General features: G+C 44.9%; 1 protein-coding gene across 3 annotated transcripts; it reads right to left on the reverse strand.

Moving 5' to 3' along the window:
- Positions 1-25,563: 25,563 nt before the first annotated feature.
- LOC125544236 (mitogen-activated protein kinase 16) lies at positions 25,564-36,814 on the reverse strand. Of its 3 annotated transcripts, XM_087547302.1 has the most exons (11): positions 36,353-36,814; positions 35,732-36,268; positions 35,568-35,627; positions 35,199-35,348; positions 28,721-28,876; positions 28,494-28,631; positions 28,352-28,425; positions 27,713-27,814; positions 26,921-27,122; positions 26,015-26,167; positions 25,564-25,947 (listed from the first exon to the last, which is right to left on the reverse strand). In XM_087547302.1, the coding sequence occupies exons 1-10, from the start codon at positions 36,362-36,364 to the stop codon at positions 26,057-26,059; spliced, it is 1,542 nt and encodes a 513-aa protein (XP_087403428.1). In that variant the 5' UTR covers positions 36,365-36,814; the 3' UTR covers positions 25,564-25,947; positions 26,015-26,056. The 3 variants fall into 3 exon arrangements, with proteins under 3 accessions (XP_087403428.1, XP_048563808.2, XP_087403429.1); XM_048707851.2 differs by lacking the exon at positions 26,015-26,167 and having other exon boundaries at positions 36,353-36,813; XM_087547303.1 differs by lacking the exons at positions 25,564-25,947; positions 26,015-26,167 and having other exon boundaries at positions 26,927-27,122; positions 28,352-28,418.
- Positions 36,815-72,089: the final 35,275 nt, after the last annotated feature.

The following is a 72,089-nucleotide window of genomic DNA, read 5'->3' on the forward strand; positions in this document are numbered from 1 at the left end:
GATATGAACTCCTTCATCCAGACTCCTTCATTTGGTGCTTCCGAAGCAGCTATGTACTCCACTTCACATGTAGATCCCGCTACAACGCTTTGTTTAGAACTGCACCAACTGACAGCTCCACCGTTTAATGTAAACACGTATCTGGTTTGCGATTTAGAATCGTCCGGATCAGCGTCAAAACTTGCATCAACGTAACCTTTTACGATGAGCTCTTTGTCACCTCCATATATGAGAAACATATCCTTAGTCCTTTTTAGGTATTTCAGGATGTTCTTGACCGCTGTTTAGTGATCCACTCCTGGATTACTTTGGTACCTCCCTGCTAGACTTATAGCAAGGCACACATCAGGTCTGGTACACAGCATTGCATACATGATAGATCCTATGGCTAAAGCATAGGGAACGTCTTTCATTTTCTCTCTATCTTCTGCAGTGGTCGGGCATTGAGTCTTACTCAACTTCACACCTTGTAACACAGGCAAGAACCCTTTCTTTGCTTGATCCATTTTGAACTTCTTCAAAACTTTGTCAAGGTATATTTTTTGTGAAAGTACAATTAAGCGTCTTGATCTATCTCTATAGATCTTAATGCCTAATATGTAAGCAGCTTCACCGAGGTCTTTCATTGAAAAACTCTTATTCAAGTATCCCTTTATGCTATCCAGAAATTCTATATCATTCCCAATTAGTAATATGCCATCTACATATAATATCAGAAATGCTATAGAGCTCACACTCACTTTCTTGTAAATACAGGCTTCTCCAAAAGTCTGTATAAAACCAAATGCTTTGATCACACTATCAAAGCGTTTATTCCAACTCCGAGAGGCTTGCACCAGTCCATAAATGGATCGCTGGAGCTTGCACACTTTGTTAGCTCCCTTTGGATCGACAAAACCTTCTGGTTGCATCATATACAACTCTTCTTCCAGAAATCCATTCAGGAATGCAGTTTTGACATCCATCTGCCAAATTTCATAATCATAAAATGCGGCAATTTCTAACATGATTCGGACAGACTTAAGCATCGCTACGGGTGAGAAGGTCTCATCGTAGTCAATCCCTTGAACTTGCCGAAAACCTTTTGCAACAAGTCGAGCTTTGTAGACAGTAATATTACCGTCAGCATCAGTCTTCTTCTTGAAGATCCATTTATTCTCAATTGCTTGCCGATCATCGGGCAAGTCAACCAAAGTCCATACTTTGTTCTCATACATGGATCCCATCTCAGATTTCATGGCTTCAAGCCACTTTGCAGAATCTGGGCTCACCATCGCTTCTTCATAGTTCGTAGGTTCATCATGATCTAGTAGCATGACTTCCAGAACAGGATTACCGTACCACTCTGGTGCGGATCTTATTCTGGTTGATCTACGAGGTTCAGTAGTATCTTGTTCTGAAGTTTCATGATCATCATCATTAGCTTCCTCACTAACCGGTGTAGGTGTCACAGAAACAGTTTTCTGTGATGTACTACTTTCCAATAAGGGAGCAGGTACAGTTACCTCGTCAAGTTCTACTTTCCTCCCACTCACTTCTTTCGAGAGAAACTCCTTCTCCAGAAAGTTTCCGAATTTAGCAACAAAAGTCTTGCCTTCGGATCTGTGATAGAAGGTGTATCCAACAGTCTCCTTTGGATATCCTATGAAGACACATTTCTCCGATTTGGGTTCGAGCTTATCAGGTTGAAGCTTTTTCACATAAGCATCGCAGCCCCAAACTTTCAGAAACAACAACTTTGGTTTCTTGCCAAACTACAGTGCATAAGGCGTCGTCTCAACGGATTTTTATGGTGCCCTATTTAACGTGAATGCGGCCGTCTCTAGAGCGTATCCCCAAAACGATAGCGGTAAATCAGTAAGAGACATCATAGATCGCACCATATCTAGTAAAGTACGATTACGACGTTCGGACACACCATTATGCTGTGGTGTTCCGGGTGGCGTGAGTTGTGAAACTATTCCACAATTTTTCAAATGTACACCAAACTCGTAACTCAAATATTCTCCTCCACGATCAGATCGTAGAAACTTTATTTTCTTGTTACGATGATTTTCAACTTCACTCTGAAATTCTTTGAACTTTTCAAATGTTTCAGACTTATGTTTCATTAAGTAGATATACCCATATCTGCTTAAGTCATCTGTGAAGGTGAGAAAATAACGATATCCGCCACGAGCCTCAATATTCATCGGACCACATACATCTGTATGTATGATTTCCAACAAATCTGTTGCTCTCTCCATAGTACCGGAGAACGGTGTTTTGGTCATCTTGCCCATGAGGCACGGTTCGCAAGTACCAAGTGATTCATAATCAAGTGGTTCCAAAAGTCCATCAGTATGGAGTTTCTTCATGCGCTTTACACCGATATGACCTAAACGGCAGTGCCACAAATATGTTGCACTATCATTATCAACTCTGCATCTTTTGGCTTCAACATTATGAATATGTGTGTTACTACTATCGAGATTCAACAAGAATAGACCACTCTTCAAGGGTGCATGACCATAAAAGATATTACTCATATAAATAGAACAACCATTATTCTCTGATTTAAATGAATAACCGTCTCGCATCAAACAAGATCCAGATATAATGTTCATGCTTAACGCTGGCACCAAATAACAATTATTTAGGTCTAATATTAATCCCGAAGGTAGATGTAGAGGTAGCGTGCCGACTGCGATCACATCGACTTTGGAACCGTTTCCCACGCGCATCGTCACCTCGTCCTTAGCCAATCTTCGCTTAATCCGTAGTCCCTGTTTCGAGTTGCAAATATTAGCAACAGAACCAGTATCAAATACCCAGGTGCTATTGCGAGCATTAGTAAGGTACAAATCAATAACATGTATATCACATATACCTTTGTTCACCTTGCCATCCTTCTTATCCGCCAAATACTTGGGGCAGTTCCGCTTCCAGTGACCAGTCTGCTTGCAATAGAAGCACTCAGTTTCAGGCTTAGGTCCAGTTTTGGGTTTCTACTCTTGAGTAGCAACTTGCTTGCCGTTATTTTTGAAGTTCCCCTTCTTCTTCCCTTTGCCCTTTTTCTTGAAACTAGTGGTCTTGTTGACCATCAACACTTGATGCTCCTTCTTGATTTCTACCTCCGCAGCTTTCAGCATTGCGAAGAGCTCGGGAATAGTATTATTCATCCCTTGCATATTATAGTTCATCACGAAGCTCTTGTAGCTTGGTCGCAGTGATTGGAGAATTCTGTCAATGACGCAATCATCTGAAAGATTAACTCCCAATTGAATCAAGTGATTATTATACCCAGACATTTTGAGTATATGCTCACTGACAGAACTGTTCTCCTCCATCTTGCAGCTATAGAACTTATTGGAGACTTCATATCTCTCAATCTGGGCATTTGCTTGAAATATTAACTTCAACTCCTGGAACATCTCATATGCTCCATGACGTTCAAAACGTCGTTGAAGTCCCGATTCTAAGCCGTAAAGCATGGCACACTGAACTATTGAGTAGTCATCAGCTTTGCTCTGCCAGACGTTCATAACATCCGGTGTTGCTCCTGCAGCAGGCCTGGCACCCAGCAGTGCTTCCAGGACATAATTCTTCTGTGCAGCAATGAGGATAATCCTCAAGTTACGGACCCAGTTCGTGTAATTGCTACCATCATCTTTCAACTTTGCTTTCTCAAGGAACGCATTAAAATTCAACGGAACAACAGCACAAGCCATCTATCTACAAACAAGCATAGACAAGCAAGATACTTATCAGGTACTAAGTTTCATGATAAATTTAAGTTCAATTAATTTACTTAAAGAACTCCCACTTAGATAGACATCCCTCTAATCCTCTAAGTGATTACGTGATCCAAATCAACTAAACCATGTCCGATCATCACGTGAGATGGAGTAGTTTCATTGGTGAACATCATTATGTTGATCATATCTACTATATGATTCACGCTCGACCTTTCGGTCTCCGTGTTCCGAGGCCATATCTGTATATGCTTGGCTCGTCAAGTATAACCTGAGTATTCCGCGTGTGCAACTGTTTTGCACCCGTTGTATTTGAACGTAGAGCCTATCACACCCGATCATCACGTGGTGTCTCAGCACGAAGAACTTTCGCAACGGTGCATACTCAGGGAGAACACTTCTTGATAATTAGTGAGAGATCATCTTATAATGCTACCGTCAATTAAAGCAAGATAAGATGCATAAAGGATAAACATCACATGCAATCAATATAAGTGATATGATATGGCCATCATCATCTTGTGCTTGTGATCTCCATCTCCAAAGCACCATTGTGATCACCATCGTCACCGGCGCGACACCTTGATCTCCATCGTAGCATCGTTGTCGTCTCGCCAAGCTTGTGCTTCCACGACTATCGCTACCGTTTAGTGATAAAGTAAAGCATTACAGCGCGATTGCATTACATACAATAAAGCGACAACCATATGGCTCCTGCCAGTTGCCGATAACTCGGTTACAAAACATGATCATCTCATACAATAAAATTTAGCATCATGTCTTGACCATATCACATCACAACATGCCCTGCAAAAACAAGTTAGACGTCCTCTACTTTGTTGTTGCAAGTTTTACGTGGCTGCTACGGGCTTAAGCAAGAACCAATCTTACCTACGCATCAAAACCACAACGATAGTTTGTCAAGTTGGTGATGTTTTAACCTTCGCAAGGACCGGGCGTAACCACACTCGATTCAACTAAAGTTGGAGAAACTGTCACCCGCAAGCCACCTATGTGCAAAGCACGTCGGGAGAACCGGTCTCGCGTAAGCGTACGCGTAATGTCGGTTCGGGCCGCTTCGTCCAACAATACCGCCGAACCAAAGTATGACATGCTGGTAAGCAGTATGACTTATATCGCCCACAACTCACTTGTGTTGTACTCGTGCATATAACATCAACATATAAAACCTAGGCTCGGATGCCACTGTTGGGTAACGTAGTAATTTCAAAAAAAAAATCCTACGCACACGCAAGATCATGGTGATGCATAGCAACGAGGGGAGAGTGTGATTTACGTACCTTGTAGATCGACAATGGAAGCGTTTGGTTGATGTAGTCGTACGTCTTCACGGCCCGACCGATCAAGCACCAAAATTACGACACCTCCGAGTTTTAGCACACGTTCAGCTCGATGACGATCCCCGGACTCCGATCCAGCAAAGTGTCGGGGAAGAGTTCCGTCAGCACGACAGCGTGGTGACGATCTTGATGTACTACTGCTGCAGGTCTTCGCCTAAGCACCGCTACAATATTATCGAGGACTATGGTGGCTGGGGGCACCGCACACGGCTAAGAATAAATCACGTGGATCAACTTGTGTGTTTCTGGGGTGCCCCTGCCTCCGTATATAAAGGACTAAAGGGGGGGTGCTGTTGGGGAACGTAGCAATAATTCAAAATTTTCCTACGTGTCACCAAGATCAATCTATGGAGTCATCTAGCAACGAGGGAGGAGTGGATCTACATACCCTTGTAGATCGCGCGCAGAAGCGTTCAAGAGAACGGGGTTGATGGAGTCGTACTCGTCGTGATCCAAATCACCGATGATCCTGGCGCCGAACAGACGGCACCTCCGCGTTCAACACATGTACGGAGCAGCGACGTCTCCTCCTTCTTGATCCAGAAAGGGGGGAGGAGAGGTTGATGGAGATCCAGCAGCACGACGGCGTGGTGGTGGAAGTAGCAGGATTCCAACAGGGCTTCGTCAAGCGCTGTGGGAGGAGGGAGATGTGTCATGGGAGGGAGAGGGAGGCGCCAGGGCTTCGGTGTTGCTGCCCTCCCTTCCCCCAACTATATATAGGGCCAAGGGAGAGGGGGGGGGCGTAGCCTTGGCCCTTCCTCCAAGGAAGGGTGCGGCCAGGGAGGAGTCCATCCTCCCCAAGGCACCTCCAGGTGCCTTTCCCCTTTAGGACTCTTCCTTTCCCTTATCTCTTGGCGCATGGGCCTCTTGGGGCTGGTGCCCTTGGCCCATATAGGCCAAGGCGCACACCCCTACAGCCCATGTGGCCCCCCGGGGTTGGTGGACCCCCTTGGTGGACCCCCGGACCCCTTTCGGCACTCCCGGTACAAAACCGATAATGCACGAAACTTTTCCGGAGACCAAACCAAGACTTCCCATATATAAATCTTTACCTCCAGACCATTCCGGAACTCCTCGTGATGTCCGGGATCTCATCCGGGACTCCGAACAACTTTCGGGTTACCGCATACTAATATCTCTATAACCCTAGCGTCACCGAACCTTAAGTGTGTAGACCCTACGGGTTCGGGAGACACGTAGACATGACCGAGACGACTCTCCGGCCAATAACCAACAGCGGGATCTGGATACCCATGTTGGCTCCCACATGTTCCACGATGATCTCATCGGATGAACCACGATGTCAAGGACTTAATCAATCCCGTATGCAATTCCCTTTGTCTATCGGTACGATACTTGCCCGAGATTCGATCGTTGGTATCCCGATACCTTGTTCAATCTCGTTACCGGCAAGTCTCTTTACTCGTTCCGTAACACATCATCCCGTGATCAACTCCTTGATCACATTGTGCACATTATGATGATGTCCTACCGAGTGGGCCCAGAGATTCCTCTCTGTTTACATGGAGTGACAAATCCCAGTCTCAATTCGTGCCAACCCAACAGACACTTTCGGAGATACCTGTAGTGTACCTTTATAGCCACCCAGTTACGTTGTGACGTTTGGCACACCCAAAGCACTCCTACAGTATCCGGGAGTTGCACAATCTCATGGTCTAAGGAAATGATACTTGACATTAGAAAAGCTTTAGCATACAAACTACATGATCTTGTGCTAGGCTTAGGATTGGGTCTTGTCCATCACATCATTCTTATAATGATGTGATCCCGTTATCAATGACATCCAATGTCCATGGTCAGGAAACCATAACCATCTATTGATCAACGAGCTAGTCAACTAGAGGCTTACTAGGGACATGGTGTTGTCTATGTATCCACACATGTATCTGAGTTTCCTATCAATACAATTCTAGCATGGATAATAAACGATTATCATGAACAAGGAAATATAATAATAACCAATTTATTATTGCCTCTAGGGCATATTTCCAATAGTCTCCCACTTGTACTAGAGTCAATAATCCAGTTCACATCGCTATGTGACTAACACTCAAGGTCACATCCCCATGTGACTAACACCCAAAGAGTTTACTAGAGTCAATAATCTAGTTCACATTACCATGTGATTAACACTCGATGAGTTCTGGGTTTGATCATGTTATGCTTGTGAGAGATGTTATAGTCAACGGGTCTGAATCTTTCAGATCCGTATGTACTTCGCAAATTTCTTATGTCATCTTGTAGATGCAACTACTACGCTACATTTGGAGCTATTCCAAATAACTGTTCTACTATACGAATCCAGTTCACTACTCAGAATAATCTGGATTAGTGTCAAAATTTGCATCGGCGTAACCCTTTACGACGAACTCTTTTACCACCTCCATAATCGAGAAAATTCCTTAGTCCACTAGTTACTAAGGATAACTTTGACCGCTGTCTAGTGATCCACTCCTGGATCACCTTTGTACCCTCTTGCCAGACATGTGGCAAGGCACACATCAGGTGCGGTACTCAGCATGGCATACCGTATAGAGCCTATAACAAAAGCATAGGGGACGACATTCGTCCTTTCTCTTTCTTCTGTCGTGGTTGAGCTTTAAGTCTTAACTTCATACCTTACAACTCAAGCAAGAACTCCTTCTTTGGCCGATCCATCTTGAACACCTTCAAGATCATGTCAAGGTATGTGCTCATTTGAAAGTACCATTAAGCGTTTTTGATCTATCCTTATAGATCTTGATGCTTAATGTTCAAGTAGCTCAATCCAGGTTTTCCATTGAAAAACACCTTTCAAATGACCCTATATGCTTTCCAGAAATCCTACGTCATTTCTGATCCACAATATGTCAACAACATATACTTATCAGAAATTCTATAGTGCTCCCACTCACTTCTTTGGAAATACAAGTTTCTCATAAACTTTGTATACACCCAAAATCTTTGATCATCTCATCAAAGCATACTTTCCAACTCCGAGATGCTTACTCCAGTCCTTAGAAGGATTGCTGGAGCTTTGCATACTTATTAGCATCTTTCAGGATTGACAAAACCTTCCGGTTGTATCACATACAACCTTTCCTCAAGAAAATCGTCGAGGAAACAATGTTTTTTGACATCCTATCTGCAAGATTTCATAAATAATGCAGTAATTGCTAATATAATTCCAACAGACTCTTAGCATCGCTACGAGTGAGAAAGTCTCATCATAGTTAACTCCTTGAACTTGTAGGAAAACATCTTAACGACAAGTAGAGCTTTCTTTAATGGTGATACTTGCCATCATTGTCCTTCTTCCTTTTAAAATCCATCTGTACTCAACAGCCTTACGACCATCGAGTTGTTCCGCCAAAGTCTACACTTTGTTTTCATACATGGATCCTCTCTTGGATTTTATGGCCTCGAGCCATTTATCAGAATCCTGGCCCACCATCGCTTCTCCATAGCTCGTAGGTTCATTGTTGTCTAGCAACATGACTTCCAAGACAGGACTACGTACCACTCTGAAGTAGTACGCATCCTTGTCATCCCACAAGGTTTGTTAGTGACTTGATCTGAAGTTTCATGATCACTATCATAAGCTTCCACTTCAATTGGTGTAGGTTCCACATGAATAACTTCCTGTGCCCTGCCACACACTAGTTGAAGAGACGGTTCAATAACCTCATCAAGTCTCCACCATCCTCTCACTCAATTCTTTCGAGAGAAACTTTTCCTTGAGAAAGGACCCGATTCTAGAAACAATCCCTTATTGCTTTCGGATCTGAGACAGGAGGTATACCCAACTGTTTTGGGTGTCCTATGAAGATGCATTTATCCGCTTTGGGTTCGAGCTTATCAGCCTGAAACTTTTTCACATAAGCGTCGCAGCCCCAAACTTTTAAGAAATGACAGCTTAGGTTTCTCTAAACCATAGTTCATACGGTGTCATCTCATCGGAATTACGTGGTGCCCTATTTAAAGTGAATGTGGTTGTCTCTAATGCCTAACCCATAAACTATCGTGGTAATTCGATAAGAGACATCATGGTATGCATCATATCCAATAGGGTGCAGTTATGATGTTCGGACACACCATCACACTATGGTGTTCCAGGCTGTATTAGTTGTGAAACAATTTCCACAATGTCTTAATTCTGTGCCAAACTCGTAATTCAGATATTCATCTCTATGATCATATCATAGATATTTTATCCTCTTGTCACGATGATCTTTCAACTTCACCCTGAAATTACTTGAACCTTTCAATAATTCAGACTCGTGATTTATCAAGTAAATGTACTCAACATCTACTCAAATCATCTGTGAAGTAAGAACATAACGATATCCACTACACGCCTCAGCACTCATTAGACTGCACACATCAAAATGTATTTATTCCAACAAGTTGCTTTCTAGTTCCATTTTACTGAAAACGAGGCTTTCAGTCATCTTGCCCATGTGGTATGATTTGCATGTCTCAAGTGATTCAAAAACAAGTGAGTCCAAACGGTCCATTTGCATGGAGTTTCTTCATGCATATACACCAATAGACATGGTTCGCCTGTCTCAAACTTTTCAAAAATGAGTGAGTCCAAAGATCCATCAACATGGAGCCTCTTCATGCGTTTTATACCGATATGACTTAAGTGGCAGTGCCACAAGTAGGTGGTACTATCATTACTATCTTATATCTTTTGGCATGAACATGTGTATCACTATGATCGAGATTCAATGAACCATTCATTTTAGGTGCAAGACCATTGAAGGTATTATTCAAATAAACAGAGTAACCGTTATTCTCCTTAAATGAATAACCGTATTGTGATAGACATAATACAATCATGTCTATGCTCAACGCAAACACCAATCTCGATGGTAGAGGGAGCGTGCGATGCTTGATCATATCAACATTGGAAACACTTCCAACACATATCGTCAGCTCACCTTTAGCTAGTCTCCGTTTATTCCGTAGCTTTTATCTCGGGTTACTAACACTTAGCAACCGAACCGGTATCTAATACCCTGGTGCTACTAGGAGTACTAGTAAAGTACACATCAACACAATGTATATCCAATATACTTCTATCGACCTTGCCAGCCTTCTCATCTACCAAGTATCTAGGGTAATTCTGCTCCAGTGGCTGTTCCCCTTATTACAGAAGCACTTAGTCTCGGGTTTGGGTTCAACCTTGGGTTTCTTCACTAGAGCAGCAGTTGAATTGCCGTTTCATGAAGTATCCCTTCGTGCCCTTGCCCTTCTTGAAACTAGTGGTTTCACCAACCATCAACAATTGATGCTCCTTCTTGGTTTCTACTTTTGTGGTGTCAAACATCGCGAATATCTCAAGGATCATCATATATGTCCCTGATATATTATAGTTCATCATGAAGCTCTAGCAGCTTGGTGGTAATGGCTTCGGAGAACCATCACTATTTCATCTGGAAGATCAACTCCCACTCGTTTCAAGCGATTGTTGTATTCAGACAATCTGAGCACAAGTTCAACAATTGAGCTTTTCTCCCTTAGTTTGCAGGCTAAGAAAATCATCGGAGGTCTTATACCTCTTGACGTGGGCACGAGCCTGAAATCCCAATTTCAGCCCTCGAAACATCTCATATGTTTCGCGACGTTTCAAAACGTCTTCGGTGCCTCAACTCTAAACCGTTTAACTGAACTATCACGTAGTTATCAAAATGTGTATGTCAGATGTTCGCAACATCCACAGACAACGTTCGAGGTTCAGCACACTGAGCGGTGCATTAAGGACATAAGCCTTCTATGAAGCAATGAGGACAATCCTCAGTTTACGGACCTAGTCCGCATAATTGCTACTATCAACTTTCAACTAAATTTTCTCTAGGAACATAACTAAACAGTAGAACTGAAGCGCGAGCTACGACATAATTTGCGAAGACCTTTTGACTATGTTCAGGATAATTAAGTTCATCTTATGAACTCCCACTCAGATAGACATCCCTCTAGTCATCTAAGTGATTACCTGATCCGAGTCAACTAGGCCGTGTCCGATCATCACGTGAGACGGACTAGTCAACATCGGTGAACATCTTCATGTTGATCGTATCTTCTATACGACTCATGCTCGACCTTTCGGTCTCTTGTGTTCCGAGGCCATGTCTGTACATGCTAGGCTCGTCAAGTTAACCTAAGTGCTTCGCATGTGTTCTGAGGCCATGTCTGTACATGCTAGGCTCGTCAACACCCGTTGTATTTGAACGTAAGAATCTATCACACCCGATCATCACGTGGTGCTTCGAAACGACGAACTTTCGCAATGGTGCACAGTTAGGGGGAACACTTTCTTGAAATTATTATGAGGGATCATCTTATTTACTACCGTCGTTCTAAGTAAACAAGATGCAAAAACATGATAAACATCACATGCAATCAAATAGTGACATGATATGGCCAATATCATATTGCTCCTTTTGATCTCCATCTTCGGGGCTCCATGATCATTATCGTCACCGGCATGACACCATGATCTCCATCATCATGATCTCCATCATCGTGTCTTCATGAAGTTGTCTCGCCAACTATTACTTCTACTACTACAGCTAACGGTTAGCAATAAAGTAAAGTAATTACATGACGTTTATGTTGACACGCAGGTCATAAATAAATAAAGACAACTCCTATGGCTCCTGCCGGTTGTCATACTCATCGAAATGCAAGTCGTGATTCCTATTACAAGAACATGATCAATCTCATACATCACATATCATTCATCACATTCTTCTTGGCCATATCACATCACATAGCATACCCTGCAAAAACAAGTTAGACGTCCTCTAATTGTTGTTTGCATGTTTTACGTGGCTGCTATGGGTTTCTAGCAAGAACGTTTCTTACCTATGCAAAAACCACAACGTGATATGCCAATTGCTATTTACCCTTCATAAGGACCCTTTTCATCGAATCCGATCTGACTAAAGTGGGAGAGACAGACACCCGCTAGCCACCTTATGCAACTAGTGCATGTCAGTCGGTGGAACCAGTCTCACGTAAGAGTACGTGTAAGGTCGGTCCGGGCCGCTTCATCCCACAATGCCGCCGAATCAAGATTGGACTAGTAAGGCGTAAGCATATTGAACAAAATCAATGCCCACAACTACTTTGTGTTCTACTCGTGCATAGTAACTACGCATAAACCTGGCTCTGATACCACTGTTGGGGAACGTAGCAATAATTCAAAATTTTCCTACGTGTCACCAAGATCAATCTATGGAGTCATCTAGCAATGAGGGAGGAGTGGATCTACATACCCTTGTAGATCACACGTGGAAGCGTTCAAGAGAACGGGGTTGATGGAGTCGTACTCGTCGTGATCCAAATCACCGATGATCCTAGCGCCGAACGGACGGCACCTCCGCGTTCAACATACGTACGGAGCAGCGACGTCTCCTCCTTCTTGATCCAGCAAGGGGGGAGGAGAGGTTGATGGAGATCCAGCAGCACGACGGCGTGGTGGTGGAAGTAGCGGGATTCCAACAGGGCTTCGCCAAGCGCTACGGGAGGAGGGAGATGTGTCATGGGAGGGAGAGGGAGGCGCCAGGGCTTCGATGTTGCTGCCCTCCCTTCCCCCCACTATATATAGGGCCAAGGGAGAGGGGGGCACAGCCTTGGCCCTTCCTCCAAGGAAGGGTGCGGCCAGGGAGGAGTCCATCCTCCCCAAGGCACCTAGGAGGCGCCTTCCCCCTTTAGGACTCTTCCTTTCCCTTATCTCTTGGCGCATGGGCCTCTTGGGGCTGGTGCCCTTGGCCCATATAGGCCAAGGCGCACACCCCTACATCCCATGTGGCCCCCCGGGGTTGGTGGACCCCTTGGTGGACCCCCGGACCCCTTTCGGCACTCCCGGTACAAAATCGATAATGCGCGAAACTTTTCCGGCGACCAAAACAAGACTTCCCATATATAAATCTTTACCTCCGGACCATTCCGGAACTCCTCGTGACGTCCGGGATCTCATCCGGGACTCTGAACAACTTTTGGGTTACCGCATACTAATATCTCTATAACCCTAGCGTCACCGAACCTTAAGTGTGTAGACCCTACGGGTTCGGGAGACACGTAGACATGACCGAGACGACTCTCCGGCCAATAACCAACAGCGGGATCTGGATACCCATGTAGGCTCCCACATGTTCCACGATGATCTCATCGGATGAACCACGATGTCAAGGACTTAATCAATCCCGTATGCAATTCCCTTTGTCTATCGGTACGATACTTGCCCGAGATTCGATCGTTGGTATCCCGATACCTTGTTTAATCTCGTTACCAGCAAGTCTCTTTACTCGTTCCGTAACACATCATCTCGTGATCAACTCCTTGATCACATTGTGCACATTATGATGATGTCCTACCGAGTGGGCCCAGAGATACCTCTCCGTTTACACGGAGTGACAAATCCCAGTCTCGATTCGTGCCAACCCAACAGACACTTTCGGAGATACCTGTAGTGTACCTTTATAGCCACCCAGTTACGTTGTGACATTTGGCACACCCAAAGCACTCCTACGGTATCCGGGAGTTGCACAATCTCATGGTCTAAGGAAATGATACTTGACATTAGAAAAGCTTTAGCATACAAACTACATGATCTTGTGCTAGGCTTAGGATTGGGTCTTGTCCATCACATCATTCTTCTAATGATGTGATCCCATTATCAATGACATCCAATGTCCATGGTCAGGAAACCGTAACCATCTATTGATCAACGGGCTAGTCAACTAGAGGCTTACTAGGGACATGGTGTTGTCTATGTATCCACACATGTATCTGAGTTTCCTATCAATACAATTCTAGCATGGATAATAAACGATTATCATGAACAAGGAAATATAATAATAACCAATTTATTATTGCCTCTAGGGCATATTTCCAACAGGTGCGGACGGCCTAGGAGAGGCGCGCCAGGAGAGTCCTACTCCCTCTGGGAGTAGGATTCCCTCCCCCAATCCTAGTTGGAATAGGATTCACGGAGGAGGGAAAAGAGAGAGGGGGGCCGGCCCCCTCTCCTTGTCCTATTCGGACCAAGGGAGGGGAGGGGCGTGCGGCCCATCTAGGGCTGCCCCTTCTCTTTTCCACTAAGGCCCACTAGGGCCCATATAGCTCCCAGGGGGTTCCGGTAACCTCCCGGCACTCCGGTAAAATCCCGATTTCACCCGGAACACTTCCGATATCCAAACATAGGCTTCCAATATATCAATCTTTATGTCTCGACCATTTCGAGACTCCTCGTATGTCCGTGATCACATCCAGGACTCCGAACAAACTTTGGTACATCAAAATGCATAAACTCATAATATAACTATCATCGTAACCTTAAGCGTGCGGACCCTACGGGTTCGAGAACAATGTAGACATGACCGAGACATGTCTCCGGTCAATAACCAATAGCGGAACCTGGATGCTCATATTGGCTCCTACATATTCTACGAAGATCTTTATCGGTCAGACCGCATAACAACATACGTTGTTCCCTTTGTCATCGGTATGTTACTTGCCCGAGATTCGATCGTCGGTATTCCAATACCTAGTTCAATCTCGTTACCGGTAAGTCTCTTTACTCGTTCTGTAATACATCATCCCGCAATTAACTCATTAGTTGCAATGCTTGCAAGGCTTGAGTGATGTGCATTACCGAGAGGGCCCAGAGATACCTCTTCGACAATCGGAGTGACAAATCCTAATCTCGAAATATGCCAACCCAACATATACCTTTGGAGACACCTGTAGAGCTCCTTTATAATCACCCAGTTACGTTGTGACGTTTGGTAGCACACAAAGTGTTCCTCTGGTAAACGGGAGTTGCATAATCTCATAGTCATAGGAACATGTATAAGTTATGAAGAAAGCAATAGCAACATACTAAACGATCGGGTGCTAAGCTAATGGAATGGGTCATGTCAATCAGATCATTCACTTAATGATGTGATCCCGTTAATCAAATAACAACTCTTTGTTCATGGTTAGGAAACATAACCATCTTTGATTAACGAGCTAGTCAAGTAGAGGCATACTAGTGACACTTTGTTTGTCTATGTATTCACACATGTATTATGTTTCCGGTTAATACAATTCTAGCATGAATAATAAACATTTATCATGATATAAGGAAATAAATAATAACTTTATTATTGCCTCTAGGGCATATTTCCTTCAATACTTATTGCAAAAAATCTATTAGTCATCGAAACAAAGTACTACGTGCATGCTCTTAGGGGGATAGATTGGTAGGAAAAGACCATCGCTCATCCCCGACCGCCACTCATAAGGAAGACAATCAATAAATAAATCATGCTTCGAATTCATCACATAACGGTTCACCATACGTGCATGCTACGGGAATCACAAACTTCAACACAAGTATTTCTACAATCTACAACTACCCACTAGCATGACTCTAATATCACCATATTTATATCGCAAAACTATTGCAAGGAATCAAACATATCATATTCAGTGATCTACAAGTTTTATGTAGGATTTCATGACTAACCATGTGAATGATCAATTCCTGTCATCTCTCTAAATAGATATAAGTGAAGCAAGAGAGTTTAATTCTTTCTACAAAAGATATGCCCACTCTCTAACAAATATAAGTGAAGCAAAAGAGCATTCTACAAATGGCGGTTTTCTATGTGAAGAGAAACAGGCAATCCAAACTTCAAATGATATAAGTGAAGCACATGAAGCATTCTATAAAGCCATACTCAAAAGATATAAGTGAAGTGCAATGAGCATTCTATAAATCAACCAAGGACTATCTCATACCAGCATGGTGTGTAAAAGAAAAGTGAAAACTAGATGCAAAAGACGCTCCAAGATTGCACATATCACATGAATGAAACGAATCCGAAAACATACCGATACTTGTTGAAGAAAGAGGGGATGCCTTCTGGGGCATCCCCAAGCTTAGACGTTTGAGTCTCCTTGAATATTTACTTGGGGTGCCTAGGGCATACCCAAGCTTGAGCTCTTGCCTCTCTTCCTTCTTCTCATATCGAGACCTTCTCGATCATCGAGCACTTCATCCACACAAAACTTCAACAGAAAACTCGGTAAGATCCGTTAGTATAATAAAGCAAATCAATACTATAAGTACTGTTGCAAACCAATTCATATTTTGTTTTTGCATTGTAGCTACTGTAGTATAACTTTTCCATGGCTTAATCCACTGATATAATTCGATAGTTTTATCAAAACAAGCAAACTATGCATAAAAAACAGAATCTGTCTAAAACAGAACGGTCTGTAATAATCTGAACATTAACCATACCTATGGTACTCCAAAAATTCTACCAAAATTAGGAAAAATAAACAATTTGTATATAAAGACAGTGCAAAAAGTTTAAGAACCGTTTGACGTTCCAGTAAAAAATGTAAAATCTCTCACTACAGCCAAAGTTTCTGTCCTGCACCGTACAAACCAACAAGCAAAGTAAACATCCTAAAGGCAAATCTTGGCAAATTAATTTTATAATACAATGGAGTTGTACAAGGGGATAATTATTTTTGTTGAAAAGTGTCTGTAATTAAGATTCACAAAGTTTCCATGGGCATGAACAAAGTTCATGGACGTCCCCCACTTTCACAATGCTCGTCTATCTCACTTTCACTTTTCTTTTTGAAAAGTTTTGGGTTCCCCTCTTTATTTTTTTGTTTTTAAACTATATAAAAGCACTCAACAGAAATAAATGACTCTCTAAAACTTCCGGGTTGTCTCCCTAGCAGCGCTTTCTTTAAAGCCATTAAGCTAGGCATATAGTGCTCAAGTAATGGATCCACCCGGATCCCAAGGTATATCAAAGCCAATTTTAATTAACAATGATTTGTAATTTAGTAGTGAGCACAAGGTAACATATATCATGTAATGACGAAGTCTAACTCTCTTCCTATGCATCGGCATGTCATAAAAGAACAATTCATGCACACATAGTAAAGGCCAATGCATAGTATAAACAGTTTCTTGCAATTTTTTCGTGTGGGAAACATAGAGAGGTGGAGATGTAGTTCCTCTCTCATAATAATTGCAAGTAGGAGTAGAAAGCACATGCATATTATATTCATCAAAATCATCATGTGTAATAATAAAATGCAACCCATCAATATAATCCTTAACAAGAGTAAACTTCTCCGATATAGTGTAGTTAGGACAATTCAAAAAGATAATAGGACTATCATTCGTCGGTGCAATAGCAACAATTTCATGTTTAACATAAGGAACTATAGCAAGAAGTTCATCTCCATGAGCATAATTTATATTGGCATCTTGGCCACAAGCATAGCAAGCATCATCAAAAAGGGATATTTCAAGAGAATCAAGGGGATCATAACAGTCATCATAGCAATCATCCTTCGGTAAGCACGAAGGGAAATTAAACAATGTATGACTTGAAGAGTTACTCTCATTAGAAGGTGGGCACGGGTAGCTAATCTGCTCTTCCTTCTTTTGTTCTTCGCTCTCCTCATCATCTTTTTCATCCAATGAGCACACAGTTTCATCAATTTGTTCTTCCATAGACTCCTGCAAAATATTAGTCTCTTGTTGGATAGCGGAGACTTTCTCAATAAAGGCATCAATATCGGCATTGAATTCATAATTCTCATAGCAATATTTAAGGATAACTAAATTTTCAGGTCTATAAACTGAATCATCAAAATTTTCACACTCTTTAAACAAAGATTCAATTTCATAAGCACCCATAAAAGCAACAGATTCTTCTATTTGTTCCACATCATAGTAATCATATATACCATTAGCATAAGAAGCCAAGGTTTTATCATCATTAAATTTGCATGAAAAGGGAAGGTGTGGAGCCTTCATCCTAGAGCAACAAGTATAATCATATCTCAAGCATAGTTGCCTAGCATACCAATACAACATATAAATTTGATCCCATAATAGTTTCCCTTTTTGTGTCAAGCGATAATCCCTAAAGTATTTACGTTGATCCAACGTGTCTCCCATAACATAATTGAATGGGGTTTTCTTAGGATTATCAAAGTAGTACATAATCTCTTTCACATAATGAGCATCAAGGGTTTTAGGAGGTTCCTCATCTCCATGAGTAGCAAGTACACCTAATTTTTTTGGTATTTTGTGTTCCATATCCATAATAAAGATAAAGAACAACTTAGAACAGTAAATAAAAATTACTTAGTGATAAAGAAAACAAGCACACACGAGAATATTCACCCCACGCTATGGCTCCCCGACAACGGCGCCAGAAAAAGGTCTTGATAACCCACAAGTATAGGGGATCAATTGTAGCCTCTTTCGATAAGTAAGAGTGTCGAACCCAACGAGGAGCTAAAGGTAGAACAAATATTCCCTCAAGTTCTATCGACCACCGATACAACTCTACGCACGCTTGACGTTCGCTTTACCTAGAACAAATATGAAACTAGAAGTACTTTGTAGGTGTTGTTGGATAAGTTTGCAAGATAATAAAGAGCATGTAAATAAAAAGTAGGGGCTGTTTAGATAAAGACACAACTAAGTTAGGTTTAGTAGAGAGCTTTTTGTTATGAGAAAGTTATTTGTCCCTAGGCAATCGATAACTAGACCGGTAATCATTATTGCAATTTTATTTGAGGGAGAGGCATAAGCTAACATACTTCCTCTACTTGGATCATATGCACTTATGATTGAAACTCTAGCAAGCATCCGCAACTACTAAAGATCATTAAGGTAAGCCCCAACCATAGCATTAAAGTATCAATTCCTCTTTATCCCATACGCAAACAACCTACTTACTCGGGTCTGTGCTTCTGTCACTCACGCCACCCACCATAAGCAAATCATGAACATATTGCAAACCCTACAGCGGGAACCTCTCACGCTTGCGCGACACGGAGAGCACCATAGGACAGCACCAATAATAAAAACATGCAACTCAAACCAATCACGATCATCAAATAACTCATAGGACAAAACGGATCTACTCAAACATCATAGGATAGCCATATATCATTGGGAAATAATATATATCGTTGAGCACCATGTTTAAGTAGAGATTATAGTGGGTAAAAGAGGGGTTACACCGCTGCATAGAGGGGGGAAGAGTTGGTGATGATGGCGGTGAAGTTGTTGGTGAAGATTGCGGTGATGATGATGGCCCCCGGTGGCACTCCGGTGCCACCAGAAGCGAGGGGGAGAGAGCCCCCCTCCTTCTTCTTCTTCCTTGACCTCCTCCCTAAATGGGAGAAGGGTTTCCCCTATGGTCCTTGGTCTCCATGGCATGGGAGGGGCGAGAGCCCCTCCGAGATTGGATATGTCTCTCTGTCTCTCTCTGTTTCCGCGTTCCCTGATTCTATCCTTTCACCGTTTCTTATATTCCCGGAGATCCGTAACTCCGATTGGGCTGAAATTTTAACACGATCTCTATCCGGATATTAGCTTTATTGCAGCGAAAGAAGGGCATCAACCGCCTTACGGGGTGGCCACGAGGGTCAGGGGCGCGCCCCCTGCCTCGTGCCTCCCTCGGGCACCGTCTCGCGTGGATTTTTCTTCCCAAAAATCACATATATTCCAAAAAATATCTCCGTCAGTTTTTATCCCGTTTGGACTCCATTTGATATGGATATTCTGCAAAACAAAAAACATGCAACAAACAGGAACTGGCACTGGGCACTGGATCAATATGTTAGTTCCCAAAAATAGTATAAAAAGTTGCCAAAAGTATATGAAAGTTGTAGAATATTGGTATGGAACAATAAAAAATTATAGATACGACGGAGACGTATCAATATGCATTTTGTTCGCTGTGCACTCGACGCATTCGGGGAAGCCTCGGGTCTTCGAGTAAACTACATCAAGTCCCCGGCCATCCTGATACGTGGTAGTGAGCATGACAAGACTAGGGTGGCCACGATGTTATAGTGCGATATGAAGGAGTTTCGTTGCAAGAACCTTTGCTTACAATTGGCGATCAAGCAACTTACAAGGCATGAGTGACAGCCGATGCTTGATCGCGCGAAGAAAGTGGTTTCGGCTTGGCAGAGAGGATTCATCTGAGGCTTGGTAGGCTGATTCTTGTGAAGTCGATCATGTCGGCGAGGCCGATACATCACTTCTTGGTGATGAACGCGCCATTATGGGTATATGAGGACCTTAACAAGTGGATGAGAGCCTTTTTTGGACTGCCAAGGAGAAAGTAAATGGTGGACAATGTATGGTGGCCTGGAACAACATCTGTAGGCCGACATGCTATGGTGGCCAGGGAGTAAAAGATTTGCAAATCCAAGCCCTTGATCTACGGGTTATATGGGAATGGTTGAGGAGAGTTGACCAAGAGAGACCATGGCAAGGAATTCCTCTGATTGTGGACAAGGAGGCCAGACAGGTGTTTGATAGTTTGCTTAAGATTAAGGTCGGGAATGGATCGAAGGTTCTGTTTTGGCGAGATAGATGGATTCATGGGTTTGCCGCCTCTGATATCGCTCCATTGGTGGTCTGCACGGTGGAGAAACGTACGAGGAATAGACAGACAATTCAGCAGGCCCTAATGGGTACAACATGGCCGTTCGACGTGCGCGGAGAGTTGTCCTTCACAGCCCACATCCAACTCCTGCATCTGCAACAAGCGATCGCCACGGTCCAGCACGATCCGATAGTGGATGATGAGTTCACCTGGCCTTGTGATGCGTCAGGAGCCTACACTGCTCGGTCGGTCTATGATAGATTGTGCCTAGGATTGCAGCATGTCCCCTTTGATACCTGCATAAGGAGGAACTAGGCCCCACTCAAGTGTAAGATTCACGTTTGGCTGACAATGCAATGATACGTCTCCAACGTATCTACTTTTCCAAACACTTTTTCCCTTGTTTTGGACTCTAACTTGCATGATTTGAATGGAACTAACCCGGACTGACGCTGTTTTTAGCAGAATTGCCATGGTGTTATTTTTTTGTGCAGAAATAAAAGTTCTTGGAATGACCTGAAAATCAACGGAGAATATTTTTGGAATATATAAAAAATACTGGCGAAAGAATCAAGGCCAGGGGACCCACACCCTGTCCACGAGGGTGGGGGCGCGCCTACCCCCCTGGGCGGGCCCCCCTGCCTCGTGGGCCCCCTGATGCTCCACCGACCTCAACTCCAACTCTATATATTCACGTTCGGGGAGAAAAAACAGAGAGAAGGATTCATTGCGTTTTACGATACGGAGTCGCCGCCAAGCCCTAATCTCTCTCGGGAGGGCTGATCCGGAGTCCGTTCAGGGCTCCGGAGAGGGGAATCTGTCGCCATCGTCATCATCAACCTTCCTCCATCACCAATTTCATGATGCTCACCACCGTGCGTGAGTAATTCCATCGTCGCTGGACGGTGATGGGTTGGATGAGATTTATCATGTAATTGAGTTAGTTTTGTTAGGGTTTGATCCCTAGTATCTATTATGTTCTAAGATTGATGTTGCTATGACTTTGCTATGCTTAATGCTTTTCACTAGGGCCCGAGTGCCATGATTTCAGATCTGAATCTATTATGTTTTCATGAATATATATGAGTTCTTGATCCTATCTTGCAAGTCTATAGTCACCTATTATGTGTTATGATCCGTTAACCCCGAAGTGACAATAACTGGGATACTTACCGGTGATGACCGTAGTTTGAGGAGTTCATGTATTCACTAAGTGTTAATGCTTTGGTCCGGTACTCTATTAAAAGGAGGCCTTAATATCCCTTAGTTTCCGATAGGACCCCGCTGCCACGGGAGGGTAGGACAAAAGATGTCATGCAAGTTCTTTTCCATAAGCACGTATGACTATATTCGGAATACATGCCTACATTACATTGATGAACTGGAGCTAGTTCTGTGTCACCCTATGTTATAACTATTGCATGAGGAATCACATCCGACATAATTATGCATCACTGATCCATTGCCTACGAGCTTTTCACATATTGATCTTTGCTTAGTTACTTTTCCGTTGCCACTGTTACGCTCGCTATAAAACTGCTACTGTTACCTTTGCCACCGTTACCACTACTATCATATTACTTTTCTACTGAATACTTTGTTGCAGATATTAAGTCTTTCAGGTGCGGTTGAATTGACAACTCAACTGTTAATACTTGAGAATATTCTTTGGCTCCCCTTGTGCCGAATCAATAAATTTGGGTTGAATACTCTATCCTCAAAAACTGTTGCGATCCCCTATACTTGTGGGTTATCATGCAACACCGGATATGGACATCGGACCGCAGAGCTAGGCATGGTTTGCAGGAGGCCCCATCGGCGTGCTATACTTGCCTCCAGGATGAGGACAACGCAGAGCACATCCACATTCAATGTGGTTACGCAAGAGACATTTGGCATCGATGCTTAACGGATCTCAACATTACCATGCGACGACCCAATAGGGATGACACTTTACTTGATTGGTGGCTCTAGGCTAGGGAGAGTTTTCACGGCGCAAACAAGAGAGGGTTCGACACTTTAGTCACGGCAGTTACTTGGGAACTCTGGAAACAAAGGAATGCTAGAGTGTTCAACCGTGCAAATCAAGTTATGACGGTGGCACAACTGCACAGGCACATCTTCGATGAGATCAAGGCGTGGAAAGAAGTTGGTTTGGGCGTTGGAGTACTCCACAGATTTGTGAGAGAGTAGGCTTAGGATATAGGTGTTGGTGTGGGTTGTATCCTTCTGGGGATGTTCGCATTCTATGCAAGTTCTTATAAATGTTTTTCTGCCTTCTATAAAAGTAAGATATGTCATTGACATACTCTAAAGAAAAGACCCCAATATCCCGGAGGAGCCTCCCTCCAACGAATTCATTCGCTATGATGAGGTCCTCCATCGGATGTTTCCCTCGTTCCCTAGCGGGGAGGGCCATAGCGATCCTCCATTTGGCCCAAAGGCATATTAAATATTTTTTTAATAGAATGTCATGAACAAAATCAGAAAAATGGAAAAATGCGATAAAAGTTGGCATGTTCCTACTCATCACCCAAAATCTCATGTGCAAAAGAAAAGGTGACAGTGAAAAAATGGCACCTATCAATATTAAAAATGCCATCCTCTCAATAATAAAAATACAATCCTATTATAAATTAAAAAAACCATGGTCTTATTAATAAAATTGTCGCACCATTAAAAAGAAAAATGGCATCCTCTCATTATTAAAAATGCCACCAGCTTAATGATAAAAAAAATCGTCATCACATTAATAAAAACATCCTATTATTAATAAAATGTGATGCTCTTATTAATAAAATTGTCATGTCATTAAAAATAAAAATGCCATCCTCTCAATTAAAAAAATGCATCCTCTTATAATAAAAATGCCATCCTATTAATAATAAAACTGCCATGTAAGAAACTAAAATAAAAAATAAGGATGGTCGAATGATTACACAAAAAATGCCAAGTTATATATAAATATTAGTTTCCTGCAAAAATAATATTATAAATACCAGTTTTAACACGAATACTACCCCCCCCCCCTCCAACCCAGTGGAAAAAAGCCCCACGCTCTCACAAGAGGTCACAGTTCAACATCTCCCCGCGTGCGGGTTACGCAATTTTTGGATAAAATGAGAGTTTGCCAAGAATCGGTGGACATCGAACGGCTCTAACCATCCGACGTGGTAATACCCCAGCATCAAGATTCATGCAACGGTGGGGAGGGCGTTCGCCAGGGTCGCCTTCTGGGGGAACATTCGCCAGTTACCATTTTCTTTCAATTGAGAAGGGGAGATGATTTGATCCTAAGAGCATCTACAACCACCCCCCGCCCCAATACATCTGTCCGGATAGCCGGGTCACTGACCTGTGACAAAATCCCGATCCAGACGGGTGTCTCTGACCAGCCCTACATATCGGATCTAACCAACACCCCTCATATCTAGCACAAATCTGGGGTGGGTGTGAGGAGGCCCGTATGTACCCGAGCACGTCCCCCATATTAGATATGGTTCACACTGGCCCATCCTGACCCCATACATATTCGTTACCATCTGCATCCCGCACAAAACCCTAGGCACTCCACTCCACCCCCAAGCCCCCTTTCGATGATCTCTGACCTTCTCCGGCATGGCCGGCAACGAATTTGACCCCGAGCTCTCCTGATTTGTGGACTGGGAGCTCTTCCCATGTACGCCTGAGGAGGAGATGGCCATCCGTGTTGCTCTCCGCCGCTCTCGGGAGGAGTCCGCCCGACAGCGGTTGGACTCGATCCGGCGGGAATCCATTGCATCTGCACAAATGGCTACAAGATCCATTGGGCATGATGGTTGGGGGCGCTTGAGCGCTGCGTCGCCGAAGGCGGTGCATCCTTCTGGCGCTCCAACACAGTAGCGGCGGCGCAACCCCTTCGGCGGCGCGTCTTCCTCGTCGCCTGGGGCTCAGAGTCAGAGGAAAGCACCGACACTACTTATGGCTCGTCCGCTAATATGGTGCGGTGTGCCCGCCATGCGGGGCACAAGACGCGGGAGGCCGCGGAGGTGGAGTCGCACGCCGCATCAGAGCCAATACGTGTGACCAGCAGCCCTTGGGGCCGCAAACCGTGTCGTGGTGCAGGTGTCGTGTTCCGAGCACGAGGGGTCTATTGTGGACCTAACATCAACCAGCGATGTCCAGGCCACGGGCTCCTACGAGGAAGAGTAGGGCTTTGGAGACGGTGGTGCCTCGAGTCCCGTGAGTTGGTCTGTGTCTCATGTCCTACTCTTCCTCGCCAACGACCACACGTTCACTCTGAGGGCTCAGCCGGACACCGGACATGGAGGTGAATGAGCGCCGGTGAAGATTTAGACTGGATTTTACGTTGCATATGATTTTATGAATTTGAGGATTTGGTAATGAGGTACCTGATTGTAGAAGAGAACATTTAAGATGTGACCGGTCACTGTACACGGACGTTTACGGACCGGATTAGCTACATGTGCTGGGAGCAGGTGAATGTTTGAAACCGACCCTTTTGCACACGGGGGAGGGACCAAACCTGGACGATCCTTTGAGCGTGCGCTTTGGCTTGGGTCTTTTCGGGATCTGCTACGCCTTCGAGGTAGTGCACGGTCAAAAAGCGCACAGCACAGGGCATGGGTCAGGATCGCAATGCCATCCATCCACGGTCGAGATCGCAGCTCCCACGTCTAGGCGACGCGCTGGTGATGATTCCTGTCCTCGAGTACGTGTGTTCTTGGCACTATGATGGCGATGCTTCTTTGCCTGCAATGCAAGTAAACCTTGTACTGTGCGATGCACGTGAACAACGTTGTCACCTACGTCCCGGCCGGCCCGCCCTGTACACACCCCTCTCCCAACTCCCGGTACAGTAAAGGCCTGTTCGGCATCCCTCCGACTCCACCCTCTCGCTCCTGGAGCTGGCGGAGCTGAAGGTAAAAAGTACGGAGTGGGGGGACAGGTGCTCGGCAGATCCTTGAATTTTAGTAAGTACTCCTTACTTGCTAGCATTGGCAGAAATGAGGAGAATCAAGTCACCTAGTAAGAAAGCATTGCACGAGTAATAAGAAGTCGAGTCATGTACTCCAGTATATGTTGTTACATTCTACACTCTGTTGGTTACATCCTAAACTCTACTAGTTACATAATGGGAGCATCGATCAAAGTTGCGCCCAAAAAATTGAAATAAATCCTATGCTCTGCTAACCAATGAGATGACTATCCGGTATCGGCACCGGCACCGGCACCAGTGTGGTTCATCGATCTGATTCGTGCGCTCGGGATTCTGAATTGAAGCTCCCATGGATCGGACGTGCTTCTGTCTTCCCTGTGCCATCACAAACTTTTGAGTTGAGCAATCCTTTTCGGTTCCTAATCAGATGCTTCATGCATATACTCAGACATAGATTCCTCCTGCAAAAACAAAGGAGCACACATAATTTGATTGATAGCAAGTTATCCAAGTTAGAGGGGCCATTACATCAGAGAATCAACTCGTAGCGTGGAACTTCAATGTGTTCACTCAATGAATCACTGGATTCCAAGGACTTATAAGGCATGTTCTGAAAGCGGCTAGGGTACAATTGGACCCCTTGTAGAGAGGTATACTGCCTGCCCTCCACGACAGTTTGGTCTGAGAAAAAGAAATCCAACCAACATGCACAGAAGTTCAGCTTATCTATACATAATGAGCTTTATTTAAGCTTTAATAGACTCAAGCATTTTTTATATCAGTTTCTCAACCACCTACATTGACACTGGAACTATTCCGTACTCGGTGACTCAATGTTGCCTGATTTCAGAAATAGGAATCGCACATCACACAGCTTTTACCATACCCATGTTATTTAGGAACTACTCCCCCCGTTCCATAATTCTTGTCGTGGTTTTAGTTCGAGGGAGTGGTAGACAATCGAGCCTTTAACTCTTCACCTAAAAGCATCGTGTTCTATATCGCATTTGCATTAGACAATCGAGTCTTTAACTCTAGACAAGAATTTTCTCAATATAACTCTGACGTTAGATTTATAGTACTAAAAATCTGACGTCCTCAAGTACGTCGGCTCCCGATCAAACACATGGCAATTAATCGTTGCACCATGGCAATTTTTCTGCGGCTTTTTATGCTACACATGGCAATTTGCACTGTAGAACAATGGCAAATCTCCTTATACTAAAGCATGGCAATTTTATCTGTTTTCGCATGGCAAATCTGATCGTCAGATTTTTAGCGCTAAAAATCTGGTGTCGGGCTTTTAACATTTCCTATAATTTTTGGCCAACTTTCAACATTGATCCAGTTTGGTTATTAATATAAAAAAAGGTCAACTCAACATATTTGGTTTTGTTAATAGTTTTAGGGAGGTAATGCTGTCGCGGCACTTACATCTTTTTCTTGCTTTTCTTTGACGACGATGCACTTGGAGGCACCGATGCTTTCGCTCTTCAAGAAGTTTCGAGTATTCAACAGTGGCTTGTTAAGGCCATCCGTCACCGATGTGTGACCTGGTAGCTCATCTACATGCAATTTTATACAGTAGTCTGCATTTGGCTTTTCAGGCTCATCACTGCTGCCGATAACTCTTTCCCTGAGATAAGATGGAGGATATATTAGTTCAAGAGACATGCACATGCATGCAATGAGTTATTATTACTAGAGACCTAAGAGGAACGACGCCACACCCTTTGTGTTGTTTATATTGCTCATTCTTTGTAAAACGATTATAGAAACTCAAATGAGTTTTGCGTGATCCACCTCATATGGCAGGCATACCGAACTCTGCTTCATGCAGCGAATTTAATCAATGAATTACCTATTTCACTCTAGTGACAAGAGATAAAAACACCTCCAGATTAGTAAACTATAATGCTTCTCTTCAGTAAAAAAAAGGTATTATAGAAACAGACATGCAGGCAATGATCTATTATTATTATAGAGACCTAAGAGGACCAACGCCACACCATTTGTGCTGTTTATGTTGCTCATTCTTTGTAAAATGATTATAGAAACTCAAATGAGTTTTGCGTGGTCCATCTCACATGGCAGGCATACCAAACTCTGCTTCATGCAACAGAATTTAAATCAATGAATTATCCTATTTCACTCTAGTAACATTGAAAAAACACCTTTAGCTTAGTAAACTATAATGCTTCTCTTCAGTAAAAAAAAAGGTATTGCCTTGGTAAGGAAGCATGCTGCCGCAGCTGCGGGCTAGTCTTTTCACCCTTAGCACCGATTTCTTCAAGATGAACAAATTGGCTCTTGAAACGATCCACCCCACTGGCAATAATATATCAGTTAGTATACTGGCAATGTCTTAACCAATCATAACTGTGGTTAAAGAAATGGTGTTTCTTTAGTATGCCATATTTGAATGAGGTTTACAATAGCATGAATTCTTATTTAGGGAAATTAAAAGCATATTTTTACAATGAAAAGATTGTACATCAAAATCCAAAGGGACAATTGTTTAACACAAGAAAAACGTCATTAGCGCATCACAACTGATTATGTTAAACAGCTTCCACATATGCAGTTGCTTGATAATGATATTCAATGATTATAAAAATAATATTTTAAGCTACACATTGCTCGTTACATTCATAGGATCATAATGTACACTGGTATGCTTTTCTGTCTCACCTCCACTCAAGTTGTACCATGCAAAAGTTCAACGAATAACACCTACTGAAACATATGCCTATCATTGTCAAAAGCAAACTTTACTAACTGAACAAAACATTACATAGATAACACATGTATATTATTCTTCTTGTAACAAGAAATGGTGGATTAAAGCATTTTTTCCAAACTCACCTTGGGTAAAGAAAGTTTGCCTGATCTCCACCACGAAGATAGTCATGCAACATCTGAGGATGGTACTCTAAAATCTAGAGATACTTCATGCATTAGTAAAGACTACTACCACAATGCCCACCGTACAATTGACTAACATTACCTCTCTGTAAATTAATTCACGTAAATCCTCTCTGGCCAGCTTCCTTCTCTCAAACTCAAACTCAAGTTTCGAGATGGGTTGCGCTGTGGGTTCGAGTTCAGAATTTGCCAATCCAGTAAAGTATGGGTCTGCCAAGGCCTTGAATTACATTGATATCATATCAGTATCGAGAATAACAAAAGAAACAAGCTTTTTGAGCTAAGATTCTTGTTGTTTATATTTCCTACCTCTGCAGCAGTTGGCCGATCTGCGGGGTCAAAAGCAAGAAGACGCTCAAGCAAATGGAGTGCCATGGGGTCTACACCAGGAAACTTCTGAGAAAAAGGTATTGGATGCTTTTTTTTCATGTTTCCCAAATATCGTCGAGCTTTTTCGTTTCGAATCTATATGCAGTACAAATAGGCAACAGATGCAGAGTTTAAGAATCATTTCTGAACGTGATTTATCACCTAAAAAAATACTTAGCAGAACAAACAAGAGTGCGGCTATTTGGCTCCCGAGCTCATCTACTCCCATGGTGAACAGTAAATTAAAAAAATACTAGAAAATTTTCAAAAAAATTCCGATTTTTTTGGAATGGAAGATGCTTAGGTGCGTGAGGTTCACTCCAAAGTTCAACTCATTTGGACATCTGAGTATCTCTTGGCAAAAAAAAACAAATTTGGGGTCTGTGAAACAGAGTACTGTTCATGTACTGTTTTGACCCAATTTGTCTTTTTTGCTGAGAGCTACTCATATGTCCAAATGACCTGAAATTTGGAGTGGAGCTCACGCACCAAATCATCTTCCATGCAAAAAATATTTTAGTATTTGTTTTGAATTTTCTCTTAACCGGGTGCAGATGAGCCCGGGCTCAGAAATGGATATTTTTCGAGAAAACGCAAAAGCTTTGCGTTTCTTTTCATTGAAAAGGAGAGATTCAGAAATGGATATTCGAACAAATATAATTTACTATCTGTGTTGTTACTTTGTTTTAATATATTTGGAAAAAATATCAAAGTAAAGATGATCACAAAAATCATAGTACAATAACCAAAAGACTGAAGCATTAACCAAAACCTAGGCCACAAATCTTCCTTTGGCAGTTGACCCATGGCTGCTTGCCTTTGAGTGATCAGGTTCTCAAGCGCCACGGCCTGTCCAATGGGACCTGTGCACTCTAGGGAATTTGAAGACGCAAACTGGAACCTTAGGTGCTTCGTGCAAGCTTCTCAATCATATCTAGGGGGTTTCAAGTTGCATTTCTAGGGACATTTGGGTCGCCTTTGCAGCTCAGAATTGTGCACTCTAGGACACACGCAACAAACTCACTATGGAGTGGGTTATCCCCAAACATCCATCTTTCCCTTCGAAAAGGAGGTTAAACCCCCGGAATCTGCAACCTATGATGCACAACCATCTTAATTAAAGTACCGTGACCAACATCCAAAAAAGTTTAACAAGTGAAAGCAAGGCCCAATCACAACTGACCAATAACAGGATTACATCACTCAGACACATAACCTATTACTGTACCGCCATGCAAAACTGCTTGAATGAATCCCGTGTTATCATCTCCCAATGGTTGCCCCCAAAGGCCATAGCTGCACCCAAACATCCATCTAATTGTTTGTTCAAAATGATCATTTTTTGTTTGCAGCTCGTGATGCCATCATCAAAGGAGGACATGGAGGAAACTTCACGTGTCGCCCTTTTTGCTATCTCGGGAGTGGCTGGGGTGTTTTGTGTGCGAGTGTTTGTGTTTGTGTTGTAATTGTGCTATGCAACTTCTTTAAGGAATCATGAGTATTTGTGGAACTTCTGTACTCATAGCCATTTGTGGCTGTATCTATAAAGGAGGGTGAAAGCCTTTTGTCCAGAAAAAATGTTTACATCCACAGCTATTTCCATAAGAATAATGTTCAAAAGATAACTCCCTTATCCTTAGATAGAGCAAGCTCATTGCTTGTCATGAATCATTGTTAAATATCAATTGGCGTTCATATTTTTTTTAGCACAATGGTGACCAGATATCGTGTTGGCCCTTTCCAGAAATTGGATTACAAACTACACAGATCAAGCAAATATATGGTCAATGTGAGTGCGGGGCTTTCTGAGACAACATGCCTATTCAGGTAGTGAATTATTTGACCAAAACATCACTCTGAATGCCTTCCATGCAAAAAAAAGGTTTACAACCACAGTTATTTTCTGTAAGAATAATGTTCAAAAGATAACTCCCTCAGCCATAGATGGGGCAAGTTTAGTTGTTTGTAAAGCATCATTGTTAGATATCAATTATCGTCCATATTTTTTTCGATACCTCGATTGCCCTTTCCAGAATTAGGGATTACAAGGTATACAAATCAAGCAAATATATGATCACTGGGAGTGTGGGACTGTCTTAAGACCAGATGCCTGTCCAGGTAGTGAATTATTCAACCAAAACATCACTCTGAAGTTCCTTATGATAAGCACAAATTAAACAAAGCGTGAATTTTTACCCTTTTGCTGTCGGGTAGTTATTTAAAATGCAGATGCAGAGCCACCGGCTGTTGAAATATGGGGTGGGCTTTAGGCCCATCTAACAATTTCAGAAAATCTCTAAGGGCCCAAGTGGATTATATGGCACTAGGTGTAGTGGGAAGTTTAGTCCCACCCCGCTAGTGGAGAAGGAGTTGGACCTCTTTATAAGGGATTCTCTTCCACATGCTATTGGAGCTTGAGAATAGAAGAGGCCCTCGCGCACTCCTCCGCCGCCGCCCGCCTCGCCTCAACTCTCCACGCGGACGCCACGCGGCTGCGCCTATATATGTGTGAGGCGTCTCCCAACCAACCGTCACGTGAAACAGATCGCATCTCTGCCTCCACGCCCACTGTCGTTCCTTGGCTGCTGCCGCCGGCGACTCCACCCCGTCTGCCGCGTACACGGTCGACGGGAGAGCAGGTCTCCGAAACTCCGCCTCTCTGGATCCTGTACGGGAGAGGGGCGATTAGGTTTTTGGGAAGCGACTGCTCGCCTCTGTTCGTCTACTTCCTCTACATTCGTGTCGCCCTCGTCATCACCATGTCCACCGACGCTGAACGTGCCGCCGCCGAGAAGATCGAAGCCGACAAGAAGGCCGCCGAGGACGCCGCTGCTGCCACACCGCCGCCGTCGCGGCTTCCTGGCCTACTGGAGGGTATAACTCGTTTATCCCGCTCCTATTGTTTTCTGTTTTAGCCATGCTAGCATTATATATAGATCTGTCTGCAATTAGCATAGTATGAGCTTGCACGATTGAATAGTATGTGGTTATTTCTGTCAATGCCATGCTAGTGATTCATTTTTGGATTAAATTAATCGGAAAATTGCCTATTTATTGAACAATCCAAAAACCTAATGTGTGTAGGAATTTTTCGGCAAGTGGCTTTGCCGCTGCACTGAAACCGGATAAGTTTACCGGCACGTACTTTAAGCGTTGGCAGACTAAGACCACTTTATGGCTCACGGCTAAGAACGTGTTCTGGGTCACCGGTGCCTCTTCCACAGGAACGATTGCTCCTGAACAGGAGAAGGCGTTCAGGGAGGCCACCGTCGTATTTCTCGGAGCAGTTCTTAGCGTGATCGGTGATAAGTTGGTTGACGCATATTTGCATGTGCATGTTGCCAAGGACTTGTGGGAGGTGCTCAAATCTAAATTCGGAATGTTGATGACATACTGATATTCGGAACCAACCTCAGTCATTGAGGAGGTCAAGTCGTTTCTATCTCAGAACTTTGAGAGGAAAGACCTTGGTGTGGCTGATGTTATCTTGAACATCAAGCTACTCAGAGATATAATGAGGGTGGGATTACACTTCTGCAATCCCATTGTGTTGAGAAGGTGTTGAGCCGTTTTGGATATTCGGACTGCAAACCATCTCAAACACCATATGATCCTAGTGTGTTGATTCGAAAGTTCGAAGGCACGGCTAAAGGTCAATTGAGATACTCTTAAATCATTGGTTCACTCATGTGCCTAGCGAGCGCAACGAGGCCTGACATCGCATTTGCTGTGAGCAAACTGAGCCGATTTGTTTCCAAAACAGGTGATGTACATTGGCATGCTGTTGAAAGAGTTATGCGCTATCTGAAAGGTACTATGAACTATGGACTTCACTATACCGGATACCCGTCGGTACTTGAAGGGTATAGTGATGTGAATTGGATCTCTGATGCTGATGAGATGAAGGCCGCAACCGGGTATATGTTTACTCTTGGAGGTGGCGTTGTTTCCTAGAAGTCTTGCAAGCAAACGATCTTAACAAGATAGACAATGGAAGCAGAATTAACAGCGTTAGACACGTCTGGTGTCGAAGCAGGATCGCTTCGAGATCTTTTGATGGACTTGCCATTGGTTGAGAAGCCGGTTCCGGCTATCCTTATGAACTGTGACAATCAGACTGTTATCACCAAGGTGAACAGTTCAAAGGACAACATGAAGTCCAACAAACATATAAAAATGAGATTAAAAGCTGTCAAAAAATTAAGAAACTCCAGAGTGATAGCGTTGGATTATATCCAAACGGCTAAGAATCTGGCAGATCCCTTTACAAAGGACTATCGCGTGTTGTGATAGATAATGCATCGAGGGAGATGGGTATGAGACCCACGTGAGTTGCCATGGTGGTAACCCAACCTATGTGATCGGAGATCCCGTGAAGTAGGACCTGAGAAAACAAGCCAATGGTAAACTGAGGAGAGTAACTTTACTAACCCACTCCATTGGAGATGCAATACTTTCGGATAATGTATGGTAGGATGACTACTGTGTTAATGTGTTCCAAAGCTTATGTAAGCAAGATGCTATCCTACAAAGCGATCTTTGGAGGAACACACCTATGAGCCTGACTGTTGGTCACAGTCTATGAGATTGGGGTGATCTCTAGTAAACTTATGAATAGGCTAGGAGTGTGACTTATATGCTCCACCCTGAGGGGTCAGCCTTCGGCAGCCTAGTACTAGTAAGACATGTGGGAAACTTCTTTACACCAAACTGACAATTCAAGGCATAGTCCATTGTTTAGTTGTGAAGGAGTGTAGCTGCTTGCTCTAGGTGAAGTTCAACCTTAACGTGCCTTCACTGAAACACTGGTATATCGAAACAGCAATTGGAACAGAGGACACAATGGGCCCTCGAGATCTGGTGGGGAATTGTTGAAATATGGAGTGGGCTTTAGGCCCATCTAACAATTTCAAAAAATCTCTAAGGGTCCATGTGGGTTATATGGCACTAGGTGTAGTGGGAAGTTTAGTCCCACCCTGCTAGTGGAGAAGGAGTTGGACCTCTTTATAAGGGATTCTCTTCCACATGCTATTGGAGCTTGAGAATAGAAGAGGCCCTCGCGCACTCCTCCTCCGCCGCTCGCCTCGCCACGCCACGCCTCGTCACGACGTACCGCGGGTTGCGGGAATGAGCCGAGCCGAGCTCACACCTATGCCCTTATTTTTGCCTGTCAGTAACGGAGAGTTTCTGACAGCTGGGGCACGATCTGAGACATCGAATCGTGGGCTGTCACGGACTCGGACATGGGTCAAGCCCACGTCTCTCCACGCGGTTGCGCCTATATATGTGTGAGGCGTCTCCCAACCGGCCGTCACGTGAAACATATCGCATCTCTGCACGCCCACTGTCGTTCCTTTGCTGCTGCTGCCGCGGGCGACTCCATCCCGTCCACCGCGTACATGGTTGACGGGAGAGCAGGTCTCTGAAACCCCGCCTCTCCAGATCCTGTACGGGAGAGGGGCGATTAGGTTTTTGGGAAGCGACTACGCGACTGCTCGCCTCTGTTCGTCTACTTCCTCTATGTTCGCGTCGCCCTCGTCATCACCATGTCCACCGACGCTAAACGTGCCGCCGCTGAGAAGATCGAAGCCGACAAGAAGGCCGCCGAGGACGTCGATGCTGCCACCGCTGCCGCCGCGGCTTCCTAGCCTATTGGAGGGTATAACTCGTTTATCTCGCTCCTATTGTTTTCTGTTTTAGCCATGCTAGCTTTATACATAGATCTGTCTGCAATTAGCGTAGCATGTGCTTGCATGATTGAATATCAGTATGTGGTTATTTCTGTCAATGCCATGCTAGTGATTTATTCTTGGATTAAATTAATCGGAAAATTGCCTATTTATTCAACACCGGCCACACAGGAGTGGCGACAGCTGTGGAGCCGAGGCAGGAGACGTTGCCAAAGTGGTTAGGGGGTTAGGTTGTGCGTGTCATGGAAGACGTTGGAAACCCAAGCCGAAGGTGAAGAGAATACAGGTGGTGGACCGCGAGGCAGGGAAGTTGTCGACACGCAGGGGATACCTTGGCAGAGGGTTTAGGGTGAGGATAAAGGTGAGAAAGAAGACAGGTGTCCGGAGGTTGAAGAAGTAGAGCGAGCTGTTGGATCTAAATCCAGTGGTTCAGCAAAATCAACTGCCCCTATGAAAATAATCAGGCGTTTGCGTTCTAGGCAGTCCCTTACTTTTAGGACATAATGCAAGAATTAGTCTTAGCAGTATGTATATAACAGCAGGGCCAGTTATAGCAGTAATATTTCAGTAGTTTGAACTTCAGATAGATAGTTCCATGCTGTAATAACGGAGATCCAAGTGATAACGGTGATGATAACCACCATCACAAAGAGTTGGTAAGGCAATCACATTGGAGGTAGGTCTCTTAACTGTTTTTATCATTTTTAGAAGCAGGGAAGTGAACTCACCCTGGAAATAGATTCTTCTGAAGGAGTGCCAAGTAGATCAGTCATGAGATCCAATTGATGTACCACGTTTTTGCCAGGAAAGAGCGGCCTCCCTGTAAGCATTTCGGCAAATATACATCCTATGCTCCAAATATCAATTGCAGGAGTATACTGTAAAAGGAAATACTAACTTCAGTATAGTGAAACCCGAATTATACAATGTGGTAACATGTGCATTGACTGCCAATAATCAAGTGTACAAGAAAACTCGGATTTATAAACAAACTCGACAACATCAACGAGGATATTGATGCTCACATATGAATTATCACGGATTCACGGTCTCTAATTTGGTTAAGGTCAAATTTTGTCGAGATGAAGTTTTCTCACCTTTGAAAAGAAGGAGCCACATAATTCTGGAGCACGATACCACCTTGTTGCTACATAATCCTGGGACAAATGGCCACGCGAGCATAAAAGTCTAAATTTTGGTTGGCTGCTTACATAATACACATAATCTGTGGTAAGCTTTTATTAGAGTATAAACTACCTACCGTCCAGAATATCGCGGACGGGGTGTCATTGAAGGAAACCCGAGAAAGGCCGAAGTCGCAAATCTTGAGCTTGCAATCGGCATTGGCTAGAATGTTCTTGGGCTTGAGGTCCCGGTGGAAGACATTGGCAGCGTGCATGTACTTCATCCCGCGAAGCAGCTGGTAGAAAAAGAACTGAAAGTGCTCCGGGCTGAGGTCGTCGTTGGCCTTGATGACCTGGTGGAGGTCGGACTCCATGAGCTCGAAGATAATGTAGATGTCACGAAACTCGCGGCGCGACGGCGGGAGCATGATATGCTTGATCTCGACGATGTCTGGGTGGCGCAGAAGGCGGAGAAGCTTGATCTCGCGGAGAATGCGGGTGGCGTCGGCGACATGCTCGAAGACGTCGTCGATCTTTTTGATGGCGACGCGCTCGCCGGTGTGGGTGTCGACGGCAGCCGCCACGACGCCGTAGCTGCCTTTGCCGACCACTTCGCCGATCTCGTACCGGGTCGCCTCGCCGTACTCCGTGAAGAACCCCGCCTTATCCGAGCCCTGGAAGCGTATGAGTCAATCCCGCAATCGGATACGCATCAGGCGAGGCACAAAATGTCAACTAGGGTGGTTCACATGCCGCGCCTTTTTAGCCATGGCGCCCGCCGCGCCAGTCGCCCCGTGCTCCGGAGTGATGTACTGCTACCCCGCGCCGTCTCCCTTCGCCCCGGATCCACTCCTCCGATCCGCTGCGGCGCCCTCGTGCGCGCGGTGTGTCGTGCCTCCGCCGGTGCTGACGGTCGGGGATGAGGGAGGGGGGTGTGGACACGGCGAGGGGGGAGGGGGAGGCGCGCGATAGGAGCGGGAACAGAGGCCATATTCGTACGGCGAGGGAAGGTGCGCGACTGGGCAGTGGACGCCCGATCGCCGCGGTAGCGCGGAGCGCGGCCAGGGATATGGGGGCAGGTGCTCGTGCGGGCACGGCACGTGACTCGACGGGGCGCAGATGTTGGAGTGACACGGGGGCTGCGCCGCTGCGGGAGCACGGCGCCGGCCGCCGGCGAGGGAGAGTCAACCAGATTCTCCGACTTGCTGTGGTGAAGTCACACGTGAACAGTACGTCTAACTTTGCTCCTTTTCCTAAAAAAACATTGCTCCTTTTCGGCCGCTGGATACAAAATTGACGCTCTGGATTAGTTGCAACAGAATACTTCGAATGGTACTTTGATCCCCGACACGTAAGTTCAAAATGGCATAATGGAACCAGCAACCAGTATCAAAGTTCAAAAAAAAAAACTATATAAGTGCATTTTGCAGATTCCATTATGCCATCAAACACGTATTATGTTGCAAGGCATCCCACGAACGTTCACAGTACGGACCGCCTATTATAAAAAATGGATGACATATATGATGATAACACTATGAGTCGCTACGGTGGTTCTCGACCACAACTGGTATGGGAGAAAAATTTAGAGTTTGAAACAACAGATTTTTTTCCCTATAGAGATGCCTACATATGTTTTTTGCATTCTAGCAAATCATCACATCGAAAGTATTTCTCGATGTCCAATATGCCAAGCGGCAGCGGAGAAGCACACCTTATTTATGTGCGAGAGAGCAATGACAGTTTGGACTGCGCTTGGGACCGGGAAGATGATGAAGGATGCGTCGCTTGTTGACCGCTTAGGGTCCAGTGTGATGGAACTTCTCTGGTGTGATTCTTCTGCGCAACACATCTATAACGATTCGATAGAACTCTCACAGTTAATCGCTACGGCGAGTTGGTTCATTTGGTGGCAGCGCAGACAACATGTTCGAGGTGAGATCGTTCAGACCACTGCGACCGGCGCCGGCTATTCGTGCTTTGGCTCTGAACTTCACACGGGCGGTGGGGAAAGAAAATCCTACACCTAGACGGAACACCTGGCCTGTTGTTCTGGCATCGCAGCAAGTGTTACATGTTGATACTTCATTCAGTAAGGATCTTCACTCGGGATCATGTGGAGCTATAGTTAGAGACCATAGAGATAATTTCATTGCTGCGTCTACCTCTAGCCCTAAGCACGTGGTAGATATCGTCTCCGCGGAAGTAGCAGCACTCCTTAAAGGGTTAAAGTTAATTCAAAGCTTGGGGTGCAATAATGCCTAGGTGAGGATGGACAACATTATTGTGGTCGATGCTCTACGTCAAAATGAAGGCCATTTTGTGGTGTCGGTTCCAGTTTTAGATTATTGCAATGAGTTATTGAGAGAGTTCGGGAAGGTTACTACCGAGCATTGTAATAGAGAGCCTACTGTTGCTGCTCATGGTCTAGCTGAGTGGGGGGGGGGGCGTGCAAACACTCCGTTTGTATGGGTGGATGCGCTTCCGGTTTTACTGCTAAAATTTTAGTAGATGATGTAAGCCTTATTTGAGTTTTAATAAAGCTAACCATGAAGGCCTTCTCGTAAAAAGAACACTATGTGTGCCTACCCTTCACCAGACAGCTTCTTCCGTGTGCGTTGCTTGTAGCAGATTTTGCTCCTTGGCTCCATTAGTTCGTCCGATCTTGATTGTTTTCACCTATTTCTTTTTTTCATGCAAATATGATTGTTGAACATCTTTCTAGACGAGGGTATGATTTGTTGTTCCTCCCTAAAAGCCCATTGGACAACCGCACAAATCCTAGGGCCTAATACACAGCCGCCGCATTGCATCCTCGTCACCACAGTCGCAATATCCCTCCCGTGCTTGAGCCAGGAAAATCCTATATAACGCATGTTGCGCCAGGTTGCCGGTTTTTGACATCAACATTGGTGCTTTCGTTAAGATCTCGTTGTTTGATCGCTAGGGATCGATGGCTCATCTACAGATTAACAATAGTTTTTTCTAGACAGTGGGTTCATGTTCATGGTCCCCACATCCTTGAGCATTGCTTTGATGATTACTTCGGTGGAATTGAATCTACAACAACCCTGTAAAATTTCGTCGCCTTCCGATGGAGGAATCTCCGACAAACTCTGATCTACCAGAGCCGTGTCGAATCTGGACGAGAATTTGGACGAGTTTAGGGAGAGGAGTCCAGCGTCCAGCTCGGACATCCTTTGAAAGATCCAATTGTTCATCGGATGCAGAATTCCCATGCCGACAACCCCTCAAAATTGCAGCTCGATCCGACCGCTCAAACTCCAGAAAACGCCTGATGAGTGCATCAATTTTCGAATCTGTTTTCTACGCGAAAACAAGTCCGACTCGAGTTTATATTTCTTTATGAACTGGACATTGGACATCTTTATTGGAGGAAAAGAAATTTCTAGGGTATTGTGTATTGTTCTCAAACACGTCCCACAAATTTGGAGACTTTCCCGAGGCGATCTTAACCATTGCGCCGGTGTCAAACTAGCCCAACATCGTCGCCCCATGGATTACACGGAGCGGGCACACCGACATCGTCGTGTGGTCACTTCATCAAGCCGACATCGATTGCGTCACAGATTTTGACCTGCATCAGCATCGTCGTCACCTCTTCTTCAAGCCGACGTTTAACATGCCGACCTACTTCGACACATTGGTCGACATGGATGCTTCGGCACCTCAGCTGGACCGGGGGCTTCGCCTCGACATATCGGCAAAGTTATGTTGTCACTTCATCAAGCCGAGCTCTTCGCTCCGGCACCTCAGGATCGGCTTGGGGGTAGGGACCTTGACCCACCACAAGCTCAGACCACGTCATCAACACCGAGCGCATTAACCAACTAAGTCACTTTGATGCTCAAATTCTTTAAATGTTAATTTTTTGTTTAGTTCAACCATGCATTATATTTGTTTAAACAAAAAAGCTGGTTGTTAAAAACTTAGTTTGTTAGAAACATTATTCGTTAAAAACACCTCTTTTACTCAAGTTAATTGGGGGCTCTTAAATTTTATGAGCCGTTTTATAATAAGTGTTTTCTTTCTTGCACACTACCCGTATGAGGCGTTCGAGACCCTGCCAGTATGTATGTACATGGCCGTATTTTCTTTCTTGCATATTGGTCGCTGTATGTACGTGTGCATGCTACGTGTGCGCCTCTCCTACGACACGTGCGCGCCTCTACATCGACCAGTATGTATGTACACGTTCGCGACCAGAATGACAACGCTACGTACGCTTCAAATAGGTGGGTCCCGACTGTCAGGCACTTCCTTGCCTGCGAAGATGTAACTGGTGGGTCCCAGCAGTCAGGGGGGCGAATCGTTTTTTTTTGCCCGGACGCACTTCCTTGCGTGCGAAGATGTAGCTGGTGGGTCCCAGCAGTCAAGGAGAAATGTTTTTTTGTGAAATACGGTGACCCGTCCGATGGGTCCCTACTGTCGGGTGGAGTAATAATTATTTTGCCCGTAATAAGGAGGCACTTCCTTGCAGCTGCCGTGGACCCAGTTGTCAGCCTCTCCACGTACAGTACTCTTCCGATGGAAGTCGTTCCTTGACCATGTTGACCACGCCGCGCAGAGAGCACCAGGGCGGTGGACGATGGCGAGCAGCGAGGCCTAGGAAGGGGACGACGCGGAGCCGAGGAAGACGCGGCAGTGGCAGCCCGCACGGAGAGGAGTACAAGGGTTCACTGGTTCGGCTGCGGTGTGAGGCTGTCGTCGCCGCAGGGCCTGACCAGCGGTGGGAATAGTAGGGGGCGGTGAGGCCTCCGCGGCAGCACAGCCGGCCACAGGAGGCAGGAGCATGCAGCACGACCAGCGCTGCTTTGGGCGGCTGGAGGAAGAAGACCAGAGGTTGAAAAAGCACTACGGCCGTTGCATGGACATCGTACGGTCACTGGAGCTAGAATCGTTCATATTGACTAAGTTGACAAAGCACTGCGTCCCCGTCAACTTAGTAGGCCCACAAGTCAGCCTCCCACCAAGGTGGGTCCCAACTAGCAGGGGGAGTATTCATTTTTTTGTGCGTAATAAGGAGGCACTTCCGATGGGTCCGAGCTGACAGCGGGGGGAACACTTTTTTCGTGAAATACAGTGGCTCGTCCGGTGGGTCCCAGCAGTCACGGGGGAAACGTTTTTTTGCCAAATACGATGGCCCGTCCAGTGGGTCCCTGCTGTCAGGTAGAGGAATAATTATTTTCCGCGTAATAAGGAGGCATTTCCTTGTGGCTGCCGTGGAATCAGCTATCAGCCTCTCCACGTACAGTACTCTTTCGATGGAAGTCGTTCCTTGACCACGTTAACCACGCCGCGCCGAGAGCACCAGGGCGGTGGACGACGGCGAGCGACGAGGCCTAGGAAGGGGACGACGCGGAGCCGGGGAAGACGCGACAGCGGAAGCCCGCGCGGAGAGGAGTACGAGGGTTCACTGGTTCGGTTGCGGTATGAGGCTGCCGTCACCGCAACAGGGGTGTGGGTGAGTGGAGGGATGGCCTAGCCAGCGATGAGAGTAGTAGGGGGTGGTGAGGCCTCTGTGGGAGCACAGCCGGCCACGGGAGATAGGAGCAGGCGGCACGACAGCCGCTGCTTTGGGCGGCTGGAGCAAGAAGACCAGAGGTTGAAGAAGCACTACGGTCGTTGGATGGACATCGTACGATCACTACAGCTAGAATCGTTCATATTGACTAAGTTGACAAAGCCCTTGGTACGCGTCAACTTAGTAGGCCCACAGGTCAGCTTCCGAAACGGTGCGCCCCAGATGTCAAGGGGAGGAATCATTTTTTGGACGGGTGAAGCTAGAATATCCGAGATTGAAGAAGAAGCACATCATTCGTTGGATGGACATTCAACAGTCACTGCTGCTAGAACCGTGTGTTGACTATAATAAGTTGACAAAGCCTTGCATACGCGTCAACTTCTTTTTTTAGGGACGCGTCAACTTAGTAGGCCCACAAGTGTGTGGCAGAGAATTTATAGCCATTTTTGCGTTTGTAAGAATGTACAGTCCATTTTTTAATTCTAATGGAATTTACTACAGCCCATTTACAGTTTGTTAAAAGTACAACCCATTTTCTAGCTAGGATAACGATTAATAATTTCAACCAACCGTTCAAGATAGAATTCAATAAAACTTCCCATATTTTGATGGGATCCGAAATATTTTTATCCCGAAATTTCTAGTCAGATTAAATATAAATTTGTATTACATAAAAATCTAACGAAACATTGCGCGCGCAACAATTAAAAATTAAGATTTTCAAAATCCATAAATAATATTTTATAAACTAATTTCGTGCTTGGTGTATTTTTTTACTGCCCAGTTTTTATAATTACATCCCATTTATTATTTTTTAAAACTCATTTTCATGTTAAGCCTAATGCATCCCTCCTAGGAAAGATTTGCAGCCCAGCGGGGCGGAGAATAACAAGTTGATCTTGCCTGAGTATTCCTCAAATAAACGTATAGATGGGCTAGCCATTTTTATCTTGAAAAAAAATTAATATCTGGGCTGGATATATGTCCTGGGCTAGACGGGCCACAGTCCACCCAGTTAATACCCTGCTCTCCTCTGAACAACAACGAAAACATCGCCAAGAAAAACTCTGCAGTGCTCACGCCTCAAAAACACAAATACTGCTCGTGCTGCTTGGCCCCAGCTGTCGGCCGCACCTTGTGCAATTATCTCGTTTATATTGACTATATAGGTTGACAATGGCGTGGGACCGTGATGTCAGGAAACCAAGAGTAATCAAAAAAATATAGTTGTACATAATAAGGAGGCACTTGCATACGTACGGCTATGGCCCTAGTGGGTCCCTACTGTCATCCAGTCAAAATAAAGTCATATCCTGAATCCTCATGTTCATTGACCATGTTAACAATGCTCGGCGCCATGGCGAGCGCAACAACTCGAAGGACGACGGAGAGGGCCTCGCGGGCCCTACGGATGGTCTGATACAGCGCCCGCTGCTCATTCAGGAAGCCAGGATCATCGGACACCTATGAGCACCTTCGAGAGACTGAGACGACATGAAACGGTAAGGCCGCGCTTGGGAGCTCTGGTTTATTTCACACCTGTATTAAGATACAAGTGTAATTTACTCGTCATTGGAAACAACGCATAAAATATAGGCGTAATGAAACCGAGGGCCCGAGGTCTATAAGTAAAACCGGCGGGTTATGCGTGTAATTTGAGAGACCGGTGTATATTTTACTAGTCGAAATCGACCAACCAAGCACTTCGCCCGAGACCATCTGCTTTTATTTACAAGCGTCAGTTTTACAAGCGGTTTTGGTTGAAAAACGACGATCCAATCATGGCCTAAGATGATGAGTTGGTCGAAAGATCATATGGTTTCACGTCTAACCTACCCGATTTGTCGTATAGGCTATGAATGAAACATAAGATGATGAACTTCTTAAGCACGGAAACAACAGAAGAGGATGATCTTCCTAACAAGCAAATCACTAGCATTATTGACATGCAAAACAATACGAAGCATTATTCTCAGGAGGCATGATGAACAACTCGTGATGCCGCATGCCACAACATTCCAAGCTCAACTTTGCAATCAAACACAAGGCCTGGCATTACATAGACAATATTCAGAACAAACTCTTAAAATATCTTACATAAGTCAATATTCATGTGACTATGCATCTCAGCAGAGTAAATATTTACTTCTAAACTGAACATAGGAATATGAAAAAACAATCGACGTTGCTCATAGCAAAGGGCGTCCCACTCAAAAATATCAAATGCATGTCTTCTAGCTAACATCAATGAGAAAAAATTGACAAGGTTTTCCAATTCCAATATATTAAACTAATGTCAACTTTGACAAGCTTTTCCCATTCAAAATATGTGATGCCTATGATTGTGGAACGGGCAGGGTTTGTTATCATTTTGTCATCTGATAGTCCGGTGGCTCAAGGTGACGACGAATGATTAGAGAACCATTCAATGTATTGTGCATGATGTGAAGTATTATGGAGGACACGAACCATCTGAACATTTTGTGCAGTTCCACTAAAATCAAGCTGAGCATCCCTGTGGATTTCGTATTTATATGCTGCCAGAAAACAAAGACACATCAGCACACACATGAATATTGGCCCTAGTGTCAACCCACCAATCGGTGGACTAACAAACTGAAAGTACGGTAAACAGATTACCATACCCAGATGCCCCATCATTGTTGCTTAGAGTGACATTGACAGACTTGGAGTCCTATCCTGGCTTCTTGGTACTTGTTTGGGCACTTGTTTGCCCAGTGTTCCTCCGAACCACAAGTAAACCAGTCATCTCTATTTTTGTCTTTCTTCTTACCCTTCTTAATGGCCGATGCTGGCAGCACCATTCAAACATATAGTCCAGTGGCTCAAGGTGACGACGAATTATTAGAGAACCATTCGATGTATTGTGCATGATGAAGTATTATGGAGGACACAAACCATCTGTACATTTTGTGCAGTTCCACTAAAATCAAGCTGAGCATCCCTGTGGATATCGTATTTATATGCTGCAAGAAAACAAAGACACAGCAGCACACACATGAATATTGACCCCAGTGTCAACCCACCAATCGATGGACTAACAAACTGAAAGTACGGTAGACAGATTACCATACTCAGATGCCTCATCATTGTTGCTTAGAATGACATTGACAGATTTGGAGTCCTGTCCTGGCTTCCTGTACTTGTTTGGGCACTTTTTGCCCAGTGCACTCCACGTGTTGTAGAGTTTCCTATGCTCTCTGCAGACTAGTCATGTCACTAGCGTCTACTAATACTCTGTAAAGCTTCTTGATCATTCCTTGTGTAATGTAGTGCAAACAGTGACTGCTTCTTTCTACAAAGTGATAAGACCAACTGGACCCACTAATGCAACAGTTTGCCTTAGACACATTGGCTCCTTTTGTGCAGTTCAACTAAAATCAAAGTCGGAATAAAACCGAGCTTTAATTTTGATATCCCTAGAAGCAACAAAAGGTATAAGGGAAACAATTACTGAGAAATAACAGTTGATGACTTGTACTCCTAGAAGAAAAACATCTACTAATCTACCTTATCTTAATGGGAAACAAAGCAGGAGAGTAGCAATCCTCAATCAGTGTGATTCATTCATATTAACTGAGACATTATCTTAACAATGCCTTGTTTCAACATGTATAAAGAACGACAAAGCAGAAAAGTATCATTCCTAAAACAATGCGATTGATTCATTTTAACAGAGACATTATCTTAACAATACCTTGGTTAAACATGTAGAAAGAACTACAAAGCAGGATAGTTCCATTTGTAAAACAATGTAACTGATATATAATAACAGAGACATTATCTAAACAATACATTTCTTAAACATGTACTCCGGCCGATCCCTAACAGAAATGGTACACCCGCCGATCCCTAACAAGTGTTGCAGTTTTGAACTAAGATTCAGTAGTTAATTCTGGGGAAAGTCGGTACTGACCTTTCAAGACCAAGATTTGAAACAACTCGTGAGGAAGACGTGAGAGAGATCTCAACACATATATGGAAATCCGCTCTCATTTTGTGCAGTTCCACCAAAACTAAGCGAAGCAAAATGTTGCAATAGCAACAAGTTGAATAGATATCCCTGCTTTAACAGAAGCAAAAAAGGAATCAATTACTGGCCAATAAAGGAGGATGAAACACGCGGCCACAAAAATGGCAATCCCACCAATCCCTAACAAGTGTTGCAGTTTTGAAATAAGATTCAGTAGTTAATTCTGAGAGTGGCATTGCTTAATTTTACCAGCAGCATTAATTAACAAAAAGCATAAATAGTTTCAGGGGAGAGTGGGTGCAACAACAACATGTGCTTCCATCTACTTATAAAGGGGGTGATGCAGAGTTTGTTGTAACAAAGCAACAAGCATAATGTCTGGGTTGGTCCCATTTTTGTTCACTACTTAATGGGAAAAGACAGCAATACAATAGCTTCAATTCAACATTTATTTAAAACAGTACCAATAAAAGGAGCACAGCATCTCAAAACACACTGCACGATCATGTGGATGAAGGCAAGTACCAACCTGTCATGACGCACACAAGATCACGTACGAATCTGCCAACACGAATAGGAAATCCAATCTCGTTATGTGCAGTTACTCTGAAATCAAGTAAAGTCGACGGTGTGACATTTAAGTTTGCTATAGCAACAAGTTGAATAGATATCCCTGATTTAACAGAGGCAAAAAGGAAACAATTACTGCCAATAAAGGAGGATGAAACATGCGGCCACAAAAATAAGCATCTACCTTATCTTGATGGAAAACAAAGTATAGGACAGTAGCATTTCTAAAACGGTTGCATTGATTCATATTAACAGAGAAGTTCTCTTAAAATAGTCCAGTAGTTAATTGTGAGAGTGGCATTGCTTAAAATACAATAGCTTCAATTCAACATTTATTTAAAACAGTACCAATACAAGTAGCACAACATCTCAGAACACACTGCACGATCATGTGGATGGGACATGGGACATGCCAGCACCATGTGCGTCCACACGTATAAATGGGTGATGCAGAGTATGTAGCCAAGCAGCATATCTGCGTTGGTCCCATATTTGTTCTCTTTGAAACTTTTTCCGATGTGAGGGCAGCAAATCTAGTCCTGCACAAACAACCCGACCCCCCAGTTTCTTTCCCTTTTCAACAAAGAGTTCGGTTCCTTACAGATGTGTGTACTGGGTTACCCCATTTTTCCCTTTTCGACCAACAAAGCGGCTGGATAGCTAGTCTATACTACTTTCCCTCCCTCCTGTCCTCATTGAACCACATCCTAGATGCATGCTCCACCCCACCGCACCCATCTTTCCTCTTTGAACCAAGACCTAGATTCGACTACCGAATCGAAAAAGATCAGCATGCAGCTAGACCAATGACGGTTTCAAAGAAACTTATACCTTAGGGTCGTCGGGATGTGGCAAGGCGTGCAGCGGGAGGTCGGATCTGCCCACACTACATACGACAGCGAGGAAGAAGGGGTCGGTGGCCCTCCCCCATAGGCGCTGGGTGAAAGAGAAAAGCGCAACCGGTAGTGGATTGCCTCCCTCGCCGAAGGCGATAGAGTGAACGATGCACCTCCTCCCCTTCCTGGTGCGACAGGATCCGGACGCCTCCTTCGCCAGCTGTGAGGGGGGTGAGAGAGACAGAGACCACAACGCAGTCTTGTTTAGATCTGGTGAAGAGAGTGAGAGATAGTGAATATAGCAAACCCTAGCAAAGGAACGCTGAGCCTCCAGCGTGTATATATATATGTAGTGCGGCGAGAGTGTGGAGAGTGCAAACCCTAGCGAACAAGCGCTGAGGCTCCAGCTTATATATATATTGTAGTATGGACTGAACTTTGGTGCCTTAACTGCACCTGCTTTTGGCTGTATGACAGGTGGGCCAGCCACATTTTGGGCCCACCTGTCATAAACCCAAAGGCAGGTGCACTAAAGTCAATGAAACTGCGTCCATATAGTACTCGTGTATACGACTAATATATAGTGGAGTGGTTTTCTTATTCTCTCCATAACAATAGTTTTAAATTGTGTAAGTATGAAACGAAACTCTTTATTTAACGTACCAGTGAAGAAAACTACTGTCCATGCGTCCTGGTCGAACTTCCTGTCCTTCACGTGCGGTACACTACCCTCCCTTAAGTGAACAACCACACATGCGCCAAATTATCGGAAACGTGTGAGAGTGTGTACAAATAAAGAATTTTAATTTCAATCATTGGAAAGGTTTGAGAGTATGTACAGTTTGCCCTCTCTAGTAATTATGGTTTGTTGTGTTCGGCCTAAACTTGGTCAAACTTTACAAAGTTTGACTTCAGTCAAATCTAATATGCGGAGTAAATAAAAATGGAGGGCTACTACGTCCATCCGGGTTTTTAGTCCACACCATTTTTTAATCAAAGTTAATAGCTGGACAAATAAAATTACAGGGGAGCTGGAGACAAAGTTGTGAGAAGGCTTAGAAATTAATACAAAACTTATGCTCTTAGTACCAACGTCGATCCTTCTTCGAGGAAACATTTGGTTCATAGCCAATTGTGTGATAAAATTGCACCAACGTGAAAGACGACTGCATCTCCAACGCAACCAAGGTGAACTGACGAAGGATATCATCTTTGTGGGTAACAAGCAAAGAGCACTGATGGAAGACAGCTTGTTTTTCATTGAAAATCGATCAGCTTCACCAACCAATGCAACCACGAGGCGCAACCATGAGCATCAATAGGTCATCATGGTGATGCATCATCCATTTGGTGTCAAGTTTGGGTGACGCACCTATGAAGTTCGACAAATCCTCATTGTGGTCTGTTTCTTCTCAGTAGTCAAGCTCGAGGAAGGAAGAACCACGTGGCAGAGGACAGTGAGGCGGAACAACAATGGCCATCCAATTTTTTCAGGTCCACTAAAATTGAGGAAGACATGCCCGGGTATGGAGATACGCATCGCTGTTTCCAAAAATATGAAAAGGGATATAGTGTTGTTACTTTGTTTTACAAGATTAACAACGACATCTCAATTGTTAAGAATTATGAAAAGTACACCAACAAACAGAAGCATCATGATTATCTTGATGGGAACTAAACCAGGATACCCGAGAAAAAAAGCATTTCTTCATTTAACCAGTGATAGTATTAGATTAGCAGCAACAATAGGAGCATATGGACAATGACCGCACAACCAGCATGTACTTTTTGTCGAAACAACATGTATACCTCCACCGAGGCATAAATCAGGACAACTTTTTGAGTGGCATTTCCTCTATAATAGTAGGTGATGTTGGACCAGCCGACGAACCCTAGCTACTATACATGGGGAGCCGAGGAGTAGTCGCATAGAAGAAAACCCGCATGCAGCGACCTGGGGAGCTGGACCAGTACAAGAAGTTATACCTCAGGTGGGCGAGATGTCGCTTAGGCGGGCGGGCGGGATCTGCCCACACGACGGCAGCGAACAAGGGTGCGGAGGACCTTCATCCGCGCCAACGCCGGCTCTGAGAGGACGGTGCGCATCGGCTTCCTCCATCGCCGACGGCGACAACGTTAACGCTGCACCTCCTCACTTCCCACAACGGACGGGATTCGGCCGGATCTATGACCACCGGTGAGGAGAGAGATAGTGTGGACACTATCATCTTGTTTTGATATGGAGAGGCTGAGGGAGCGAGACGCGAGAAACTCTATCAAACAAGAAGCTATAATGGAGTAAAACAATCTCTCATAGCAGTGGTTTTAAATAGAATATGCGCGTTCCCGGAAAAAAGAAATGAAAACTGGCGGACAATTTTTAACGTACCAAGAAAGAAAACTCGATCAAAAACATGCCCCCGCTTCCAGGTCGCGAGAGTCGTCGCGCACACACACATAGACATAGACATGCATATCCGTGTTTATGTAAAATTCCATTTCCATCTCCATCTCCAATCATATTTGTCCAACTAGCACATTATTTACGTTGTTAATTATATACGCGGCAATATTAGCGTACATCATCTCTTGTTTGCGGGCGTTCGGACTGCTGCCACGGCCGCTCCTGACCAACCCGAACCCTCTTCATCACCCGCGCATGCTTCCCGCCCAAAACGGTCAGTGCCACATTCATGCCCAGCCAGAGCGGACGCGACCTCTCACTGGCGCCGGAATTGAAGCGGCGCGCCGGCTGAGAGAGCGTCGCCCGTGCCGCTTCCTGGTGCACGCGACTGCTCCGCGTTCAAAGGTCGCAATAGCCGGCCACAACATGCATGTAAAAAGTTCTTGGGAGTCCGTGCTACAGCTAGCTGTCCTTCCCCAACTCGTCAATCTCTTCCAGTAGTACTAGTACTCCATGGCGCGATCCATCGACAAGCAGGCGGGAAAGTTATCGTATACTGGGTTTACGGTGAGTGGCATGCTGTGACGCCCGGGTAATCAAGCTACAGTAATCTCGCACTAACGATGCCACGTCACCTCGATTACTATTACTAATCTCGTGTTAGTTCGAAACCCATTCAAATTCAAATTCAAAATAAAGCAAACAATAAAAGTTTTCAAATGTTAAAACTAAAATGTTCTGAGTGATCCAAATAATGCATAGGTAATTATAATGGAGAAACCACACTTTAATAAAATGTTTAAATATTCAAATGATAATAAAGCAATAGTAAAAACTATTATTTAAATACCTTTAAATAATAAATAATTACAAAACTATTTTATTTAGTTACCAAAATTGATGTGGCAGTAGTAAATATAGTAATACTAATTTAGGAACCATTTGTGTATTTTAGAAAACTATAACCGTTTTAGAAATAAAAGAAAACGGAATAGAAAAAGGAAAATAGCCAAAGTAGGACTATTTGTTTTGGGCCCCAGTGCATTAGTGGATCAGGCCCAGCCCAACTTCCCCTCACCCCCTTTCTCTGTTCATCAGACAATCAGAGGACGTGGAGGCCATCCATGGCGCCCCGGCCAGGTGCCGGCCATCCCCCGGTCTCCTTGGAGTATAAGGGCGACACCCCGGACGCCCTGGACAACCCTAGCTCAATCCTCCCCTTCCCCACACTTGATCCCCTCGATCCCGAGCTTGTTCGTCACCGCGCCTTCGTCGATCCCGCGGCCACCGACTCCCCATCGCTACCTTGCCATGTCCATGAGGTTCTCCGTCGTCTACTTCATCGTCTGCACCACCAGATTGAGGCTTGGGAGCATCATCGACGACGCACGTCTCTTCTTCTTCCGCCACGGCCGTCGGACAACGCCGTCGATCTCCACCACCGGCGCCTCCCCGACCTTCCCCGAGCTCGCCTACGTTCTCCCCGGTGAGCCCTCCTCCGGATCCCCCTTCCTCCACCTCGATTCGGTCACCGTTTGCCTTCCCCGAGCACATCCAAGCCCGCGTCGCGTGTACGCGTACGCGTACTGGTGTAAGCGCGTGCGTGAGCTGCTGCTGCTTAACCACCGTCTCCTGCGGCGGCGTACTGCTGCTGAAGCACGCCTGCCCTGGCCTCGCCTCTGCCTGCCGCTGCTCGCCGGCCATCGGCCGCGGCCATGTAGCGCGCCCCTGCTGCTCCTTGCGATGCATTGCTGCTCATACCACTACTCTGCTCTGCTTGCTACTGCTGTCGCTGCACTGCTGCTCCGTTTGCTGCTGCTCACGGCCGCTGCTACTGCTTTCCTTGTGCTGCTGCCGCTGTCGGCCATGGCCGCCGTGGCTTGTGCCTCGTGCGTGCTAGCCATGGCAAGCACAGCCAAGGACCGGGTGTGCCGCTGCCAATGGCCGACCCAATTAGTAGGTCTAATTAGTTTAGGCTAAATTAGGTGTTAATTAGTCTAAGGCTATTAGAAGTGGACCCAGGCTAATTAATCTAATTAACTAGAATAGTTTAGTTGTTGTCTATGATGTGTGGCTCCCACCTCTAATTAAGCTAGATTAATTAATCCGTTAAACTAAGACAATGACAATTGGGCCCCATTGTCACTATTCATCAGTGGACCAGTCAAACTTGACTGGGTCAACTGAGCCCTCCAGCCCCACATGTCATGCACACGCACACATTCCTGGGTACACTCCTGTGTACCCATAGCCATTTTTTTATTTGGATTAAATTTAATTCCAGGACTTCAGAAATGTTTAAAACTTCATAAATAAAATCATATAAAATAAACCATAAGTCGGATGAAAATACTTTGTACAGGAAAGTTTCTCAGAACGACGAGGCGAATCCGAATACGCAGCCCGTTCATCCGCCATGCATCCCTAGCATAGCGAACACGCAACTTTCCTCTTCCGGTTCATCTGCCCGAAAATGTGAAACACCGGGGATACTTTTCCGGATGTTTCTCCCCTTTGTCGGTATCACTTAGTACCACGTTAGATCACCCCTAGCACCGCGCATTGCCATGTTATGCTTTGTGTTGCTTTGTTTGCTCTGTTATTTATTGTGTTCCCCCTCTGTTACTTCTTTCCGGTAGACCCCGAGATCGCTGCCGGTACCCCCAAACGACTACGGTGTTGACGACCCCTCTCTCTTGCCAGAGCAACCAGGCAAGCCCCCCCTTTGATCACCAGATATCGCCTACTCTTCTCTATACAGCTTGCATTAGAGTAGTGTAGCATGTTACTGTTTTCCGTTATTCCTATCCTGATGCATAGCCTATCCTTGCTACTACTGTTGTTACCATTACCTGCTATCCTACTGCTTAGTATAGGATGCTAGTGTTCCATTAGTGGCCCTACACTCTTGTCCGTCTGCCATGCTATACTACTGGGCCGTGATCACTTCGGGAGGTGACCACGGGCATATACAATATACTTTACACAGTTATCTTACCTGTGATACTGTTCGGAGATGGGGGCTGAAGGGGCAGGTGGCTCCATCCCGGTAGAGGTGGGCCTGGGTTCCCGACGGCCCACGACTGTTACTTTGAGGCGGAGCGGCAGGGCAGGTTGAGACCACCTAGGAGAGAGGTGGGCCTGGCCCTGGTCGGCGTTCGCAGATACTTAACACGTTTAACGAGATCTTGGTATTTGATCTGAGTCTGGCTACTGGCCTATACGCACTAACCATCTACGCGGGGACAGTTATGGGCACTCGACGTCGTGGTATCAGCCGAAGCCTTCGTGACGTCAGCAACGGAGCGACGCGCGCCGGATTGGACTGGAACGCCACTAGGCTAGGTCTGCTTCCGGCCGCCCACGCAACGTGCAGGTGTGCTAAGGGCGATGGGCCCAGACCCCTGGGCGCTTAGGTTTAGACCGGCATGCTGACCTCTCTGTTGGTCTAGGTGGGGCTGCGACGTGTTGATCTTCCGAGGCCGGGCATGACCCAGAGAAGTGTGTCCGGCCAAATGGGATCGAGCGTGTTGGGTTATGTGGTGCACCCCTGCAGGGAAGTTAATCTATTCGAATAGCCGTGATCTTCGGTAACAGGACGACTTGGAGTTGTACCTTGACCTTATGACAACTAGAACCGGATACTTAATAAAACACACCCTTCCAAGTGCCAGATACAACCGGTGATCGCTCTCTCACAGGGCGACGAGGGGAGGATCATCGGTTAGGATTATGCTATGCGATGCTACTTGGAGGACTTCAGTCTAATCTCTTCTACATGCTGCAAGACGGAGGCTGCCAGAAGCGTAGTCTTCGAAAGGACTAGCTATCCTCCCCTTATTCCGGCTTTCTGCAGTCCAGTCCACATATGATACCCTTATTCCATTTGATACCAATGCATACATATGTAGTATAGCTCCTTGCTTGCGAGTACTTTGGATGAGTACTCACGGTTGCTTTCTCCCTCTTTTCCCCCTATCCCTTCTACCTGGTTGTCGCAACCAGATGTTGGAGTCCAGGAGCCAGACGCCACCTTCGATGACGACTCCTACTACACCGGAGGTGCCTACTACTACGTGATGCCCGCTGACGATGACCAGGAGTAGTTAGGAGGATCCCAGGCAGGAGGCCTGCGCCTCTTTCGATCTGTATCCCAGTTTGTGCTAGCCTTCTTAAGGCAAACTTGTTTAACTTATGTCTGTACTCAGATATTGTTGCTTCCGCTGACTCGTCTATGATCGAGCTCTTGTATTCGAGCCCTCGAGGCCCCTGGCTTGTAATATGATGCTTGTATGACTTATTTTATTTGTAGAGTTGTGTTGTGATATCTTCCCGTGAGTCCCTGATCTTGATCGTACACGTTTGCGTGTATGATTAGTGTACGATTAAATCGGGGGCGTCACAAGTTGGTATCAGAGCCGACTGCCTGTAGGAATCCCCCTTCCACACTCCTTGGCCAAAGTCGAGTGTAGACATTACAAAACTTTTACTAACATGGTTGTGTGCCTTACGGGCCCACGTCGTCATTTGGGTGGTATTCGGATCTTTTACTCCTTGTCTATACTTTGGGACACTGATCACTCTTCTATTCGGGTTAAATGATTTTGCTAAAATCTAACTCTATCGTTACCACTTCCTGCCGGAGAACCCTTTCATTACGGATGATCGACTGCTTCAACAGAAGATTCTGACAATACTCTCCGATATTTTCTTGAGACCTTGTGCCTGTTGCTTTTGCAATTCCCTATCACCGAAAAATCCCTATGGATAAATACTTACACCTGTCGTTCTTACTTTTATTCCCAGTTGGTCTTGTTATTACAAGATACCTCGAAATACTCGTCGTTGTTTTGATAATCCTTTGAGCTCACTGCCTTGCTGTTCTTTGTCACCCGAATACCCCTACGGATAATTCTCGCACTTATCGAGTATCCGCTCATCCCCCAGTTGTTCATGTGTTTCACAATGGTCTTCGAAATACTATTCGATCCTCCAAAAATCCTTAGTAGCTTATTGCTCTGCAATACTTGTCTACTTGCATTATGGATGCTTTCCATATGTCTGGCAATATTCGTTAGTACCCTTAGGCATCGTCTTTTTGATCCTATTGATTCAACATGAGTGCGAATGCACGCAATCATCAGTTGATCCTTTTAAGTTATCTTTCCGGCTCAGACGTTATTTTAAAACATGAGCTGGATCTCGACCAATCAGATTGCTGTCGATTGTACCCCTAAGGCTATTCAACTTATCCATCCCTAATCAGAGCATTGCTTCTGATCCCTTGTCTTGGAATTGATAATTCCTTTGCATTTGAACTTTGAGTTAGTCAGTTGTTTCCATAAACTGATCTCCTTGTATTCCTTCTTCCTCGGGTTGAGTACCGATGCTCACATCAGACCCCTTGTGGACCACCAGATCCTTTGTTGGATTTTATCCGACATATTCCTTCATATTCTATAAGCTTGTGAGCCTTTCCTCGGATACATAATGCCTTTGGTAAATTGTATCCTCTGCTTTCTCAAGCATGCTCTACTATCGAGCTTGTGTTATTTACTCCTGAAGTTCATGGTATATGTTCTAAGAAGCCCCGATGGGTTGAACCTATGTCTTCCTTAATCTGTGTGAACCCGAAAGTTTTCACGGGTCATACTCCTCTGGTAATTCACCGGGTAGGTTTTGACACAAAAATCATTTTTACCTAGAGCAATGAATGAAAGGTTATGCATTGAAGAAGTGGGAGTCGACCTTGAACTTTGTGTTCATGCCCATGGACTTGATGTAGATCTTACCATTAAAGCTTCTCTTTAATTAATTATTCCCTTGGTAGAAGTTCATCTTATATCTGGGATCTGGCCTTCTGCAATTGTGGTTCCGACCATGTTCTTCTCTGATCCCATTTCTCGGGCAAGTTTAAGCACTTGTCTTCTGTAGATCAATACACCAGTCCAACCTTTACTTTGATCTTCCATCGAGTATTACACCATGGTACCTCGATAATATCAAGTACTACATAACCTCTTATGAGTTCTTCATCGAGTACTACATTCTCACTGATTCCAATTTTTCACGGGCTCTGAGTTATTAAACACTCAAAGACCGATAACTGAACCGAGTCCACACTACGGTTCAACAACTATTATAAATCTTCTTTGCTTACGAGTTTGTACCCGATCACGTCCTACCTACCCTATTTGGCTATATCATTACTGTGATGATTTTAACTGTGCTACCTGGTCCTTATTCCCGGAGCACAACTTTCGACGATGAGCTAAGCTTACGACGATCTTCCTCATCATACCATTTTTCCTTAAACAACGAGCTTGGTTTCGAGTTTGTGTCATACCCTTGGGTTCAATAACCTTTCGCTTCATCATTCCTTTGGCTTGATGTCATCGCCGACCGATTACATTTGCATGGAATCTCTCAACAATTGTGTCGTGATCATCATCGACATTCTGAACTCTTTCAGGATGTCAATTGAGTTCATTATGAGAAATACCATCCTTGCCCTCGATGATCTGTGTTATCATCGACCACCTTATTGACTTCTCTCCAACACAAACGTGTTCGTGTTTTGAGTTATACTTGGAGATCCTTGCTATCCAGCATTTGTTCTCCTTTACCTTGGAGTATTACCATCTTTTATGTCAAGAATGTTGTGATAATTTCACCACCTCTTAAGAATTCTTGGTATAGTGATACTTCTCATCATCACCATTCTTTCTTGGTCCTCGCGTTGATTCCAACCGGGGTACCAACAAGTGAACGGTGTTGTTTGGATTCTGCACTTCTAGCAACCCTATTGCTTTGAAGTTAATGGTCGGCCGTTCGTTCTTAGACTATTGATTATTGAATCACCATTCTGACATTGGTCGTGCAACCCAACCCATATTTTGGGCGCACCTATCAACCAATGTTTAATTGTGTATGTTTTCCGTGAGCATACTTCCTTATATCATTTGATCTGACAAATGTTATCTCCTTGTTCACTTAATTGTGGAAATCCATCTTTTGTTAATCTCGATGAATTGTCGCTGATTCCATCAGCCACCTCCTCATTCTATCCTTGATTTAATAATGAACTCATGATTCGGAACTTGCTTCCACAGTTCAATTCCCGAGAATCTTACAATGTCGTCTCGTCAATTTGTCTTGCACCTTTTCTTCTCAGGCATCTTGAGTCTGAGGTTTCCTAACACCGATCAGATCTGAATCTCGGTCAGATATGATGGTTGGAACATACTTTCAAGATTTATAACATTGATCCTCATATGACCTGGTAAGGTGATGTCATGCCAGCACACCTGGCCGGAGGACCTATTGTTATAATTCTTCCTTTTAGCAATATTGGCCATTCTTCCGTGAGGAAATTTTAAGACTTATTCTATAATTTGTTCCTGATGGATCCTTTTTGTTTCCAAAGTCTGATCTTCACCTGTTGACCATGTCAATGCTATCTGAGGCATGTCTATGGTACTCCGATTTTCAACAGGAACATTTGAAGCCCAATGCTAAATGTTTCCTGCTCAATTATCCAAACACCGTTGTATGGATAATGGCATGAAAATTCTCTCCCGTACCTAAAGAGTTTTCTACTTTCTATCCTGTCATGGATATCATGCTCTGCTTGTCCTTGGGAGGATATACCCTTGAAATATGTGTTCCATTGTCCTGTTTAGATCTGATAATCGTATTTTCCTTTCCATTGTTTGGTTTAACGCGTCTTGTGATCTATATGATCTAAGCGGCAATATTCTCCTCCTTATGTAAACACCTCGGTGTACAATTCTGTCAGCAAGACCCTGTTACTATTGTTGATGACATTTCGGTAGCCATCGATGGACGAGAACCTTGCCTATTGGCCCGCCTCGTTCAACGAGCAGGAAAATGGTTCTCTTCGTCCCTCGCCCCTGGTATCGATGTTGTTGCCGACATAGCTGACAGGCTATCCCCTGACATGCCTTGCTTACATGATCGTGCAAAACATCACCGTCCTTCCTGCTTTTAACACACATGGTGGGCCCATAACCCACAGTTCCACAAGATCGAAACCTGACTCTCCTGTACACCACATGTTCTCAAGCTTGTTCCTCGCGCTTGACTTCGTAAGTAATTAACGGACCACCTGTCTAGTGATCTAATCTGGTATGAGGCGCAATACCTATCCTCGTTGCCCTGAAGCTATTTCACCTTCTGACTAGGCATTGAACGATTGACTGGCTACTTGAAACTTCTTATTGTACATTCGAACTTTACTCTCGAGATGTTTTATTTGTTCAACTCGAGAGGTATTCATAGGCTCATTCATGGGTTAATCCCATATTATTACCCTTATAGCATTCTGTCGTTGCCGATCTGCCCCGTTACCTATTTGTAAGTACGATGGAGTTCACCAAGAAAGGCTGATGACTTATCCTCATAACTCGAAGCTAAGGAAGGACGACATCAACGGAAGCGGTCAACTTCTTCGAGAAGAGCAACCACACCGAGAAGATCCGTTAGAATTTCGTAACCAATCTCTCCCCCTTACTCCCCTCCTAAATCTCGGGACGAGATTTCTTGTAGTGGAGGAGAATTGTGACGGCCGGGTAATCAAGCTACAGTAATCCCGCACTAACGATGCCACGTCACCTCGATTACTATTACTAATCTCGTGTTAGTTCGAAACCCATTCAAATTGAAAATAAAGCAAACAATAAAAGTTTTCAAATGTTAAAACTAAAATGTTCTGAGTGATCCAAATAATGCATAGGTAATTATAATGGAGAAACCACACTTTAATAAAATGTTTAAATATTCAAATGATAATAAAGCAATAGTAAAAACTATTATTTAAATACCTTTAAATAATAAATAATTACAAAACTATTTTATTTAGTTACCAAAATTGATGTGGCAGTAGTAAATATAGTAATACTAATTTAGGAACCATTTGTGTATTTTAGAAAACTATAACCGTTTTAGAAATAAAAGAAAACGGAATAGAAAAAGGAAAATAGCCAAAGTAGGACTATTTGTTTTGGGCCCTAGTGCATTAGTGGATCAGGCCCAGCCCAACTTCCCCTCACCCCCTTTCTCTGTTCATCAGACAATCAGAGGACGTGGAGGCCATCCATGGCGCCCCGGCCAGGTGCCGGCCATCCCCCGGTCTCCTTGGAGTATAAGGGAGACACCCCGGACAACCCTAGCTCAATCCTCCCCTTCCCCACACTTGATCCCCTCGATCCCGAGCTTGTTCGTCACCGCGCCTTCGTCGATCCCGCGGCCACCGACTCCCCATCGCTACCTTGCCATGTCCATGAGGTTCTCCATCGTCTACTTCATCGTCTGCACCACTAGATTGAGGCTTGGGAGCATCATCGACGACGCACGTCTCTTCTTCTTCCGCCACGGCCGTCGGACGACGCCGTCGATCTCCACCACCGGCGCCTCCCCGACCTTCCCCGAGCTCGCCTACGTTCTCCCCGGTGAGCCCTCCTCCGGATCCCCCTTCCTCCACCTCGATTCGGTCACCGTTTGCCTTCCCCGAGCACATCCAAGCCCGCGTCGCATGTACGCGTACGCGTACTGGTGTAAGCGCGTGCGTGAGCTGCTGCTGCTTAACCACCGTCTCCTGCGGCGGCGTACTACTGCTGAAGCGCGCCTGCCCTGGCCTCGCCTCTGCCTGCCGCTGCTCGCCGTCCATCGGCCGCGGCCATGTAGCGCGCCCCTGCTGCTCCTTGCGATGCATTGCTGCTCATACCGCTACTCTGCTCTGCTTGCTACTGCTGTCGCTGCACTGCTGCTCCGTTTGCTGCTGCTCACGGCCGCTGCTACTGCTTTCCTTGTGCTGCTGCCGCTGTTGGCCATGGCCGCCGTGGCTTGTGCCTCGTGCATGCTAGCCATGGCAAGCACACCCAAGGCCCGGGTGTGCCGCTGCCAATGGCCGACCCAATTAGTAGGTCTAATTAGTTTAGGCTAAATTAGGTGTTAATTAGTCTAAGGCTATTAGAAGTGGACCTAGGCTAATTAATCTAATTAACTAGAATAGTTTAGTTGTTGTCTATGATGTGTGGCTCCCACCTCTAATTAAGCTAGATTAATTAATCTGTTAAACTAAGACAATGACAATTGGGCCCCATTGTCACTATTCATCAGTGGACCAGTCAAACTTGACTGGGTCAACTGAGCCCTCCAGCCCCACATGTCATGCACACGCACACATTCCTGGGTACACTCCTGTGTACCCATAGCCATTTTTTTATTTGGATTAAATTTAATTCCAGGACTTCAGAAATGTTTAAAACTTCATAAATAAAATCATATAAAATAAACCATAAGTCGGATGAAAATACTTTGTACAGGAAAGTTTCTCAGAACGACGAGGCGAATCCGAATACGCAGCCCGTTCGTCCGCCATGCATCCCTAGCATAGCGAACACGCAACTTTCCTCTTCCGGTTCATCTGCCCGAAAGTGTGAAACACCGGGGATACTTTTCCGGATGTTTCTCCCCTTTGTCGGTATCACTTAGTACCACGTTAGATCACCCCTAGCACCGCGCATTGCCATGTTATGCTTTGTGTTGCTTTGTTTGCTCTGTTATTTATTGTGTTCCCCCTCCGTTACTTCTTTCTGGTAGACCCCGAGATCACTGCCGGTACCCCCAATCGACTACGGTGTTGACGACCCCTCTCTCTTGCCAGAGCAACCAGGCAAGCCCCCCCCCTTGATCACCAGATATCGCCTACTCTTCTCTATACAGCTTGCATTAGAGTAGTGTAGCATGTTACTGTTTTCCGTTATTCCTATCCTGATGCATAGCCTATCCTTGCTACTACTGTTGTTACCATTACCTGCTATCCTACTGCTTAGTATAGGATGCTAGTGTTCCATCAGTGGCCCCACACTCTTGTCCGTCTGCCATGCTATACTACTGGGCCGTGATCACTTCGGGAGGTGACCACGGGCATATACAATATACTTTACACAGTTATCTTACCTGTGATACTATTCGGAGATGGGGGCTGAAGGGGCAGGTGGCTCCATCCCGGTAGAGGTGGGCCTGGGTTCCCGACGGCCCACGACTGTTACTTTGAGGCGGAGCGGCAGGGCAGGTTGAGACCACCTAGGAGAGAGGTGGGCCTGGCCCTGGTCGGCGTTCGCAGATACTTAACACGTTTAACGAGATCTTGGTATTTGATCTGAGTCTGGCTACCGGCCTATACGCACTAACCATCTACGCGGGGACAGTTATGGGCACTCGACGTCGTGGTATCAGCCGAAGCCTTCGTGATGTCAGCAACGGAGCGGCGCGCGCCGGATTGGACTGGAACGCCACTAGGCTAGGTCTGCTTCCGGCCGCCCACGCAACGTGCAGGTGTGCTAAGGGCGATGGGCCCAGACCCCTGGGCGCTTAGGTTTAGACCGGCGTGCTGACCTCTCTGTTGGTCTAGGTGGGGCTGCGACGTGTTGATCTTCCGAGGCCGGGCATGACCCAGAAAAGTGTGTCCGGCCAAATGGGATCGAGCGTGTTGGGTTATGTGGTGCACCCCTGCAGGGAAGTTAATCTATTCGAATAGCCGTGATCTTCGGTAACAGGACGACTTGGAGTTGTACCTTGACCTTATGACAACTAGAACCGGATACTTAATAAAACACACCCTTCCAAGTGCCAGATACAATTGGTGATCGCTCTCTCACAGGGCGACGAGGGGAGGATCATCGGTTAGGATTATGCTATGCGATGCTACTTGGAGGACTTCAGTCTAATCTCTTCTACATGCTGCAAGACGGAGGCTGCCAGAAGCGTAGTCTTCGAAAGGACTAGCTATCCTCCCCTTATTCCGGCTTTCTGCAGTCCAGTCCACATATGATACCCTTATTCCATTTGATACCAATGCATACATATGTAGTATAGCTCCTTGCTTGCGAGTACTTTGGATGAGTACTCACGATTGCTTTCTCCCTCTTTTCCCCCTATCCCTTCTACCTGGTTGTCGCAACCAGATGTTGGAGTCCAGGAGCCAGACGCCACCTTCGACGACGACTCCTACTACACCGGAGGTGCCTACTACTACGTGATGCCCGCTGACGACGACCAGGAGTAGTTAGGAGGATCCCAGGCAGGAGGCCTGCGCCTCTTTCGATCTGTATCCCAGTTTGTGCTAGCCTTCTTAAGGCAAACTTGTTTAACTTATGTCTGTACTCAGATATTTTTGCTTCCGCTGACTCGTCTATGATCGAGCTCTTGTATTCGAGCCCTCGAGGCCCCTGGCTTGTAATATGATGCTTGTATGACTTATTTTATTTGTAGAGTTGTGTTGTGATATCTTCCCGTGAGTCCATGATCTTGATCGTACACGTTTGCGTGTATGATTAGTGTACGATTAAATCGGGGGCGTCACACATGCCGAGCGACCGTGTGGGGTCGAGCCGTGGAGGAGGGTGAGACACGAACGCGACAGACGTGGTTTAAATGTTGGTTTTGCTCGATGGCGCGATGCAACGAAATGAAACGTTGGTTTCTCTCTGTTTCCATTTTTTCTCCGGAAAAACGAAAACTTTCCACTCAATTTTCATTCCTACTCCAAGGTTGCCCCGTTACAACATTCCATAAAATACAAAGGAAAACTAACACGCATGCTGATGCATCTCAATGATTCATAGATCATAGCCAATATTTACTTCACAACTAAAGACAAAAGTTGTGAGAGCGTGTACGAAAGAAAAACTACTGATGGGGTCACTACGACTTAAACCCTAAACCCTAAACATGATTTAATTTCCTGGCCAGGTAGAACCTGTCGAAGGAAAGACAGCTGGCACCCTCGGATCATACGATGCTTTTGTGCAGTTCCACTAAAATCGAGCTGAGCATCCCCGATGGCAAAGATATTGAAGAAGTGTGATTATAATAATAGTACTAGCACTAGTTCATGAGACATAAACTCATCACAAGTAGAAGCTGGTAGAAGTAGAGAAAGATCGACATGGAGATGAAGCTACATGGGGAGCTGCGGCAGTGGAGCAAGCCGGCTCCAAAAGGAAGATGGACTACCTGGGACGTCGGGCTATAGCTAGAAGGGCGGTTGGGACGCAGCATCGGCCCATACCGCGGTGACCCCCGATTGGGACGCACCGACTATGGATTTTCTCCCTCGCCGATGTCGACCGCATCTACGCAGGACATTGTTCCCTTCCCCCAGCTGCGGGATCAGGCCGGATATGTGACCAGCGGTGTGGCCACCATCGTTCTATGCTTGTGAAGAGAGCAACCCAAGCAAGCAGGCTTGTAGCTTAGGCTCCTGCTAGTGTATATATAGTGGTTTTCTTTTTTTTCTCCATATCAACCATTTTATATTGCGTACGTGTCATTGAAGAGTGAAATGATGGTTGCTTCTTCTGACTAACTTACTGTGTGATTTGACTGCTCCTTTAGTGGCCCCTACACGTACTCCCCCTACGTGTATGCAACAGTCACACGTACACATGGACACAAAAACACGCGTGACGCCCTAATGCATGTATGTCCGAGCACACGAAGAAACACACATGGTCACGCTCAAGTGCTCAACCTACACATGCATGCACACACATACTCAGCCAGGGTGAGCTAGTGACCGTATAAACACCAGAAAATGTATATATTGAGCGCAATGAGCGTATTATGAAGTCCATTGACCGTATTTTTACAAATATATAGTGACAGACAGTGTACTTATCTCGTTTGAAATTAAGCCATATTAACCGGAGAGGAGGCAGTATGGACTAGCATTACTTTGTTGTGTACCGTCAACTTGCCGAACAAGGAGAAGCTTGTAGGACGGGAGAAGCTTGCGCGTGGTGGCTCGCAGGACAAGGAGAAACTTTTGACTAATGCAAGCTCTCCTTCGCTCAGACGGTGGACGTGCAACAGCTAATTTGGTGCTAGATTGCCAGAAGCATACACTGTACTAGTACTATTATTGTTGCACTTCCCGAAGAGGCGAACAACCAAGTGCAAAGTTTACTAGTACTAGTACTACTACTATAGTCTATAGAGGTATGTACTATACTAGTACTAGGAACCAGATGGAGGAGCGTCTGCACTCTTATTATATTTTTAAAATGTGATAAAGCAATCTTCAACACATTTGGTTCTCTTCGAGGGTTCTCACATGTGATAATGAAAGTTGATTGCATGGAACACTCACCACAATTCTCGCTTAATTCTGGCTCATATCCTGTTACAAATAGGAGCGCTCGGTAATATTTCCTCTTTTTTGTTATTTAGCATGTAAACAGGTCAGCAAACCTTGCGGCGCATCTTTGTGCGAACCGTGCTTGCTGCACTTTGAATGTGGCCGAGAGCTGGCTTGATGAAACACCTCGCTTCCTACTTCTTTTTTTGCGGGGTACCTTGCTTCCTAGTGACCAATGTCTTGGCTGATCGTCCTAAGAATGCTTATATATGAATAAAGCTCTCTCATTTTCCCACAAAAAAGATTAAGCCATATTAACCAGAAAGGAGGGAGTATGGACTAGTACTAGTTGTCGGTGTGTCCCGTCAACTCGCAGAATGAGGAGAAGCTTGCAGGACAAGGTGAAGCTCGCTTACGCCTTTTGACTAATGCAACGTACCCTCGCCCAGGCGGTGGACATGCATCAGTTCATTCGGTGTCAGATTGCCAGAGGCATACACTGTAGTACCGAACATGTGGAGTACCATCATTGTTCGACTTCACGAAGAGGCGAAGAGCCAAGCGCAAGGTTTAGTAGTACGAGTAGTACTACTACCAGAACCACATGGTAGAGCGTCTGTACTCTAATTTTTTTTGATCTCTGATAAAGTACACATTTATTCCAGAGAAGGGCGGAAAATGGCAGCCCAACATGTAATGATGATATCGATTAACCATGCTCGAATATATCTTGGCCTTCGTGTGAGCCCGTCTGTGTGTTCTCGCTCCTCGTCTCTCTCAGATTAGCCACAGTGGGAGTAACTTCAACAGTAACATCGAGTCCAACTCAGAAAATTTGCTTATGTGGCAATGAGTTAATGAGGAGAGAGATAGTTACAGTAACTTAGCTAGTTACTGTAACATCACATGTCCCAAAGCAATATGAGTCTATAACCTAATAAATGAAGGTTTGCATGTTATCATACTTATGTTACTGCCCACTATGAAGGTAGTAATATAGTCTAGGGATATGTGTATGTTACTCTCCATTGTGGCTAGTCTCAAGGAACAGCGGGTTGGCCATTTTTCCGTCAATTGAGATCAGTTTGCTCACACTCCGGTCCCACATGTCAGTGATATGCCAAGAGGAGGTGCGTTGACCGACTGGCCATACGCGTACTTGGTTTTGCACCTTCATACTACTCCTCCCGCCGTCACAGTTTACAGGGCGCGCTTCATTATGATGCATTTCTCTCAATGCATTTCCACCACCAGAGAGACTTTAGACGCGTTTGGTTTAATGCTCAATTAATTAGGGCATGGTAACCGCAATTTTCTCTCGGTGTAGTACTACAGAGTGGAGTAAGTGCATGCATGTGTGTACCCGGGGTGGAAGCACTGCATGCATGTGTGTACGCATTATTTCCTCTAGTAATAGACGTTGTGCTATAACTACTAATGCTATTTTTCAGGCCGATCGCTAGTCGCCTTGGTCCCAGAGATTTTCTCTTTTTCTAAAGCGCGCTCTATAAACAGTGACACATGGAGTAGTATGAGCGGATTCAAAGAAGAGTGTATTGATGGTTGCTTCTTCCGAGCAACTTACAGTGGGAAAGGTGGGGCTTATGATTTGACTACTCATTACTCACTATTAATACGGCGCAACGACCGGTCTGAGTCTCCCATGCGGCTGTGCACTACCCCCTCGGTTCTTAAATATACTTCGGAGTATTTGTCTTTCTAGAGATTTCAACGAGTGACTACTCAAATATATGTCTTTTTAGAGATTCAAATGGACTACTACATACAGATGTATATAGACATATTTTAGAGTGTAGATTCACTCATTTTGCTCTGTATGTAGTCACTTGTTGAAATATCTAGAAAGACAAATATTTAGGAACGGAGGGAGTACACATACGAAGCAAAATGAGTGAATCTACACTCTAAAATATGCCCATTTGAAATTTGTAAAAAGACAAATATTTAGGAACGAAGGAGTATAATTTTGTGCACGTGTAGGATCGAAAGTATGTCTAGAGGGGGGGTGATTAGACTACTTGACCAAATAAAAACTTAACCTTTTCCCAATTTTAGTTCTTGGCAGATTTTAGCTATTTTAGGACAAGTCAAGCAATCATCACATAATTCAAGCAAGCATGCAAAGAGTATATAGGCAGCGGAAAGTAAAGCATGCAACTTGCAAGAATGTAAAGGGAAGGGTTTGGAGAATTCAAACGCTATTGGAGACACGGATGTTTTTCCCGTGGTTCGGATAGGTGGTGCTATCCTACATCCACGTTGATGGAGACTTCAACGCACGAAGGGTAACGGTTGTGCGAGTCCACACAGGGCTCCACCCAAGGGTAACGGTTGCGCGAGTCCACACAGGGCTCCACCCACAAAGGGTCCATGAAGAAGCAACCTTATCTATCCCACCATGGCCATCGCCCACACAGGACTTGCCTCACTAGCGGTAGATCTTCACGAAGTAGGCGATCTCCTTGCCCTTACAAACTCCTTGGTTCAACTCCACAATCTTGTCGGAGGCTCCCAAGTGACACCTAGCCAATCTAGGAGACACCACTCTCCAAGAAGTAACAAATGGTGTGTAGGTAATGAACTCCTTGCTCTTGTGCTTCAAATGATAGTCTCCCCAACACTTAACTCTCTCTCATAGGATTTGGATTTGGTTGAAAGAGGATTTGAGTAGAAAGCAACTTGGGAAGGCTAGAGATCAAGATTCATATGGTAGGAATGGAATGTCTTGGTCTCAACACATGAGTAGTTGGTTCTCTCTCAGAACATATGAGTTGGAATGGTGTGTGTGTTCTGATGGCTCTCTCTTCGAATGAGAAGAAGGTGGAGGGGTATATATAGCCTCCACACAAAATCCAACCGTTACACAGTTTTCCAATCTCGGTGGGACCGAATCAATAAGCTCGGTCGGACCGAAAATGTAAACCTAGTGACCGTTAGTGATTTTCGGTGGGACTGACATGCAACTCGGTAGGACCGATATGGTTAGGGTTTGGGCATAACGTAATCTCGGTGAGACCGATTACACAAACTCGGTGAGACCGAATTTGGTAATTAGCTAACCAGAGAGTTGGTCAGGCAAACTCGGTGGGACCGATTTGCTCTTTCGGTGAGACCGAGTGGAACTCGGTGAGACCGAAAAGTTACAAAGGGGAAACACTGAGTTTACATTGCAATCTCGGTGGGACCGATTCGCTCTTTCGGTGGGACCGAAAAGTTACAAATGGGAAACAGAGAGTTTGCAACCCCATCTCGGTGAGACCGAGATCCCTATCGGTAGGACCGAATTGCTAGGGTTTGGCAGTGGCTAATGACAAGTGAAACTCGGTGGTGCCGGATAGGAAGAATCGGTAGGACCGAGTTTGGCTTAGGGTTTAGGTCATATGTGGATATGGGAAAGTAGTTGAGGGTTTTGGAGCATATCACTAAGCACATGAAGCAAGAGGCTCATTAAGCAACACCTCATCCCTCCTTGATAGTATTGGCTTTTCCTAAAGACTCAATGTGATCTTGGATCACTAAAATATAAAATGAAGAGTCTTGAGCTTTTGAGCTTGAGCCAATCCTTTGTCCTTAGCATTTTGAGGGTTCCACTTTCACATCCATGCCATGCCAATCATTGAGCTTTCCTGAAATAATCATCTTGGAATAGCATTAGCTCAATGAGCTATATGTTGTTATGAATTACCAAAACCACCTAGGGATAGTTGCACTTTCAATCTCCCCCTTTTTGGTAATTGATGACAACATATAGATCAAAGCTTCGACAAATGATAATAAGCAAGAAATATATCGTCGCTTTGAGAAGTATGTGATAAGTAAGAGCTCCCCCTAAATTTGTGCATATTTAAAATTTGCTTTGGACTGCAAATGCACAAAGAGTTAGAGTCATGGGTTACTCTTCCATGTCACATACATCTTGGTGGAGCGCTCAAAATGATAAGAATGAAATACATGCACTCATCACCAAGAATAATGAATGATCACATAAGATAGATAAGATAATAGCATTAAGCAAGCATTAAGTGTAGCTTATGATCAAACACATGATCATCAATGTCTCACAAATAATGACGTAGTATCTCAGGCACTCAAAAGCAAACAAGTTCGAAAAATCACCAAATAAAACAAGAGAGAAAAGCAACACTCTCTCTCTCTCGAAGCCTATGATCTATACATCTTCTCCCCCTTTGGCAACAAGTTACCAAAAAGTTCCTAGAAAATGCATAGCACTAGATCGACGCTCAGGCTTGATCTTCTTGTGGTGGTGGAGTCCGGATCACTCCAAGGACGAAGGCTTCGGTAGATGCTGAAGTAGACGCTGGAGTTGGAGCTGAAGTAGATGCTGGAGCTGGTGGAACTGAGGCTGTGGCTGGTGCTGAGGTGGTGGCTCTTGTGTCAGCAACTGGCACGGCAGATGACCTCGGGCCTCGTGGCACTCTGGCAAAGGCATGAGTGGTAGTCCTGCCTCTCCTCTCCTGCATGTCCTCCTGGAGCTGCTCCACTGCAGACTGAACTTCCGTTACCTTGACATCCAAGTCATAGAACTTCTGTTCCATGATTCTCTCTAGGCTCTGCTGATTCTGAGTGAGGGTGGCCAGACTTTGCTCAATCCTTACCATGGATGCAATCAAGTAACCAAGATGCTCTTGTTTAGTCTTCAAGAAATACTCAGATGCCTCCTCTTGAGTAGGCATCTTGGCAGCTTTCTCCTTCCTCACCTTCTCCTTCTTTGCGTATGCTTGGGCAGATGATGGCTCGTTCTCAGTCATGACAACTTGATTGTCCTCGAAATCTGGACGGATGGGCAGGTGTTCCTTGTCCAATAGATATATGCCTGTGCCCATCTTGGAGTTGATGAGCTCCTGAATTTGAGGGGCATATCTGCAGCTCCTCTTCTGATCTGCTGCAGTCCTCTTGATTGTTTCCACTATGAGGCTCATCACCTTGAACTTCTGAGGCACATCAAACACATGTAGCAAGTTGATAGCATGGCCTCTGATCATCTTGTGATCTCCAGACTTGGGCAGTAAGGTGTGCCTTAGTATCCAATTGATCGTAGGCAGTCCTGACAGAAGGTAATGCACAGACCCAAATTTGAAGGTGTCAAGAGCTTCATTGGGAATTTCCTTGTACATATTGGACATGGAGTTATGGTCCATCTTCTTCTTGGCATAGATATCCAAGTCACCATCTTGCTCCTCTGGGGCATTTATGATCTGTGCCCACTCAGCCACTGTAGATTGGTACCTTGTACCCTCAGACATCCATGTGATCCTCCCATCTGGATAAAAGTGTGCCGTGGAGTAGAATTGCATGATCAGTTCCTCGTTCCACTTTGTGAGCTTCTTCCCAACAAAGTCAGCTACTCCACAAGCATTAAAGCTGTTATATACTCCTGGGTAGTGTTCCTCCTTCTCCTTCATGTAGGTCCAGTCAACCCATCTCATGTCACAGACAATTGGCTTCTTATCTAGCAGCACTGTCTCATAGAAATCCTGCTGCTCCTTGGTGTGAAACCTGTAGTCCACGGCAGTCCTTCTTCTTGAAGCATATGGGTCTGCTTCTCTCCACTTTCTCAGCCCTGAATCTCTCCTGAGCTTCATGTCCTCAGCCACAGGATGAGCACCATTGTGGTCTGGGATCTTGGGCTTTAGCTTTCTCAGGACATTCTCTTCCTCTTCTTCAGCAACAGTCTCAGGCACTGGGGCCTTGTTCTTCTTAGTTGCAGGAATGCTCCTTGTATTTCTCTTAGGCTTTGGCTTTGGAGCTGACTTGGCCTTGGAAGCAGCTCCCCCTGATTTTATGGCATCTCCCATTAGCTTGGGTGCCTTGGGCGCTGGTGCAGCTACCTCTTCTTCCTCTTCTTCTTCCATGATGGAAGCTTTGCCAAGCACTCTAGCCACAGTCTTCTTCACCCTTTCCTTTCTTTTCTTGCCCTCAGCTGCAACTGGCTCTTGGGGAGTGGGCTTCTCAGTTGAGGCTCTTGCCTTTGACATGGGCTGCCTGCCTGCTGGCCTTTTGATTTTCAGACCTGGCTTAGTGCCTTGAGCTGGCTCAACTCTCTTGGAAGTGGCCTCTTCCTCTGCCACATAGTCCTCATCTTCGGAATCTGAAGTCCTCTTCTTCCTTTGTCTCGTGGCAGCCTTTGGCAAATTGCTAGGAGTGCTCCCGCTGCCTTCATCAGATGAACTGGAGGGACTAGTGCCCTCACTCATCACCACTTGCTGCTCTGACATATTTTGGCTATCACTTTGATCAGACATGCTGCAAACTGACTGCTGACCCTGTGAATAGATTATAGATGAGATAGAAAAGATGAGCATCACAAAATGCAGAGATTTTTGCAAAAGAATGATCCAAAAACTTAGTTTTAGTTTCCCACTGAAATCATCTCGGATCTACCGATTTTCAAACTCGGTGATACCGAAGCAGTTTTGGAACCTAAACTAGTGAACTCGGTAGGACCGAGTCACAGTTCGGTGGCACCGAGACTGCTAGGGTTTCACTGAGTTCAAAAATCGGTCACACCGATAAGTAATTCTCGGTCAGACCGAGTCTCACTTGTGCAATGGCAAGAGCCAAATCGGTGGGACCGAGTTTTTCAACTCGGTGGGTCCGAGATGGTTTCGGCGGAAACCTAACCCTAAAATTTTCGAATCAAACCAAATCTACGGGCGTTTTGACTGCATAGGAGTGTTTCAATCGTGGCAAGAATCATGAAGAACACAATGTGCTAGGAATTGGACGGGGAATAGCACTGTGATCAAGTCCATACCCTAGTTCGGCGGAGACTTGCTACGGCGGCAACGGCGGGGCAGAATTCCCGTTGACGGCGACGGAGACCAGTGACTGGAGGCTGCTGGCGGCGAGAAGACGATCCGGAGACCACGAGGGCAGAGCAGGCTATCGCGCGGGCGAAGGGGTTCGGAGAAATTTCCAAAATTTTGCCCGTGACTATATATAGCCCGACCCTGTCGGTGTGACCGAGTGGAACAACTCGGTGGCACCGAGATTCATAACTGTAAGCAGTTACTGAAACTCGGTGTGACCGAAAGGTTCAAATCGGTTGCACCGAGATCGAAAACCTAGATCAACTTAATGATCTCGGTAGGACCGAAGGTGGAGTATCGGTCAGACCGAGAATCATAAAGAGGTTTTGGAAGTTTAAGTCTATGATGAATCGGGGACTCCGAGCGCTCCTCACACAGAGTGGTTCGAATCTGACTTGATCAAATTTTGTGATGCAGCATGAATAGAGTTTGAGACGAGAAAAGCATAGATAGCTAGAGGAGGTTCTTAGGCATTCTTGTCCATCCACTTGGCAAAAGAAGATAAAACCAAACAATCAAAACAACAAGTGGATGTCCTCGAATGAGTAAAATATGCAACCAGCATGCTCACACAATAAGATGGCAAATGAAATATGTGACAAGGCATGCGCAACCAATTCTAGCATCTATCAAGCAATTTGCGATGACTAGGTCATCTATATATGAGTATATTGACTTAGGAGTCAAGTGAGATCACTTGATCATAGGTCATACTCATCGTTTAAGCTCAAGTGGGGTTACCACTTTTACATAAAGCATTGTTGTGTTCACATCTTTAGAGTTGCTTTAGCTCAAGTCTTAGAGTAAAGCTCCCCCTAGATGTGATATCCCCCCTAAGAGGGATGAACTAACCTTGGGTTTTGTCGATGATGACTTCATGTAGATATTGAAGATGTGGATGCTCAATGTTGATGTTGATCTCTTGGAGCTATCTATTTGAGTGAATTGCACTTTCAATACCTACACGGGTTAGTCCCACAAGGAACAAACAAGGATATCCATAGACATAGAGTGATGCACACAAAAGATGATGTCCATGAAAACTTTTTAGGTTACGTTGTCCCTTGTTTTACCAACAAGAGGGTTTGTGACTCCTTGAACTAGTGCAAGATGTGGAAGTTGATTGCACTTGTTCTTGCCAAAATGATAAGAGTGAAGTATGTTGGCGGAGTCACCCTCAAGAACTCTCTAGTTCTTCTTCTTTTGGATCCACATCATCTTGATGGGAATCCTTGGAGTTGTAGTCGTACTTGATGAAGTGGAACTTGAACTAGTCTTGGGAATCCACTTGACTAAGGTCTTAGGAGCTTCTTCAAATGCATCAATTTCCTCTTGAAGCTTGTCCTTGCCTTTTTGCTCGTAGTCTTGTGGTGGAAGATCATCTTGATCTTGTGTTCCCTTGAAAGAAGCATACTTCTCTTGTTGAGGGACAAACGTTGTCTTGGGGTATTGATCTTCTTCCCACTCAACTCCATTGGAATTGAACTTTCGTTCAAAACCAACACCTTGATTCTTCCGGTGCATTCCTTGCTTGCGCACAATTTCCTCGAATTGCTTACTCCCGGCAAGGCTTTTGTACACTCCTTTCTCTATAATTCCCTTCAATAAGCTATTTTCTTGCTCAAGTGTAACTTGGCTAAGAGAATCATTAGTGGAATCAAGAGAACTACTAGAAGCAACAATATTGGATTTAGCATGATCATTGTTACTGCTAGAGGAAGAATCTTTCTTGTTACTAGACTTGACTTGAGGCATGTAAGTAGATAAGAGTAAACGCTTGGCAATGTAAGAAGAACTTTTCTTGCGGAGATCATCATTGATTGCTTTTAAGAACTCATGCTCTTGCTCAAGATTGAGCTTCTCAAAGCGGAATTTCTCATGAGCTCTTAAAAGTTCTCGATGATCTTCGAAGATAGTGTCATGAGCTAACTTAAGAGTTTTTAGTTCTTTAGTTAGTTCTCAATCTTCTCCTTATCATTGTCATTCGTTTTATCTTGATTAGCATGATTAATTGGTCTTTCATCATAGTATTCATCACTAGAGTTGTCAACAAGCAAATCATCACCTAACAAGTCATCTTCATCACTATTGAAATCAACATACTCGGGGTGTGTTACCTTAGGACCTTTGG

This window comes from Triticum urartu, chromosome 3A (assembly GCF_056163025.1).
Source record: "Triticum urartu cultivar PI428250 chromosome 3A, HENAU_Tu73, whole genome shotgun sequence".
Classification (NCBI taxonomy): domain Eukaryota; kingdom Viridiplantae; phylum Streptophyta; class Magnoliopsida; order Poales; family Poaceae; genus Triticum; species Triticum urartu.

Coding starts and splice junctions, on each gene's coding strand:
- LOC125544236 (XM_087547302.1), bottom strand. Junction 27,815..28,351: donor GCAAACTTTCTTTACCCAAG/GTGAGTTTGGAA, acceptor TATTATTGCCAG/TGGGGTGGATCGTTTCAAGA. Junction 27,123..27,712: donor CAGCATGCTTCCTTACCAAG/GCAATACCTTTT, acceptor ATCTTATCTCAG/GGAAAGAGTTATCGGCAGCA.